Source organism: Oncorhynchus keta, chromosome 4 (genome assembly GCF_023373465.1).
Source record: "Oncorhynchus keta strain PuntledgeMale-10-30-2019 chromosome 4, Oket_V2, whole genome shotgun sequence".
Classification (NCBI taxonomy): Eukaryota; Metazoa; Chordata; class Actinopteri; order Salmoniformes; family Salmonidae; genus Oncorhynchus; species Oncorhynchus keta.
This window is the reverse complement of record NC_068424.1, coordinates 49,115,002-49,185,801: the sequence shown is the minus strand read 5'-3', so window position 1 is coordinate 49,185,801 and position 70,800 is coordinate 49,115,002. Positions and strand designations below refer to the sequence as shown.

The window sequence follows — 70,800 nt, the reverse complement described above, 5'->3', positions numbered from 1 at the left end:
ATCTATAGCTGAATGCCTCTGGCTACCTCTGATTCGCTGCTCATGTGTTTGGGATTCAACAGTGTTCCTTTGAAAGGTTTCATGCTTTGAGATGGTGAGCTGGGATAAAGTAGAGCTCAGGCTCACACGGACCACTGGAGGAAGAGGACGTTATTTACACTCATCGTGCATTGTGCTGTCGGAATAGCGCGTCTCGATTAAAGGAAGCTGTATGTGGATTGGTTTGTTTGTCAGTCTGGCTGTAGGTCTGGCTGCCGGTCTGTCTGCCTTTCTCAGCCGTATGTTGTCTCTCTTTCTCTGTCTTTCAGTTTCTGACTCTCTGCCTGCCTACCTGTCTCTCTTTGTTACCCATCTGTCTGTCTCAATATCTAACCTGTCTATCTCCCTGTCTCTGTGTAGAGGAGGATCAAGAGACCTCGGGGGATTTTGGCAGCGGGGGTGGCGTCCTTCTCCTTGACGACCAGGAGGAGGAGCCACCTCGGAGTGGGAGGAGCCGGCAGAAGCAGAGGCGGGGCCGGATCCATCCCAGAGGGGCCATCGAGGATGACGAGGACGAGGAAGATGACAAAGATGATGAGATTGGCTACGTCTGGTAGCTCTGCCCCCACCTGCTCTCCCATCAACCAACCAGGGACTCCCGTTAACTCTGCACTGACCTGAAGCCATTCCAGCGTCTCCTTCGTCCCGCCCCTGCCCCTCAGCATCAGTCCATGTCCAACTGACTTTTCCTTCCTCTTGTTCACCACTTCATTGAAGCTTTCTCTTCGTTAATCCCGTCCTACTCAACCTTCATATAATGTGTCCACCTTCTACTCTCCTTCAGATAATGGAGACCTATTCAATTCAAACAAAGACTCTTTTCTTGTGTTACCCTCTGCTTCAACTGTCCCCAAACCCTTCCATTTTTGACTGACACCGATTGCTATAGCCTCGTTCTCTCTCTCTCTCTCTCTCTTGCTCTCTCATCTCCCCTTTCTCTCTCTTTTATCTGCCTGTGTTTCTGGGAGTTTCGTGTCTGTCTGAGGCCATAGACACATTGATGTAAATACCTTCACAACAGGAAGGCGAGATTCTACAGTATGTTCCGTTCCCTGGCCCTTCTGTCAGAGGCTGTTCTCCTGTTTGTGTTCCACTCGCGTCCTCCCTCCTCATGTTCTAGACAACCATATTCTCGGGTTCCAGAATATTCTATAGGCTCTTTGCTTGAGAATACTGTTCTGGCTGTTATTGAATGTTCCAGGGTGTCCTAGAATCAGCAAGAGTGATTGTGTTTTTTTGCATGTTCCCCTTCTACGCCCCTGCTGAAGACATGTTTGGGTAGCCAGATATGTAACCCAGAGTATACACATTTAGTTTGGTTTATTTGGTGACAATGCCCACATTCGCTGCTGCAGCGCTCTCTTCTGTTGCAGTCTTATTGCCGTGCAAACCTCCTCTAATGTAGCTTTTAAAAGTTTAAAATGACATTGTGAGCCACTAACTGAATAGCAACCTCTATCTTCAGCTTGAAAGTTCAAAACATACATATTGTTTTTCCATTCATTTGATTATTATTATATTATTATTATTATATTATATTATTTATTTTTAAACAGTTTTGTACTTTGGTTCAGGTGGAGACGAGCACTTTGTCTGTGGAATTTCAGATCAGAGAAATCCTGCAAGGTACCCAGACCTTTTTCAAACCCCCACAAACCAGCCTGCAGCTTTTGAGACGGACGCAAATATATTTTTCTTTCATTTTAACGGTTTGCTTTTATTTATTTTTATTTTTACTAAAAGCAGCAGGAGTTTAAAAATAATGTCTTACCATAATAGTTTTGTTTGTCGTAGAGTTTGATTTCTGTAGCCATTGGTTTGTATTGTTGACATAAGAAGTGAAATATTCTAGCTATAGTATAGCTTCCATTTTAAATGAGCTCCTGCTTTATTTCAGAATATTTCGGGTTGCAGTCAAGTGAGGTCAGTTATCGTAATGTATCTACCCCACGAACCCAGATGAGATAGGCGTAACCCATAAGACGGGCTTATGAACAGTTATAAGCGTTACACTGGTACAGTATAAGCACACACACACAATGCTTAGTGACATTTCACTTTGATAATGACAGGCCTTCGAATGGTTGGATGCATATATTCACAGGTCTGAGCCGGGCACTATATGCTTCATTGGGCTTGTGATGCAGCGTAATGATACATTGCTTTTGCGTGCTTCGGCCAGTGGGAAGCGATCTTGAACAGATTTTTTATTCACGTGTGAGAGTCTGTTGTGATTGACACTTTGGTCCATATAGCACAAACAACAGCTCTACAGAATAGACGTCTGAGCTCTTCTACTCTTCAGCCACACTGATGTTTTCCAAGTGTAGTTCCAGGCAGGCACAGAGCTAATTAGAAAACAGTCTGTCACGACCAAAACCTGCTTGCTCACTTTACAAATCTCACGCTCTCTCACAGCCTATTACTCCCCCCTCCCTCTCTCTCTCGCTCTCACACATCTTTACCTTCTTTCTGTCACTCGCTTATTTTCCCTCTTTCTCTCACTCCCTCTCCCCTCTCTCTCACTATCTCTCTCTGTGCTCTGTTTTTCACGCTGGTGGAATGCCTGAGTGAGTTTTACAGCCGTGGCGCTCCTCTCGCTCCTCTCATTCATCTAATTTCCCTTATTTTGTTTTTTATAGTTCCGAGTCGACACCCGTAGAGTAGGCCTTTCATCTCAGTCTTCTCCCAGAGGAGCCTGGGAAATCTGAGGACAGGAAGAGGAACACAGGGGATGAAAGTGATGCTTTTGGGTTCGGGGCTTTTTTTGTCTCCTTCCCTCAAATCTCTCTCCCTTTCTCTAATCCCCATCGTCCATTTTTGGTCTCTGTCCTTATTGCACTCCCTTTTCTCCCTTCTTCAGTCCACTCCTTATCCCTTTCTCTCATGCCCACACTCATATACAGTATATCTGTGTATTTACTAAAAACGGATGGGTGATTTTTCTCCCTCTGTCCATTAATCAATCGGTTGGTCCTTTCAGATCACGACATTAACTCATCTAGTCACAACTGATCACTGCATGACAGTGACCTCTGACCCTGATATTGGTTGGTTGTTTGTTTATCACGTGAACAGCATGCATGATGACCCTTTTGTGTTTTGTCCCTGTGCATCTTCAACTCTGACGTCTCTGTGTGTATATCAGCCAGAGAGACAATAACCTCCCGCTAACACAATACACACACACACACACACACACACACACACACGCACACACAGCCTGTAACATACTTGTAACACGTGTGTATTAAGTCATCTCTTGCTGTAGCAGTGTAAGGCCTCTTCTTTTGATTCTGTAATCAACCTGCCCTTGACCTTTGCCCTCTCATGATGTCATAACTGACCCTTGCCCTGTCCTGATGCCACTGCTGTCCCTCGCTTGCCTGGCCTGCTTGTGTACATAGCTGAGTAACCCTCCCTCTCTTTGGCCCAAGTCACTCAAACGTCTACAGAAGCGGAATTACATGCAATCCCAAGGTCCTTTGCTGTTGCTGAAATGTCCTCAGATACACACGCGCACATACACTCCCCTACGTCTTTATTTGGACAGTGAAGCTAAAATGTTTAATTTGGCTCAATACTCGCTATTTGTATTTGACATCAAATGTTTTATATGTGGCGACAGTACAAAATGTCAGCTTTTATTTTAGGCTATTTTCATCCACATCTATTTTACTGTTTAGAAATGGAAGTATGCTATGTATATAGTCCCCCCCCCCTCCCCCCGCCCCATTTTAAAATGTCAGAAGTATTTGGACATTAGTGTATGTGATTTAGTCAAAAATGTTGTATTTGGTCCCATGTTACTAGCACTCAAGCTTGTGACACCCCAGGTTTGTAGTATGCATTTGGTTGTGTTTCGTGTTATGTTGTGCCCAATAGAAATGAATGGTAAATAATGTATTGTGTCATTTTGGAGTCACTTTTATTGTAAATAAGAAGAGAATATGTTTCTAAACACTTCTACATTAACGTGGATGCTACCGTGATTACGTATAATCATGAATGAATCACGAATAATGATGAGTGAGAAAGTTACATAGGCGTAAATGTCATACCCCCCCCCCCCTCCAAAAAATGCTAACGTCCCCTGTTATTAGTAATGGAGGATAGCATGTGTTTGGGGGTATAATCTTTGTGCATCTCAAGCTTTCTCTCTCATCATTATTCCCGTTGAATTTGTCCAAATACTTATGACACTTTTAAATGGGGGACTATATACATAAAGTATGTTCGTTTTTAAACAGTGAAACTGAAATGTATGAAAATACAGTCAAATAAAACATGTCATTCTGTAATGTCGCCGCAAATAACACATTTTATTTGAAATCCAAAATGATGGAATTGTCCAAATAAATATGTAGGGGAGTGTACGCGCGCGCGCGCACACACACACACACACACACACACACACACACACACACACACACACACACACACACACACGATACAGTTTTACGATGCTCGTTCAAACACACACACACACACACACACACACACGCGATACAGTTTTACGATGCTAGTTCAAACACACACATAAATGGCCATGTTTGCAAAAGTCTTCTTTGTTAACTCTATATATTTTTTACTTTGTAAAGAGAAAAAATGACTCATGTTAAAGGGTAATATATTGCCGTGTGAAGGCTCTGTGGCTTTGTCCAGTTGCAGACTGAGGTGTGTAAATCGATTGTCCTTAATGTAGCTAGACTCCAGAAGCTCTTTCCATAGAAGCATAGTGCAGTGAGTTTTAGAGTGTCTTATTTTCCCCCTTCTGAAGTTATAATGGAATGTTGATGTTATGGGCTGAAAATACCTTTATTTTATTGTAACAGTTCCACAATGTTTGTCTGAATAAATTTAAGTCTGTCCTGTCCTGTACCTTCTCTTTGTGTGCGTCTTATTTAAATGGTGTCATTTGTGCTGGACGCACAAACATACAGTGCCTTCAGAAATTCACACCCCTTGACTTTTACCACATTTTGTTGTGTTACCGTCTGAATTTAAAATAGATTCAATTGAGATTTTGTGTCACTGGTCTACACACAATACCCCATAATATCAAAGTGGAATTATGTTTTTAGATATTTTTACTTACGAATTAAAAATTAAAAGCTGTAGGAATTTGCTTAACAAGTCACATAATAATTGCATGGACTCATTCTGTGTGCAATAAAACATGATTTTTGAATGACTACATTATCTCTGTACCCCCCCACACATACAATTGTCTGTAATATCCCTCAGTCGAGCAGTGAATTTCAAACACAGATTCAACCACAAAGACCAGAGAGGTTTTCCCAATGCCTTGCAAAGAAGGACACCTATTGGTAGATGGGTAAAAAGAAAACATGCAGAGACTGAATATCCCTTTGAACATGGTGATTAATTACACTTCGGATGGTGTATTAATACACTGAGTCACACAAAGATACAGGAGTCCTTCCTAACTCAGTTGCCAGAGAGGAAGGAAACCGCTCAGGGATTTCAACATGAAGCCAATGGTGACTTTAAAACAGTTACAAAGTTTAATGGATGTTATAAGAGAAAACTGACAGATGGATCAAAAACATTGTAGTTAATCTTCAATACTAATCTCAATGACAGAGTGAAAAGAAGTAAGCCGCTACAGAATATGCTTCCTGTTTGCAGTAAGGCACTAAAGTAAAACTGTAAAAAATGTGGCAAAGAAATTAGAGGTATGTCCTGAATACAAAGCACTATTTTGGTGCAAACAATAAAAGAAACAGAATAGAGCTAAGCACAGGCAAAATCCTAGAGGAAAACCTGGTTCAGTCTGCTTTCCAATAGACACTGGGAGAGAAATTCACCTTTCAGCAGGACAATAACCTAAAACACAAGGCCAAATATACACAGTAGTTGCTTACGACATTGAATGTTTCCGAGTGACCTAGTTACATTTTTTACTTGTATTGGCTTAAAAATCTATGGTATGGACTTGAAAATTGCTATCTCGCAATGATCCAACATCCAGCTTGACAGAGCTTGAATAATTCAAAAATAAATAAATGTGCAAACATTGTACAATCCAGGTGTGCAAAATTCCTAGAGACTTACCCAGAAAGACTCACAGCTGTAATCTCTGTTTCTGTATTTCATTTTCAACAAATGTGGCAAACATTTCTAAAAACATGATTCACTTTGTCATTATGGCGTATTGTGTGTAGATGGTTGGGTCAGGAATCCATTGTGAATTCAGGCTGTAACACAACAACATTTGGAATAAGTCAAGGGGTATGAATATTTTCTGAAGGCGCTGTAAACACACACACACACACAGACATTCCTGCAGACATACCCAATCACAGCTGCATCGTCAAAATGAGTGTGCGTGTAGGCATGCATATGACACGTACTCACTCACTCAGTCCCTCACTCACCCGCTCACGCATACATGAGCCTCACATTTATGCCTATAACAAGTCCTATAGAGGTTTTCGGAGTTGTGTTATTGCATTCTACATAGCTTATTCTTCCTCCAAAGGCAAATGGACTATATTGATGTGTCCCAGTGCCATCAGTCAAAGTTAACTCCCCTCATCAGACATGCCTTTGTCTTCATCTAACACGCTATATTAAATCTATTGATTTGATAATTTTCTTTTTGTACTCAATGTGATTCATGCAGCTGGAGGGAAATCAATTTCTCAGTCTCTTTCCCTCTCCATCCTGCTCCATCTCTTCTGTCCTCTACTTCCGATCATTCTATCTCTCTGAGTCTGTTATGATTGTGGCTTTGTCATAGTGATTTCTGACTTGGTTCGGGCTGTGATCTGTGGCTGATGGTGTGGATTGATATAGCTGTGGATAGACACTACACATTAGGCACAGATCTAGGGTCAGTCTTCCCTTCTGAAATCCATTTGGGAAAACGCACAATACTGACCTTAGATCAATGTCTGAACCTAAAGTCATCTGGGCCGGGTCTCTTGTTCAGTGAACGTCATAGAAGCGGAAAACATTCCAAATATGAGCCGCACCAAGACTAAACCGTCTCATCCAGAACTGTAATACTGATGCACACACAACCAATTCTCCCAGGAAGTTGGTTCTCAGAGAACTAATTATGCCATGGGCTGGGTGGATGCAGATGGTTTGAAATGGCTGAACGCTATTTGTTTCCTACTATTTCCCCTTGCAGACTCAAGCCAAACAAAGACACTCCAGAATCTCCTGGGATGCTTTCAGGATGATAGGAACATATGGTAATGTGTCTGCTTCTCCTGAGGGACTAGGCAGCAGGCGTTATCAACGAGAGGTGTTGAGATAGCATCAACCACTAGGCTAGGATTGACAGGGCATGTTGACAGTTGTCAAACCAGCCTCTCATGCAATTGTCATATTCATTAGCTGAGGGGGCTTGATTGTTCCTCCTAAATAAGACTTATTATTCATTGCTCTCTCTCTCTCTTTACTCTAATGTTAATACTCAGAAATAACTCATCTGCTGTTGCAGTACAGGATGTTGTATTACGGACGTGCTTGGTTGGTGAAAGGTAAAGGTTAACATAGCATAAAGGGCCCATTCTATATATTTAACTTCAACCTGCAACGTTAAGCAGTTTGGGCCTCTAAATCCCCACTAAGCACACCAAACGGTTTCTGTACAAGAGGGTGGACAGTAACTCTCTAGAGATCCCTCATAGGTGAAAGGCGATTGGCTTTCGCCCCATGTCACTCAGCGGTGGAGGCGGGCATTGTTTCCCTGGCTCCCAATTCCCTTTAGGAGTGACCCCCATGAAATCCATCATTAAGATAGACTGCATGTCCCATCTTCTTTAAATAGAGGTTATTGGGTTAATCCAGCGCGTTAATAAACTCTTAATAGCTCTACAGAGTGCGGACACGGAGAGGAGCAGGTACCTCCTCTCATCTCACCCCCTCTCATTGATATTTATGACGCTCCCTCTCTCCATTCCTGATTAATCCACTTGATATTTGGGTGCAGATCCGTAAATCTCCTGTCTGCCTCTGAGGAGGACGGAGAGAGGAGAAAGAGGGAGTGGCAGAGAGTGTGACAAGAATGTAGACTCAGAGATTAGATGGAAAACACACAGCAAAGCCCCGGCTATGGGCGCCCCAAATCTTAGCATTTCCTAGCAGAAGCAGCAGCACACAAAAGATGCTAGCCAGACACTGCCAGATTTGCTCACAAACACACACATGCGGCAGCTTAATAAGAAGATGTGTATTTAGCGGGGATGCTAGTTATTGAAGTGCTGACGATTATGATCCCCTCTCTGAATGTGGTGGAGAGAGACAGTGAGTCACAGATTAGCATGGGGAAAATAAAACTTCTGCTTAATTCCCTCGGAGGGGTTCAAAGGTTTTCCCTGGCTCTCTGAGAGCTGCGTCTTTACCCTCCAAATGGGACATGAAGTTGTCAGAGGGAGAAAAAAAATTGCCAAGCATTAATGGGGCCCTTTTCTATAACGCCAGAGATTACGAGTCAAATAAATATCAAAGTCGTTCAAGATGTATTTGCACAGCTCCATTTACGCAGTCTTTGATCTTAAGAAAACTAGCTCTCACAGTCCCACATCAGAATTAGACGTTCGTCTATGTTTCTGAAACGTCAAATTTCGAAGGGTTTAAGGTTACGTTTAGGCATTAACTCAAAAATCTTAAGGTTCGGCATTAACTCCGAATGTTTAAGGTAAGGGTTAAAGTTTGAAAAACCTACCTGAAGGTAACAGCGCTCACTGTTGCCCCTAGTGGCCGGATCCCACGTCATCTCGGGATGTCCTCAGATATGGATGGACGTCGAATACTGACTGACGGGTGACCTGGTTGCTCAAGAAAGAGGCGGGTCCAGGCTTAATAAACCATGGTGATGGCAATTAGACTGAAGAACTAACTATGGTTTCATAATTTGCTACATTGAAGCATCAGGGTTGTGTGATCTCCACCATTCAATGGGAAATTCTGAGTCAGAGTTATCAATATGGTTCCCCCTGAGCAATGATCCAAGGTCCGTTTTTGTGTTTGTCCTGCTGATGGATAAGGCCAGGGCCTTTTCACTGGTAGAGCCAGAGTCTGCTCCAATGACTGTACCGTGTATGTCTGCTCTCACAGTCTTCTGGGAATTGGGACTAAACTGAATCTGACATTAGTGACAGAGCAGGTGTGGCGTGTGGCACCCCCAAAGCAGCAGCCCTTCCCTTCTGTTCGGGTTGTGTCAAGCACAGTGACGCCCTTGAACACCACAACATCACTCTTTCCTTCCATCCTCCATCCCTCCATCACTCAGCCCCCCTCTAGCAGATTGCCACAGATGGAAAGTGGAGCAGAGCGGACCTGATGGCATCTGTGTGGGGTTGCTCTCGCCATAACCCTTCCACACGCACACACACACACACACACACACACACACACACACACACATACACACACATACACACACACACTCTCTCTCTCTCTCTCTTTTTTTTCTCTGCCTCCTCAATGACCAGGCACAACTACACACACAGACATCATGCAAGCATGGTCAGCCAACCTCTACCTGAAGCTATGGAGTCGCCAGAAATGATTCGAGGTGATATTGTAGATTACAGTTTCTTCTGGACTTTTAATATCTATGGCAGAAATAAATCAGGTCTGATGAGTTTCCTTCTCTTACCTGTCGGATGTTGCAGAATGATATTACTCTGCGATCACTCTGACCCTGGATGATAGAGAATCTGTTGCGTTTGGAAAAATGTAACTTTTCTGACAAGAACACTGAACACAAGGCCGGGTGCCTTTCCAGATTACAGCTCTGATTGCAGACAGATAGTGATGAATTGGTGTTTATATTGTACTGAAGCCATTCTGGAGGCAGACTGCCTAGCAAACTGCTGTGTCATTTCATGTCTGTAATATGGGTATCAGGGCAGAGGGGAAATTGGAATGGAATCTGAGAGTATGTGGAGCATAGAGATCCTATTAAATTACTAGAGGGGCTATGTCATCAACCCTCAAAGTTCCAGAATGGGGTAAAAATGGCAGCCATTGTGCTCAGGTAGAAATCCAAAACCAGTCTAATTGGAATGAATGGCAGAAGAGGCATAGGTGATGGATTTCCTGATCTTACTTAAGGAAGAAAATAAAAGTAAGTCATGCGATATATCACAAATTGTGTAATAGAAATATTGTCAACCTAAAATATTGTGACATTGTGACACGTTATAGATACAGTTTATTAGGGTTTCATACCAATTGTCTCCATAAAATATATGTAAACAGACCATAAATGTCTCAATTCTTCTTTTCTTGGAAATCTGTGTGTTATTACATGATACAATATCGGTACTTGTCTAAGTCCTATCATCAACTGATTGCAACCATAGATGTGGTAAAGAGGTCAATGGAACTCGACCAAAACAATGAAAATATGCCATGGAAACGCGTGGGGGAAAGATCCTGAATGTGCTGACATTTGCTGACATTTAGGCTATTGTTTTTTTGTGCATTTCACACTAAGTTGAAGTAAAAATAGGTGTACAATGCCTGTACGGATGTCAACCCCAATACATGTTCATGTCATCACCTGCATTACAGTTAAAAAACGACTTTGACTACCAACCATGGCCAGCCTACCGCATTTGGGGCCCCAGGGCACCTACCTCCAGAAAACAGCTAACTTCCTGCATTTTAACACATTTTACGATGGGGCAGAGAGTAAAATGTGCAGTTTTATAATGCTGTTCAACACATTTTGACATGAGGCTGATAATTGTGCAGCTTTAAAGCAAAATTCCTGCAATTCAAAACATTTGGTCATTTTGAACATCAACATAGTACTGGCACCCTGTGTATACAGCCAGGTTATTGTGTATTTGTTCCTTGTGTTGTTATTTTTCTAGTATTTCTCTCTTCATTGTTGGGAAAGGCCTGTAAGTAAGCGTTGCACTGGAATTTGTTAATATGTTGCTGTTTTTCTGGTTGGGGGCCCCCGGGCCACATGCCCAGCATGCCCGTTTGGTAATTTGTCCCTGCTACCATCACCAATTTCTCTTTGTTAGCTATGTTACCAACTTATATGGGACTTAACATTTAGCAGTCACTTCTAAACCTGAAAAGGGACTACTTCTAAATGTTATGCAGTGAAAACAGCCAAATACATCCACACCTGACTTTAGTAAACACATTGTGGGACTGTTACAAAACATAAATCATGACGGATTTGAGGAATATCCACTTTGTTCGATCAACTTTGTTGAATGTGCGCAAACCTTGGTGTCCTTCTTCTATCCCCCACTGGTCTTTGTTGTTTTGACTTCTTTACCTCATTTATTGTATGACTGTGGATCGACTGCATTGTTTGAATTGAATGTTGACACATTTGCAGTTAATTTGAAAAATGTATGGCATCATTCAACTAAAGCTGTCTTGCTAGCTAGTTAACAGACATACATTGTTTTACACCATATCTTATCACAGCACTGGCAAACCATCGTTGACCAACTCCCTGACCTTTGACCCCGTCATAAGAAGGTTTATGTCCATTCTAGTATTTTAATTCCTAATTCTATGGTGCGGAAGGGGCAGAGGGTTTGTGTGTGTGTGTGTGTGTGTGTGTGTGTGTGTGTGTGTGTGTGTGTGTGTGTGTGTGTGTGTGTGTGTGTGTGTGTGTGTGTGTGTGTGTGTGTGTGTGCGTGCGTGCTTGCATGAGTGTGTTGTGTGTGTGCACGTCATTTTAATTCAACTGAATAGCAGAGCTTAAATTCTGTGATTGGGTGTACAAAACATTAGGAACACCTGTTCTTTCCATGACACAGACTGACCAGGTGAATCCAGGCGAAAGCTATGATCCTTTATTGATGTCACTTGTTAAATCCACTTAAATAAGTGTAGATGAAGGGGAGGAGACAGGTTAAAGAAAGATTGTTCAAGCCTTAAGACATTTGTGTATGTGTGTCATTCAGAGGGTGAATTGACAAGACAAAAGTTAAGTGCCTTTGAACAGAATATGGTAGTAGGTGCCAGTTGCACCGGTTGTGTCAAGAACTGCAACACTGCTGGGTTTTTCAAGCTCAACAGTTTCCCATGTGTATCAAGAATGGTCCACCACCCAAAGGACATCAAACCAACTTGACACAACTGTTGGAAACATTGGAGTCAACGTCAACATGGGCCAGCATCCCTTTGAAATGCTTTCGTCATATTATAGAGTCCATAACCCGATGAATTGGGGCTGTTCTGAGGGCAAAAGGGAGGTAGAAATATAATTTATGCCAATACCACTGTTATGTGTCCATATAACTGGTAAAGTAACATTGGTCCTTCTCTAGTGATTCAATGCTGTCATCTAGTGGTAAAAAACTGGGCTTGACATTGGAATAAATACTGTAGATTTTGTAGAACTTTCAACTCCACATTACTTATAGATTACTTTATTTTTTAATGCAATTGATCCTTCGGGCATACTCAATATCCTGAAAAGGAAATTAGTGGCTCCATAATTGACCAAATCTATCATTCCACCAAACAAACTTTGCTAATGTGATATTGTGACTGGTATTTTAATTTCATGACATTGCTAAGCTATCACGGGGGCCCCACAGGGGTGTGTGCTTAGTCCCTTCCTCTGCTCCCTGTTCTCCCAAGACTGCGTGGCCACGCACCAACAGCATCATCAAGTTTGTTGATGACACATGGGTGGTATGCTTTTTCACAGGTGACGACAATACAGTCTACAGGGAGGAGGTCAATGACAACAACCTCTCCCTCAATGTCAGTAAGACCAAGGAGCTGATTGTGGACTACAGGATATCAAGTTTCTTGGTGTCCAAATCACTAAGGACATAAAATGGTCCACACACAAGTACAGTTGTGAAGGCTTGCATCAAGTCTGACACCAACACGGCTACTGAACAGCTTCTATCCACAACCATAAGACTGCTAAATAGCTAACAAAATGGCTACAAAGACTATCTGAGTTGACCCTTGTCATTTATTTTTTTTCTATGCACCCTCACAGGACTCCACACACTCATGCACACCGACACTCCAACACACACACACACACACACACACACACACACACACACACACACACACACACACACACACACACACACACACACACACACACACACACACACACACACCACACACACACACACACACACACACACACACACACACACACACACACACACACACACACACACACACACACACACACACACACACACATATACGCTGCTGCTACTCGCTGTGTCATATATCCTGATGCCTAGTCACCCTGTACATACACTACATGGCCAAAAGTATGTGGACATCTGCTCATCGGACATCTCATTCCAAAAATCATGAGTATCAATATGGAGTTGATCCCCCCTTTGCTGCTATAACATCCTCCACTCTTCTTTGAAGGCTTTCCTCAAGATGTTGGAACATTGCTGCGGGGACTTGCTTCCATTCAGCCACAAGAGCATTAGTGAGATTGGTCACTGATGTTGGGTGATTAGGCCTGGCTCGCAGTCGGCGTTCCAATTCATCCCAAAGGAGTTTAATGGGGATGAGGTCAGGGCACTGTGCAGGCCAGTCAAGTTCTTCCCCACCAATCTCGACAAACCATTTCTGTATGGACCTCGCTTTGTACACATGGACATTGTCATGCAGAAACAGAAATGGGTCTTCCCCAAACTGTTGCCACAAAGTTGGACAGAATAGTCTAGTATGTCATTGTATGCTGTATCGTTAAGATTTCCCTTCACTGGAACTAAGGGGACTAGCCCGAACCATGAGAAACAGCCCTAGACCATTTTCCTCATCCACCAAACTTAACATTTGCTCGATTTTATACAATTGTCAGCAACGGTATGGCTGAAATAGCCTAATCCACTAATTTGAAGGGGTGTCCACATATTTTTGTATATATAGTGTATCTACCGCTATCACTCCAGCATCCCTGCACATACATTGGAACTGACTCTGTATATAGCTTACTTACTTATCATGTTGTTATTATTTCTTATTATTGTGTGATTTTGTTCTAACTTGTGTTATTTTTAGTACTATAATCATATTGACTACAGCATGGTTGGGTTTAGAGCGAGCAAGAGAGTCACGTTTTTTTCCCCCATCATAGTCACTAAAGAAGTTCAGGAGAACTTTAAATTGAGATGAATAACAAATTATAATTTTGACTACAAATCCCATATGAACCATTTTGAGATATCCCCGCCCATCTTCGTATTATATTGAATCACTCCAATCACCGTATAGATATCCATGATCAACATGGAGTTGTGACCAACCAGAAATTTACCTCAGTTTTTCTACGTTTCCAGGAAGTCCCACATGTGAGAGTCGATCTCACCACGCGAAGCCTATGGAGTGTGGTAGAGAGGAACCGGCAGGAGAGGCAAGTGGGCAACGTCATTTCACCGACGACCGAACGAGAGCGGCAGCTGTAGCGCAGAGACCGGAGTGGCTTTGCCGGAGGCAGGTACGGTATCTTCGTCGTTTTTGTAAATGAAAGGGTTTGGAACCAGTTGACATTTGGATGATTTAACGTTTTCTCGAGGAAGAGAGTTGAAACTAGGTCGGGTTGCGACTTTAGACAATGAATGGGGTGGACACTAGGGCCTGGGAAGAGTGCGTAGGCCTAGTTTTTCCGCGCACTTTACTGACACAGCAGCGGTGTAGAGTCTTTCCTCCCAGTCGGTCCACCACACTGGTCAGGTCCCTCTCGGACACCCGCTTCTAGCTCAGAGAGGTAGACACACAACTGTCACCCTGGCGACCTAAAATCCGGTCACTGAACCTTGTGAAGTTAGCTAAATCTATCCTTTGTGTTCGCGGCTGATGCAACGTTAGCCAACTAGTTGACGTTCTTCTCTTTCAGGTGCTGAAGCGATTACAGCAGGAAAGATGGCGGACGACCCTAACGCAGCGGACAGGAACGTGGAGATATGGAAAATCAAGAAGTTGATTAAAAGTTTGGAAGCTGCCCGAGGGTAAGTGGTTGAAATGGGCACACGATACAGGACGTATCACTGGGTGTCGGAGAGAGACGGAGATATGCAGACCTGAATGGACAGCTGGATAGGCGAGGACGAATTTTGGGAGTGGTACTAGCTAGCCAGTTAACGTACTATTAACATAGTCAACCTTGGAAATTACGTTAGTTCCTACCAATATTCGAGTTGTGTCGTATAATTAGTATGATGCCATTCGTGTTATTTGTAACTAGCTCGGTTACTTGTGTGTATTTCTGTCCGGGTTAGTTAGCCAGTTAGCTACATGTTAGCCGAAAATGCCGGCATCTGTGGATGGGGTCTTTAGAACAGCGGGGTCGTTTGTATATCACACCGACGACTAGGTGCTTTTAGCAACGCGGCTGTACAGTACACTAGCCCTGTTTTCAATTGTACTGGGTTGCACAAATACAGTCATTGGGAAGCCAGAAGCTAAATTCAATTTCAACTTAACTGCCAGTACTGTGGCAGTGGGCAGGACGGTTGGTCATTGTGACAGGGGGGATTTGAGACTAAATCTCTCGAGGATCGTTTAAAATTTAACTGACTTTCCAAACATGGGTCTGTTGTAGACCAACTTCCTCTGCTAACATGATGTCGTCAATAAAAGTCCTGAGCAAGTTGTCTTTTTTGGCCACTTGTGGTGCCACTGGCACAGTAAGTTGAAACAGAATTGTATTTAACTTAACGTTATCTTCCCATGGACTGGTCTTTGTGCAAACCAGTACAATTGCACCTAACTGACACCAGTATGTTCCCATATGCTGCGATAGATAAAGCAGTTTTTGGCTATGTTGGCTTGCTTTCAAGATACAGCATTGAGCATGTCTTGTATTTGGGAGTGGAAGGCTTAAAGCAACAATATGTTTGAGTTGCAAGCAGCAGGCACACAACTGCCATTTCCTTTTCCTTTGTTGACAATGTGTGTCGTTAGCTAGCGGTCATCCATATTCATTTAGATAAGTAGTTTGACAAAGCTAGCTATGTGGCTTACTCGGCAGTGTGACTAGGCAAATGGGAGCGCTTTGCCCCCGAAGTGTTCTTATTGTCCACTGGCACAGAATCCTCTGCTACATACACATACGGTTGACAATTTGGCCTATATTCACGAACCAACTACCTGTATGTATGCAGCGTCTACATGTATGGCTCGCTGGTTTGCCTTTAACTGGTAGTGAATGTGGCACGGTGGGGTTTTAGCGCAGTCGTTGGTGTCAAGGACAGAACTTATTGTTCTGTATGGGACTGTGTGCCCCTCCCCTTTCGGACAGTAATGTTTGGTGTCAGACTGTTTTAAAGTTGAGGTGTGTGTTACAGGGATAGATATGGGTCAGGTAATATTAGAGGATGATTGGGTTGATGAGTGGCAGATTTGTTTTGATTGAGAGCATATTCCTTCCTTTCAGAGATTGATATGACTAAGACAGTTACATAAACACACTTTACACAGGGTTGTGTGAATACACTATCTGTACCTCTCTCCTCAGTAATGGAACCAGTATGATCTCGCTGATCATTCCCCCTAAGGACCAGATCTCCAGAGTGGCCAAGATGTTGGCTGATGAGTTTGGGACAGCCTCTAATATCAAGAGCAGAGTCAACAGGCTCTCTGTGCTCGGGGCTATTACCTCGGTACAGCAGAGACTAAAGCTATACAATAAGGGTGAGTGATTTGTGTTCAAATGTAACTGTGTCGTCATGTATCTGCGCTAGGAGCCTTGACCTCCTCATAGTGGACTCCAATTCTACAGCAAGGATGTCTCTTTCTTGTTAGTTGTGTATATTTCTTAACTTCTTATGGGCAGGTGGGATGGTAGCGTCCCGCCTGGCCAACATCTGGTGAAATGGCAGAGCGCCAAACTCAAATTAAATTATTAGACATATTTAACTTTCATACAAGTGCAATACACTAAATTAAAGCTTTACTTCTTGTTAATCCAGTCACCGTGTCAGATTTCAAAAAGGCTTTACGGCGAAAGCAAACCATGCAATTATCTGAGGACAGCGCTCCATCAAACAAACAGACAATCATATTTCATCCCGCCAGGCGTGACAACTCAGAAATAACAATATAATTAATGCCTTACATTTGAAGAGCTTCTTCTGTTGGCACTCCAATATGTCCCATGAACAAAAGGACCATTTGGGATGTTTGATTAATTCCGTCGTTATATCTCCAAAATGTACATTTATTTGGCGCGTTTGATCCAGAAAAACACAGGTTCCAACTCGTGCAACATGGCTACAAAATATCTAATAAGTTACATGTAATCTTTGTCCAAACATTTCAAACAACTTTCCTAATACAACTTTGGGTATTTTTTTTAACTTAAATAATCTATAACATTTAAGATGGGATAAACTGTGTTCAATAGCGGATAAAAACAATGTGGAGCAAGCTTTCAGGTCGCGCGCCCAAACCACAACAGTACACTAGACTCGACCCTACTTCTTCATTACACAAAGGAAAAACATCAACCAATTTCTAAAGACTGTTGACATCCAGTGGAATCGATAGGAACTGTAAGCAAGTGCCGTAGAAATCTAGATCCATATAGAAAAACCTTTGAAAAGAGTGACCTCAACAACAACATATCCTGGATGGTTTCTCCTCTGGGTTTTGCCTGCCAAATAAGTTCTGTTATACTCACATCATTCAAACAGTTTCAGAAACTTCTGTGTTTTATATCCAAATCTACTAATAATATGATATCCTAGCTTCTGGGCCTGAGTAGCAGGCAGTTTACTTTGGGCACGCTTTTCATCTGGATGTGAAAATACCGCCCCCTAGCCTAGAGAGGTTAAGGGTCACTGGGTCTTGCCTGTGTTGACTGTTAAGTCCCATCTCTCTCTTGCAGTGCCCCCTAACGGCCTGGTGGTGTACTGTGGGACCATTGTGACAGACGAGGGTAAAGAGAAGAAAGTCAACATAGACTTTGAGCCTTTTAAACCCATCAACACCTCTCTGTACCTCTGTGACAACAAGTTCCACACTGAGGTAGGAGCTCTACATATGCACAGTGTCTTTGGAAATTATTCAGACCCCTTGACTTTTTCCACATTTTGTTACACTGATTAATTTGTCCCCCCTCTACACACAATACCCCATAATGACAAAGCAAAAACAATTATTTAGAATTTTCTGCTTATTTATAACATTTTGAAAAACATTACATTTACAAAAATATTCAGACCCTTTACTCACTACTTTGTTGAAGCACCTTTGGCAGCGATTACAGCCTCGAGTCTTCTTGGGTATGACGCTACAAGCTTGACACACCTGTATTTCGGAAGTTTCCCCCATTCTTCTCTGCAGATCCTCTCAAGCTTTGTCAGGTTGGACATGGAGCGTTGCTGCACAGATATTTTCAGGTTTCTCCAGAGATGTTTGGTTGGGTTCAAGTCCGGGCTCTGGCTGGGCCACTCAAGGACATTCAGGGACTTGTCGAAGCCACTCCTGAGTTGTCTTGGCTGTGTGCTTAGGGTCATTGTCGTGTTGGAAGGTGAACCTTCGCCCCAGTCTGAAGACCTGAGTGGTCTGGAGCAGGTTTTCATCAAGGATCTCTCTGTACTTTGCTCCGTTCATCTTTCCCTCGATCCTGCTTGTTTCCCAGTCACTGTCGCTGAAAATCATCCCCACCGCATGATGCTTCCACCACCATGCTTCACCATAGGGATGGGTGCTAGGTTTCCTCCAGACGTGATGCTTGGCATTCAGGCCAAAGAGTTCAATCTTGGTTTCATCAGACAAGAGAATATTTTCTCTCATGGTCAGAGTTTTTAGGTGCATTTTGGCAAACTCCAAGTGGGCTGTCATGTGCCTTTTACTGAAGTGTGGCTTCTGTCTGGACACTACCATAAAGGCCTGATTGGTGGAGTGCTGCAGAGATGGTTGTCCTTCTGGAAGGTTCTCCCATCTCCACAGAGGAACTCTAGAGCTCTGTCAGAGTGACCATCGGGTTCTTGGTCACCTCCCTGACCAAGGCCCTTCTCCCCCAATAGCTCAGTTTGGCCTGGTGGCCAGCTCTAGGAAGAGTCTTGGCGGTTCCAAACTTCTTCCGTTTAGGAATGATGGAGGCCACTGTGTTCTTGTGGACCTTCAATGCTGCAGAAATGTTTGTACCCTTCCCCAGATCTGTGACGCAACAAAATGTAGAAAAAGTGAAGGGGTCTGAATACTTTCAGAAGGCACTGTATGTCTCCTCTTTGTGGATGTTTAATGACAATTAAATTGTAATGAAAATGCCCTCTTGTCTTTCTTGTTTCCCTCTCTACTCTCTCCCTTTCTCCAGGCACTGACGGCCCTGCTGTCCGATGACAGTAAGTTTGGTTTCATAGTGATCGATGGTAGCGGGGCTCTCTTCGGGACACTCCAGGGGAACACCAGAGAGGTGCTGCACAAGTTCACAGTGGACCTGCCCAAAAAACACGGTACGCTCCGCTCATTACACACACACACGGACACAGACGGACATAAGAACAAGAACATTAGAGATTTTAAATAAGAACAATTGATCAAAAAATGTTTTTTATCCCCCATCACTACTTTTCTATCCATCTAACGTTCTCTCACTCTGTCAGGCAGAGGAGGTCAGTCTGCTCTGCGGTTTGCCCGTCTGAGGATGGAGAAGAGGCATAACTATGTGAGGAAGGTGGCTGAGACAGCTGTCCAGCTCTATGTGTCCAACGACAAGGTCAACGTTGCTGGAATGGTCCTAGCAGGGTCTGCCGACTTCAAGACTGAGCTCAGCCAGTCCGACATGTTTGACCCTGTAAGTGTGTGTTTGAGATGACCCATGGCTTATGCTGCGCCGATCCTTACTGTGATCAGTCGGTCCTTTGTCAGACTGATGCTTTTTGGTGCAATTCCTCTTGTGGATTTGCTCATTCTTAGTGACAATGCATAGCACTGCACACTAACCCGTGGTTTGTGTGTGTGTGTGTGCGCGCGCGCAGAGGTTACAGGCGAAGATTCTGAAGCTGGTGGACATCTCGTACGGAGGAGAGAATGGTTTCAACCAGGCCATCGAACTGTCGGCAGAGGTCCTCTCCAACGTCAAGTTCATCCAGGAAAAGAAGCTCATAGGTGTGTGTTTGTGGCACATGTTGAGGTTAGATTTTGGGTTATCCCAGCGAATGTTTGCCTGTGCCTGCGTTTGTCCGGTGTTTGCTTGTTCGGGTTAGTGAAGATTTTGAATGATGATGAGTGATAATGATGATTGCTACCCCATTTCCATCTCCCAGTCACTCATTCTTTTTTATTTGACCCTTTACCCCCCCATTTTCTCTCTGGCTGCAGGGCGGTACTTTGATGAGATCAGTCAGGACACGGGGAAGTACTGTTTTGGGGTGGAGGACACACTCAAAGCCCTGGAGATGGGAGCTGTGGAGATCCTCATCGTCTATGAGAACCTGGACACCATGCGTTACATCCTTCGCCTGCATGGGGCCGAGAGCATCGGAACAGAGAACGGTACACACACACACACACTCCCCCTGTGCAGTATGTTGTCCTGCTCCGTGAAGTAGAACAACTGAGCAGAGAATGCTACAGATGCATTCCCTTTTCACACACACACCATTGTTAGGTTAGATTACTCGTTGGTTATTACTGCATTGTCAGAACTAGAAGCACAAGCATTTCGCTACACTCACATTAACATCTCCTAAGCATGTGTATGTGACAAATAAAATTTGATTTGATATGTGTTCTCATTCCCTGTCTCCATTGGACGTTTGTGTTTCAGATGAGAAGACTCTGTATTTAACACCAGAGCAGGAGAAAGACAAGTCCCACTTCACAGACAAGGAGGTAAAGCCCTGTTCTCTATCCCTTGGTGTCATACACGGTTGCCCATTCGGGCGGTTCAATTGGTTGCTTACTTGTAAACATTTCTTTGCGCTCTCTGTGTCCATTTGGTGTGTGCGCATGTTCACAGACTGGGCAGGACCACGAGCTGATTGAGAGCATGCCTCTGCTGGAGTGGTTTGCCAACAACTACAAGAAGTTTGGAGCCACGCTGGAGATCGTCACAGACAAGAGTCAAGAAGGCTCCCAGTTTGTCAAGGGCTTTGGAGGCATCGGGGGTGAGTCCGCACCAGCCACTTGTTATTATAGGGTTATAACACACCACCGTTCAACAGTTTGGGGCTCACTTAGAAATATCTTTGTTTTTGAAAGAAAAGCATTTTTTTGTCCATTTTAAAATAACATCAAATTGATCAGAAATACGGTGTAGGCATTGCATATATATATAAATTATGGAATATCTACGTAGGTGTGCAGAGGCCCATTATCAGCAACCATCACTCCTGTCTTCCAATGGCACGTTGTGTTAGCTAATCCAAGTTTATAATTTTAAAAGGCTAATTGATCATTAGAAAACCCTTTAGCAATTGTTAGCATAGCTGAAAACTGTTGATTTGAGAAACCGATGCCTCACAAGTCGTCACTAATTAGTACCCGCAAAACACCAGTCTTAACATCAACATGGAAGAGGCGACTCTGGGATGCTAGCCTTCTCGGCAGAGTTGGAAAGAAAAGCTATATCTGACTGCCCAATAAAAATAAAAGATTAAGATGCGCAAAAGAACAGACACTGGACTGAGGAACTCTGCCTAGAAGGCCAGCATCTCTGAGTCACCTCTTCACTGTTGATGTTGAGACTGGTGTTTTGCGGGTACTATTTAATGAAGCTGCCAGTTGAGGACTTGAGGTGTCTGTTTCTCAAACTAGACACTAATGTACTTGTCCTCTTGCTCAGTTGTGCACCGGGGCCTCCCACTCGTTCTATTCTGGTTAGAGCCAGTTTGCACTGTTCTGTGAAGGGAGTAGTAAACGGCGTTGTACGAGATCTTCAGTTTCTTGGCAATTTCTCGCATGGAATAGCCTTCATTTAGAAGAAATTAGTTTTAGAAGAAATTACTTTGTTTCTGGCCATTTTGAGCCTGTAATCGAACCTACAAATGCTGATGCTCCAGATACTCAACTAGTCTAAATAAGGCCAGTTGCATTGCTTCTTTAATTAGCACAACAGTTTTCAGCTGTGCTAACATAATTGCAAAAACGTTTTTTAATGATCAATTAGCCTTTTAAAATTATAAACTTGGATTAGCTAACACAACGTGCCATTGGAACACAGTGATGGTTGCTGATAATGGGCCTCTGTACGCCTACGTAGATATTCCATTAAAACTCAGCCGTTTCCAGCTACAATAGTAATTTACAACATTAACAATGTCTACACTGTATTTCTGATCAATTTGATGTTATTTTAATGGAGAAAAACATGGACATTTCTAAGTGATCCCAAACTTTTGAACGGTAGTGTAGGAGTCTCTGTTATGGTCATGTTGTGGAGGTAGTTCTCAGCATGAGATCAAATTCAAAAGCCTAACATTAGTAATGACCCTTCAATCCAGCAGAAGTCTTCACCTGGATAATTGACTCTTTTCTCTCTTTCTCAGGATGCTTGCGGTACAGGGTGGATTTCCAGGCCATAGATTACCAGGCAGAGGACGATGAGTTTTTCGATTTAGATGACTACTAGGTAGTAGGGAACTGAATTGGGGAAAAAACCTGCAAGAATGAATGAAGAAATAAGGAAAGAAAAATGACTTATCTTTTGCAGCAAGTGAGAGGGGACAGACATATAGACAGACATATACATTACATTCAATTTTAAATGCATATACACACACTTCCACTAACGCTTACACAGGCTGAAGAGTGAAATTTGATTTCAATCCATAGAGGGACACAACCCTTCCTGAATGAATCCCTGCCTTAGAGTGCTGGTTCCTTCCCCTGGTTGGATTGGACTTGACTCAAATATTTTTTGTTCGTAGATTTTTTTCCCCCTCCATTTTGAATGAACACAACAGCAAGTTCCCAGCAATCCACACTCGCTGCCACCCACCGTCCCCCTGGTCTGATTAAGACGGTCTGATGAAGACTCTGGACTCACTCCTCGCATATAGAAAACATTGATTATTTCTTCCCCTCATCCTGTCCTTGCCCCCCTTCAATGCGTTAAAAAAATGCATTTCATTTTTTTATTGGTTCCTGCTGTTGTAATTTTATGAGAGTGGGGAGTTTTTTTTTTTTTTTTTACCTGGGTTTCTGTAGCAAAGGGGAGGGGTATTAAATTTGAACTGCTCAAAACCATTGCTACCTCCTCATCCGCTGTTGTCTACAATCCTATGGAGTGGCTGGCCTTCTGAGAGCGGCTGGTTCTTCCTGCTTCCCCACCAATGAAAGGTTTCTTTGGCCAATAAGCACCAATGAGTGTGACTAGAATGTCTGAATTGTTTTGCTGTAATGATCATCATGGTGCATGTATTTTATTTGGTGTGGAAAATAAGGATACTGAATTCTAATCAATGAGGGCCTTAGTTAGATTCACTGGTCAGGTTTTTAAAATATCAAATCAATTGCTGTCAAAAAGGTAAGGAGAATGTATAATTCAGGAGAAACTCTTTCTACATTATTTGTTACAAATACATTTGCCCACATTGCTCATTTATTTTTTTACATTTGAACCATTATTTAACTAGGCAAATCGGTTAAGAACAAATTCTTATTTATGATGGCCAAACCCGGACAACGCTGGGCCAATTGTGCACGGCCCTAAGGGACTCCCAATCATGGCCGGTTGTGATACAGCCTGGAATCGAACCAGGGTGTCTAGTGATACCCCAAGCCCTGAAGAGATACATGCCTAGATGTCATTTTAGCCATTCTACAAATGATCTGGTGCTTGTATGCTAGTGTCTACATTAATTTTCAGTGTTATATTAGAAGTAATGCAAAATAGGTTTTGCTTGCTTGCTCGTCCATATTCCTTTATGTACTACGTTAACAAATGACGCGAGTCATCTCTGAGACTCAGAAAGCATATTTTGGTATCGTTCTAAAAGTGATGAGTGGTATTAGTTTTGATGTGTTTCTCAGAATGGCAGCATCTTCAAACATTTGGCCTTCTTGTTAAGGGAATGCCTTGATAGCACGACAAGCCAATCAATGTGGGGCAAGCCAGTTAAGGCACGCCTCTAGCAGAGCGTGGCCAGTCAAGAGTGTCGGATTCACGAGTGGGGGCAGGGCACTAAACAGCCCTGCCAAGCTGTAGCTGAGCGAAGTGAATGACGTCTCTGCCTTTGCAGCCGCCGACGCAGTGTTTGGTTTCCATTTTCACAGCCGAGTTTCGGGGTGGCCAACAACATGGAACCGGAGATTGAGGACAAAACGTTGGAATTAATGGTAAGCTTTTGTGACATTGACCCCTTAGACCGCTACTGGGAACAAAAAGGAGTCGTAGAGGCTTGAATCGAAGGCCGAACGTGGTACCAACCCGAACCGACGGTCGGGAGAGTTGGAGGAAAAAGGAAGGGGAACTAGAAAAAGAGGGAGGGCCTGAAACATCGATATTTTTTTCTTTGAGGGTCCTGGTGCAGCGACTGACTAGGTCGTCGAAAGCCTATTAGGCAAAGTGACAGGATAGTCCCTGATTTTTGAAATTGCCAAATTGAATCCGTAACCTCATGTGAAATAGGCGAATGGTTTCTGCAAGGCGTCCGCTTTCGGTGTAGCTTTTCACTGCGGTGACGCTGCGCCACTCGGCCCTGTGTCACAGCTAGTTAGCTAACTAGCCTGCTAACTATGGACACAACGTACCTGGCTAGTTAGCTGGATAGCTACAGGAATGCACATTTAATGTCTGATAACATATAATTAGATGTCGCCCACACCCTCCCATGTGCATTTCTGAATGTTCTTCTGGTGTGCGTGTTCATGTTTATAAAGCTGCGTAGAAGGAAGTGCACAACATTAACTCGCGAGGGGTAGTTTCATTGCTAACTCCATTGCTAACGAGTTGTTGGTTAAGCAACAAATAGTTGGCCACTGACATTGTGATGCATAAATAATTGTGACTTACTTGATTTCGACAGCTATAGATGGACAGCTGACATTTGTAACCAACTATCTTTTCATTCTTCAATTTACCAAGGTAACGTTAGCGAGCTCGCAGATTTATAGGTAACGTTAGCTAGATTGAACTAGCCACCTGACCAGTCCAAAACCAATATCATATTTTGGGGTGATGGCTAGCTGTTTGCCCAGAGTTCTACCTTGCACGTTTAACGTTACTAGTTGTTGGTCTGATGTCGTCTATCAAAAATTACATCTGCCTGTCAAGACTGTCAATTGGCTAACATTAGAATAATATTCCAGTGTTGGTAACTAGTAGCTGAAAACCGATATCTACAATAAGCCTGATAATTACAGTGAAATGGTTTGTTAAATAAGGAACCGATTTGGTTTCATCCAGCACAACAATCCTCATCCAAAGTTAAATTCCACCTAACCAGACTCGCTCCTCACCGCACCAATGATGGCTTTATTTTCACACTGAATCAGAAATCTCTAGGTGATTAACCTGTAACTACCTAATGAGTCTGTCAAGACTTCCAATAGAGTTTTCCCTTGTCCAATTAGGTCAGTCGTATCCCTCTCTTTAAACCATTAATAAGCTCAATGGTAAGCATTATTTGACATTGACTAAACCTAAATCAACACAACCACCCTGCAAGTAAACTACATTGATCTTGAGCTAGGATACATGTCCTGTTTCTGTTCCAGTTACCCCTTCCCTGTTTACCCTTTTCCCAACCTAGGCTATATTAGACAGTCCTATTAGATAGCATACTCACACTGAATTGACAATGTACATATGTTATTTATGTTCTAGATTATTCTGTGTGTATATTTTGACCCTATGTAAATCACTAACCACTTTCATAGTGTGAGGATGGAAGAACAGAGGGTGGGGCGTTAGCAAAAACCAAAGGCCTTAAAATTGAGTAACATGTCCATTGCGTAATCGTCCCTCCAACTTCTCTTCCTATCCCCACCCACTTCATATATCTAACAATGCTTTTGTGTGTCTGTCTATGCCTTGTGTGTGTGTAAGTATGTGTTTCTGCGCTCACTGTGCAAATGTGCGTGTAGCTCTAATACTGGTTTTTCCCCTCACTACCCCAACCCACCTCCTCTTCTCATCTTCACAAACACTGGTGTGATTACACACACCAATCTGTTCTTCACTTCACTCTTTCCTATTCTGTTTCGTCATATTTGTCTTCCCTCCACATTCCTCCCATTTCTTTCACTCCTTTTTGTCTACGTATATTCTACCCCCCATTTTCATCTTCCTCCTGCTACTCTCATCTATCCTCTACCTCTTCAACTCCTTTCCTCCACCCCTCATCTCGCTTGTTTCCTCATCTCTTTTCCTCCTTCTCTCTCTTCCCGTCCTTTCTCCCATCCCTGTCTCACGCCTCTTTTCTCTCCTTTCATTCCTCTTCCGATCTCTCCTTCTCTCACACAGTGCTCTGTACCTCGCTCTCTCTGGCTGGGCTGCTCCTCGGTGGCAGAGAGTTTGTGTGCACTCAGGTGCCTGCAGAGCATCCCCTCCACCCGGGCACACAACCAGGTTCTGCTACTCTCTCCTCTTAATTCTGACCTGCCTACTGCCCCCCCTCAGCCCCTTACCACACCATGAGCTGTGTCCTGCACCCTCCCCAGGCCCCCTTGCCTTCCCGCCTCTTCCTCCCAAAAACATGCTTCTCTCTCCAGCCCAGCTTACAGGATATCTGATATCTTGGCCCAAGTTCATATTTAGCCTTCTAGAAAATGGTTGATCAATACAGACAAGCTCGCCTGAAAGATGCCTCCCTCTTTCCTTGGTAAAAAAGTTGTTTTGGTCAAAGCTGAAGTGACATAGACCAAATTTCGATCAAAGATAGCATAATAGACTAACAAGTGAATCACAGGAACAGGATTGTATCAAGCCTAGCCAAACCCAGCTAGGTCTTGTGAAAGTAAAGCTTCAAATAGCTAGACAAAGTCTCTCCCTCCCTACTCTAAAGTTTGGGATTTTTATTTTTAAGTTCTGACAAAAGTTGCCCAGTTCACTTGACATGAGTTGTCTAGTTAATCGGAATTAGATGAGCAGAGTTGGGGCTGCTGGCTGGGGTGAAAGGAAGGAGAGGCTACCAGAGCATGTCACTTGTGGTGCAGTGCTAGGTTGCCTGGAGGTGTGTTGGGCAGGGGATGGTCTAGGAACCCCCCGCCCTGCCTGTGTTAGGGGGGGAGTGAGGGGCGCCATGGTATGCTCGCTGTCTCTGGCAGCCTGTCCCTAGGCTTGCTCTCTGTCTGTTAGTTTGTCTGCTCTGTATGGCACTGCTGCATGAACACTAGTGTCTGTCTCAGCCTTGACCCCTGACCTTGTCTGTGTACCCATCTGTCTGTGTACCCGTCTGACCTGTTACTATTGGTCTGTCAGTCTCTCCACTGAAGAGTGACAAATGATCCAGTGCAATATCAGTTTCATTTTTGCAGATCAGATAGTGGAGATGTGCTACTGTAGGCCATCTGAGGAAGTCCCTTGTGTTTCTCTTCTACATGCATCCATACACATCTGGACAGATTTCTCAATCTGTGAAAGTGTCAGGTGAAGTGTGTGTGGATGACACAGACATATAACAAGCACGGGCTGTATGTGTGTATCTGTTAACATTTTAAATGGGAGAGGGAACCCGTCTGGTTCAACCTTTAACAGTACTCCTCCCAGCATTCTCCCACTGTTTGTGGTTGCATCCTAAATGACACCCTATTCCCTATACAGTGTTGTGCTTTTGACACAAAGTAGTACGTAGTTGAGAATAGGGTGCCATTTGAAATGAAAACTGTCTGTGTTGTAGGGCTTGGTACTTGGTACTATCAGATTATGGTTTCATTACTGCAAGGTTTGTCTAGCAGCCATACCCACATACTCCAGTTTAATTTCCTGTCCAGACTTCACATCACAGGGAGAGGAGCTTTCTTATGTTATTAGCTAGCCGTGTGTGTGTGCCATTGTACTCTGCATTCTGCCACCATTTTGCACATTTGTGTTCATTTACCTTTTCTTAACAGACACCAAATGAGCTCTAACCATTCATTCCCCGTGTTCTTGTCTCTTCATACAGAACACATCAGTCATGGAGTCTCAGAACCACGTAGACGACCTCTCGCCAAAGAAGACCACAGTTCTCACCAAGGTGTGTGTGTAGGTGGATTATGAGGGTGTTGAATCTGTGTAATATATCTGAGGGATATTACATCGTAAAATGTGTCAATTGTCCTTGAAAAGGAACTTAAAATTTATGGCAATGGGCAATTCAATTTCAGTGGGAATGGAACCCGTAGTGCCGTGTGTGCGTGTATAACTCTGTCCTCTCCCTCTCAGCTTAGTAACGGTCCTGTGATGACGGGCTCTCGTAAGCGCCCGTCGGAGGGGAACAACGACAAGGAGAAGGAGCACTGCATCTCCCTGTTTGACCAGTGGTCCGAGACTGACCAAGTTGAGTTTGTAGAACACCTCATCTCCCGAATGTGCCACTACCAACACGGCCACATCAACTCCTACCTCAAACCCATGCTCCAACGAGACTTCGTCACAGCACTGCCAGGTAACACACACCTAGGGTTGTTGAGGTGAACGTAACACCGCCACACCGGCGGTCACAAGTCACGAAGGCAGTCAAATTCCACGTTTTTTGGGGGGGCTTCTCTAAGTTCTGATGCTGCTCATGGTCATTGGGTAGCGTACCAAACTTGCTAACTGCCTGGTACTCAGCACTCCCTCTAAGCACTCTGACATCAATGCAAATGTTATTGAAAATCTAATCACGCACTTCATGAGAGCTCATGTTGTGCAACATTTCAATAGGAAATGCAATTGCGTGTGAAAACAGAGTGATGGCCTCTACTAAAAAGCGGTTGTTCAGCTTTCTGTAGGCAGACCTAAAATATTTATTTCTCAACTTTACTAATATTAAGCACTTTGCTTATATTTACAACCGGAGTATAGCCTACCTGGCTGGCATGAAAATGAACCACGGGGAAAAGCGTCCTCCCTTCGCTATTTAAGTGCGTAGATTACATGTATGTTTTCCCACTGCCCCTGTTTCAATACAGGTGGGTGATAATGGTCCAACAAATTTCACTCATACAGTACCAGTCATCATTTTGGACACCTACTCATGCAAGGGTTTTTTATTTTTATTTACTATTTTCTACATTGTAGAATAGTTAACAAATTTAAATATATTTTCTTCAAAGTAGCCACCCTTTGCCTTGGATGACAGCTTTGCACACTCTTGGCATTCTCTCAACCAGCTTCACCTGGAATGCTTTTCCAATAAGTCTTGAAGGACTTCCCACATACAGTTGAAGTCGGAACTTTACATACACTTAGGTTAGTCATTAAAACTAGTTCTTCAACGACTCCACACATTTATTGTTAACAAACTATAGTTTGGCAAGTCGGTTAGAACATCTTTGTGCATGACACAAGTAACTTTTCCAACAATTGTTTATAGACAGATTATTTCATGTATAATTCACTGTATCACAATTCCAGTGGGTCAGAGGTTTACATACACTAAGTTGACTGTGCCTTTAAACACCTGTGGAAATTCCAGAAAATTATGTCATGGCTTTAGAAGCTTCTGATAGGCTACTTGACATAATTTGAGTCAATTGGAGGTGTATCTGTGGATGTATTTCAAGGCCTATATTCAAACTCAGTGCCTCTGTGCTTGACATCATGGGAAAATCCAAATAAATCAACCGAGACCTCCACAAGTAGACCTCCACAAGTCTGGTTCATCCTTGGGAGCAATGTCCAAATGCCTGAAGGTACCACGTTCATCTGTACAAACAATAGTACGCAAGTATAAACACCATGGGACCACGCAGCTGTCATACTGCTCAGGAAGGAGATGCGTTCTGTCTCCTGAAGATGAATGCACTTTGGTGCGAAAAGTGCAAATCAATCCCAGAACAACAGCAAAGGACCTTGTGAAGATGCTGGAGGAAACCGTTACAAATGTATCTATATCCACAACAAAAATGAGTCCAAATCAAGATAACCTAAAAGACCGCTCAGCAAGGAAGGAGCCACTGCTCCAAACCCGCCATAACAAAATCCAGACTACGGTTTGCAACTGCACATGGGGACAAAGATTGTACTTTTTGGAGAAATGTCCTCTGGTCTGATGAAACAAAAATATAACTGTTTGTCCATAATGACCATTGTTATGTTTGGAGGGAAAAGGGGGAGGCTTGCAAGCTGAAAACCATCCCAACTGTGAAGCATGGGGGTGGCAGCATCCTGTTGTGGAGGTACTTTTCTGCAGGAGGGACTGGTGCACTTCACAAAATAGATGGCATATTGAGGAAGGAAAATTGTGGATATATTGAAGCAACATCTCAAGACATGAGGCAGTAAGTTAAAGCTTGGTTGCAAATGGGTCCTCCAAATGGAGAATGACCCCAAGCGTACTTCCAGAGTTGTGGCAAAATGGCTTAAGAACAACAAAGTCAAGGTATTGGAGTGCCCGTCACAAAGCCCTGACCTCAATCTTAAGGAAAATTTGTGGGCAGAACTGGAAAGTGTGTGTGTGTGTGTGTGTGTGTGTGTGCAAGGAGGCCTACAAACCTGACTCAGTTACACCAGCTCTGTCAGGAGAAATGGGCCAAAATTCACCAAAGTTATTGTGAGAAGCTTGTGGGAGGCTACCCAAAACGTTTGACCCAAGTTAAACAATTTAAAGGCAATGCTACCAAATACTAATTGAGTGTATGTAAACTTCTGACCCACTGGGAATGTGACGGAAAAAAATCTGAATTACATCATTCTCTACTATTGTTCTGACATTTCAGTCTTTAAATAAAGTGGTGATCCTAACTGACCTAGACAGGGAATTTGTACTAGGATTAAATGTCAGGAATTGTGAAACTGAGTTTAAATGTATTTGGCTAAGGTTTGTGTAAACTTCTGACTTCAACTGTATGCTGAGCATTTGTTGGCTGCCTTGCCTTCACTCTGCAGTCCAAATCATCCCAAACCATCTCAATTGGGTTGAGGTCGGGTGATTGTGGAGGCCAGGTCATCTGATGCAGCACTCCATCACTCTCCTTGGTCAAATAGCCCTTACACAGCCTGGATGTGTGTTGGGTCATTGTCCTGTTGAGAAACAAATGATTGTCCCACCAAGCACAAACCAAATGGGATGGCGTATTGCTGCAGAATGCTGCTGTTGCCATGCTGGTTAAGTGTGCCTTGAATTCTAAAGAAATCACAGATGGTGTCACCAGTAAAGCACCATAACACCTCCTACTTCACTGTGGGTACCACACATGTGGAGATCATCCATTCACCTACTCTGCATCTCACAGACATGCGGTTGGAACCAAAAATCGCAAATTTGGACAATTTTCCACGGTTTCTTTGCAGCAATTCGACCATGAAGGCCTGCTTCACGCAGTCTCCTCTGAACAGTTTATGTTGAGGTTTGTCTGTTACTTGAACTCTGAAGCATTTATTTGGGCTGCAATATCTGAGGCTGGTAACGCTAATGAACTTGTCCTCTGCAGCAAGAGAACTCTGGTTCTTCCTTTCATGTGGCGGTCCTCATGAGAGCCAGTTTCATCATAGCACCACCTGATGGTTTTTGCGACTGCACTTGAAGAAGCTTTCAAAGTTCTTCACATTTTCCACATTGAGTGATGTTAATGTCTGAAAGTAATGGTGGACTGTTGTTTCTCTTTGCTTATTTGAGCTGTTCTTGCCATAATATGGACTTAGCCCTATTTGGTGAAAGACTATCTTCTGTATACAACCCCTACCTTGTCACAATACAACTGATTGGCTCAAACGCATTAAGAAGGAAAGAAATTACAGAAATTATTTTAACATGGCACACCTGTTCATTTAAATGCATTCCAGGTGACTACCTCATGAAGCTGGTTGAGAGAAGGCCAAGTCTCCAAAGCTGTCAAGGCAAAGGGTGGCAAAGGGTACTTTTTAAGAATCTCAAATATAAAATGATTTAAATTTTTTCAACACATTTCTTTTTTGGTTACCACATGATTCCATATGTGTTATTTCATAGTTTTGATGTCTTCACTATCACTCTTCAACGTAGAAAATAGTTTAAAAAATGAAGAAACCCTGGTATGGGTATTTGTCCAAACTTTTGACTGGTAATGTATATGCAAAGACAAGTTTATATCAATAATAGGCTAACATTGATACCCATCAGACTATCACTTGTGAATGATGTTTACATTTTATTTTTTTTGCGACTTTTTCGAATCAGTCTCACACCTCATGTTGCCCCCTAGCCCATAGGCCTATATGTTTCTTTAAAGTTTGTATCAAAACTAAAATGGCCAAATAACTTCTTAAAATGGAGCACATTAATCCGCTTTACAAGGGGTTAAGAGCCTAACCGGCATACATAAGCAGTGCGTGAGTTTCAAGTTTGGGGAAGATAATTTTCACTATATAAAATGCACCTTTATAAAAAGGATTACATGCATAATTGCATTTGCGGTCACTTTTGATAACGGTGTTTTCCCGTTAATGGAACATTCGTGCTTATATCCTACTGCCATGTACACATTGCTGTGCTTATAATGTGAAGAAATAAACTATTAGGCTATCAACATTTTAAGCTAAAAATTCTGATCTGTTACATCAGCCACATTGAGTAAATATAACCACTAGCATAAAAAATAAAAATCTAATAATTTGGGATCTATCGCATCCCATAACTGTCCCAGACTGTTTGGAATATTTATTTCTCACCCAATAGGTCGACTTTTGTACTATGGGGGATAGTAGATTGACATAGGCTAGTGCACTTGCTGTTCATCTTGTTGGCTGACGAGAAGTAAATGTGGACAGTTGTTCCAATATTTTCAATATGCACCTTTTGGAATTGGATAAGGACGCGCGCAGGCTGTTTTAGGGTGCATTATGGCCACACAAAGGGGATGCCACCATGAAATTGTAGATATTATCAAGTGCTTGTCAAATTGTGAATGAGAGATGATTGATGTGTGTACTGCCTGAATGGAAAAAAACAAAGCAGAGCTCATGCCTTTTCAAGCAGGATTTTTCAAATTAGTCTCATCGTGTAGCCTTGTAAGCAAATCTTGTCTGCCAAATGAACTAGTGTAGCCCACAGCCATTTGGCATTGCCACATCAGGACCTAACATAAAGACAACTCAGAGTATGCTATTTTCTTCTGAAACAGACTACATTTTCTTCATATCATGCTTCTTTAGACCTGTCTAAAATAAATAATGGATTCATTGTGAAGGTGTAGGCTATAATACATGGATTTCTCAGACTTTTTCAAACGTATATGTTTGAAAAGTCTGCATCAGTGGCTTGTAGGCTGTATGGAAGCCAGTAGATGCTAAATGTGTATGTTTAATTAACGGTCAATTACCGTGAGACCGACCAGTTATTTGCTTGGCAGTCACCGGCTGACAATTTCGTGACTGCCACAGCCATACACACCCTTTAACTTATTTTCCAGACACCCTTTCTCACCCGCGCGTACACACGTTCACACCTTCTTTTGGATGCGTCCGCTAGAGTCCAGCACAGGAATGTATTTTAAGCCTGAGCCCGTGACGTTCAGACCCTGCCCAATTCCGATTTACTTCTGCCTAATTTAAGGCCCAGCCCAACATTTGAAATAACTTCCCTCTGTTAGCTTCTGGTCTCAGTCTGCACTGTTGCATGCACTCTGCTGTTAATCGGCCTGTCTGAGTGTCCATAGCAACGGCTCCGCCTTTGGCTGCTCAATGACGGGACGTGGGGGAGTAGTTAGCCGCTCGCTGGCTAACGTTATTTCCTGTGACAATCTCCCCTGTCGACGCGGACAATATTCTGGTCTATTTGACGAGGTTAAAGCACTTCTGGCACCATGTTAGGCAGGTATGACTGTCGGCTACTGCACAGCAGATGACGAGCGAATGGCTCAACTTCAAAACGTTACTGATGGCAGAGCCCAGCCCGAAACCTATAAATTGACGAAAGAAACGGAGCTGCCCGACCCCCTAACCTGGTGTCTAGTGTTAGGTAGCAGAGCTCTATCTTCCACACACTTTTGCACTCCTTCACACACCATGCTCACACACCCAACAAACACTTACACCTCATCTCTCTCGCTTCCTCTCTCTAGCCCAGGGTCTGGACCACATAGCAGAGAACATCCTGTCGTTCCTGGACGCGCAGTCTCTGTGCTCCGCGGAGCTGGTGTGTAAGGAGTGGCAGAGGGTGATCTCAGAGGGCATGCTCTGGAAGAAACTCATAGAACGCATGGTCCGCACAGACCCCCTCTGGAAAGGCCTGTCCGAGAGGCACCAGTGGTGAGCATAAACACCAACGCTCGTCGAGTTACCTGAGACGGAGACACAAGGTGATTTCTCATTGGCTTATTGTTCTGTCCGTCATCTCAGGGAGAAGTATCTGTTCAAGAACCGAACGACAGAGGTCCCGCCCAACTCCTACTACCACTCCCTTTACCCCAAGATCATCCAGGACATAGAGGTTAGACTGTAGCTCTGTCCACAAAAAACCCTCGCCCTTCAGGCAGTGGCTACGTCTCAAATGGCCCCCTATTTCCTATTTAGTGCACTACTTTTCACCAGGGCTCTGGTGACCTTATGTAGGGAATAGGGTGCCATTTGGGGGGTGACGCGTTCTGTGTCTATAGACCGTGGGTGTGATTAAAAACAATCAATAAAGTTGATTAATACTTTTGATGAAGGGATCTATTTTGGTCTCACCCGTAGTTGCTCTTTTTCCCCATCCAATGTTTTTCCTCCCTCATATATCCACTCTTTTCTTTTTTCTTCTATATCCCCCTATTGTATGTGTTTCCTCTTGACATCTCTCTCTCCTTTCCACTACCTGTCAACCCCCTCTCTGCTCTGCTCACCTCTACCCCCTCTCCTCGCCTCTATCTCTCCTGTGTGTGTGTGTAGACTATTGAGGCTAACTGGCGGTGTGGCAGGCACAACCTGCAGAGGATCCAGTGTCGGTCAGAGAACAGTAAAGGAGTCTACTGTCTCCAGTACGACGACGATAAAATCATCAGCGGCCTGAGAGACAACTCCATAAAGGTGCGTGCGTGTACTTGTCTTTTTGGATGGGTCAAAGTGGATTAATCATCATGTTATTGCAGACTATGCCTTTGATGTGAAACAACAGCTGTCTGTATCTCAAAGGAAAGACATGAATTAAAGGATGAAAGGAGTCATTTGCCCACCCTCTGTGTGTTCCACTCATCTGTCTGGCCTGGAAAATGAGGGGGAGGAGGGAGGAAAGGGCTAGCCTGTCCATCTCCAGCGCTCTAGTACACTGGGATCCCTCCACACTGCATGGAAATGGGGCATGAACAATACTGAGACCAGCTTACCCTGACCCACATCTGCTCCTGCTCGCTTTCTCTCCCTTCCTCATGCTAACTCTTTCTTTTTCTACTCTCTCTCTCTCTCCTGACATCTCCTCCTCCCTCTATCGGTGTAGATCTGGGACAAGCAGTCTCTGGAGTGTCTGAAGATCCTGACAGGTCATACGGGGTCAGTGTTGTGTCTGCAGTATGATGAGAGAGTCATAGTCACTGGTTCCTCGGACTCCACTGTCAGGTATGACACAGTCATCTCATATATATATATAACACACACACACACAGGCTTAGTCCAAATGCAACCCTATTTCCCATGCAGTGCACTAGTTTTCACCAGGACCCATGGAGCTCTGGTCCAAAAGTAGTACACTACCATATATGGAATAGGGTGCCGTTTGAGGGGACAACCTTACACTGCCATCTGTCGCTATATTACCTACTGCTTTAGCCACCCGGTATGTCTTATCCACTCGGTATGTCAACTTTTTCCACATTTTGTTATGTTACAGCCTTATTCTAAAATTGCTGAAACTGTTTTTTTTCCCCTCGTCAATCTACACACAGTACCCCATAATGACAAAGCAAAAACAGTTTTTTAGAATACAGTTAGACATCCTGGGATTTAAAACATACGTTTCTTTTCCTCCAATTTCACATACTATAAAACGTTATATTTTCACATATGCTAAATGCCTACAATTTCGAACACATTATGGGTATTTGCACACGGCCAGTCTGTGATATCTTGTTTCACGGGGTTTATGGGACTTTGTAGGATGTGTGTCAGGTAGCTAGTGCCTTTGGAAGGTATTCACATCCCTTGACTTTTTCCACATTTTGTTACATTACAGCCTTATTCTAAAATTGCTGAAACTTTTTTCCCCCCTCATCAATCTACACACAGTACCCCATAAAGCAAAAACAGATTTTTAGAATACATAAGTATTCAGACCTTTGACTCATTACTTTGTTGAAGCAACTTTGGCATCGATTACAGCAACCAGTCTTCTTGGGTATGACGCTACCAACTTAGCACACCTGTATTTGGGGTCTTTCTCCCATTCTTCTCTGCAGATCCTCTCAAGCTCTGTCAGGTTGGATGGGGAGCGTCGCTGCACAGCTATTTTCAGGTTTCCAGAGATGTTCGATCGGGTTCAAGTCCGGTCTCTGGCTGGGCCACTCATGGACATTCCGAGACTTGTAGAAGCCACTCCTGAGTTGTCTTGGCTGTGTGCTTAGGGGCGTTGTCCTGTTGGAAGGTGAACCTTCACCCCAATCTGAGGTCCTGAGCGCTCTGGAGAAGGTTTTCATCAAGGATTTCGCGGAGGAACTCTGGAGCTCTGTCAGTGACAATCGGGTTCTTGGTCACCTCCCTGACCAAGGCCTTTCTTCCCCGATTGCTCAGTTTGGCCGGACGGCCAGACCTTGGAGGAGTCTTGGTGATTCCAAACTTCTTCCATTGACGAATGATTGAGGCCACTGTGTTTTTGGGGACCTTCAATGCTGCAGAAATCTTTTGGTACCCTTCCCCAGATCTGTGCCTTGATACAATCCTGTCTCACAGCTCTATGGACAATTCCTTTGACCTCTCGGCTTGGTTTTTGCTCTGACCTGTCTACTTATATAGGTTGGTTTGTGCCTTTCCAAATCATGTCCAATCAATTGAATTTACCACAGGTGGACTCCAATCAAGTTGTAGAAACATCTCAAGGATTATCAATGGAAACAGGATGCACCTGAGCTCAATTTCGATTTTCATAGCAAAGGATCTGAATACTTAAGTAAATAAGCTTTATTTTGTTGTTGTTTATACATTTGCAACAATGTCTAAACTTGTTTTCACTGTCATTATGGGGTATTGTGTGTAAATTGCTGAGGATTTTTATTTATTTAATTCATTTTAGAATAAGGCTGTAACGGAACAAAATGTGGAAAAAGTACATGATATAAATACATCTAGAATGGACATTGTTGTCCTAGAAACATAACTAAAAAGTTGTCTTGGTCAGGATCGCCAACAGTCTCCACATCTGTCTTGGATTCGCCCCAATACACACCACAGCCTTTGGATCACTGTCACTTCTGACTGTCACACCAGCCAACCCTCTGAGCAGCCAAACATAGGTCTCAAAGCAGAGAGAGAACACTCTGTCTGTGGTCTATCTATATATGAAACTATTCTGCCCTGTCTGCTCATTTATTTAAAGCTAGTTGAGGAGTGCTAAACTGCTGCCCAGCCATCTCTCTGTCTCTTTGATGCAATAGCTATATCATTTGTGAATGCCAGTCTCTCTCTACCACTCTTTGTGGTAATAATCAGTACTTCACCCTATCTTCTGTAGCTACACACACTCGTACACAGGGAGGAGATTGATATTTAAATTTAAATCGTCACCATTTCTCACCTTCCAATATAAGGCTAGCTGTTAGATTTCCTATCTGTAAGAGAGTTGTGATAGTCAATATGGTTAGTTAACATTTTCAATGTCACACAATGTCCAAACGGGAGATAGAGAGAGAGTGTGTGCGCACGCACCAGCACCAGCCCATGCCAGTCTCGGCTGCACACAGAAGCTCAACCTTCACACACTCATTACTTCACACTCTCCCTGGGAGGTATCCAAGGAAAATGTGACTTCACTTCCTTAGCGACGGCTTGACGGGCGCTTGTTTATGGCTTTGAGTCTCAGCTTTTCCAGTGTGTGTTCTGAGTTTGTGTGTTTGATCCCCCCCCTGTCGTACAGTGGAACTCAATAAAAACGCTCTTAACGGCTGGTCCCTAGTGTGGGGTGTGTTGACTGGGACGGCGCAGTGTCCAGCCTAGGCCGCTTCGGTCTGTTTAGCAGAGCTTTCGTTAATCAGTCTCGTTCTTTATTTTTTATAATACCCCCCCGTTTCTCCTTCTCCCTCCCTTCCCTCCCTTTTTTTAAATCTCCCTCCACCCTCCCCTTCTCCTCTGTCTGTCTCCCTCGCTCACCCAGGGTGTGGGACGTGACGTCGGGTGAGGTATTGAACACCCTGATCCATCACAACGAGGCGGTGCTCCACCTGCGCTTCTGCAACGGTCTGATGGTGACGTGTTCCAAGGACCGCTCCATCGCCGTGTGGGACATGGCCTCGCCCACCGACATCAGCCTCCGGCGGGTCCTCGTGGGTCACCGTGCCGCCGTCAACGTGGTCGATTTTGACGACAAATACATTGTGTCGGCTTCGGGGGATCGCACCATCAAGGTGAGAGGTGTGTGTGTGTGTGTGTGTGTGTGTGTGTGTGTGTGTGGATCATGAGATATGAAATGTGGGGCTAGCGAGTATGTGGGTGCACACGGACATCTAGAAGAAAAAGAAACGCACCGCTATTAAGACGAGGTGCTGGCTAGCGGAGTAGAAAACTTGAAAATAAAAGAGAGCCGCACTCTAGGAGCTCAGATGCAAAAATGTAATTACCAACGTTTCGACAGCCAAGCTGTCTTCATCAGGGTATAATCACAAACACTGAGGGATGACTCGTTTATATATTGTCAAAAGACACAGGTGTCTGTAATTGTGGCCAAGAGTGGCCTAATATCATTGGTTAATAATCAAATATTAAAATGTCATACAAACAACAAATGGATACATTCATTTGACTACACAAGTTTACAATTACAATGGCAAAGTCACAATCACGGCTTCAGATCAAAGTCTACGTTGAGACCGAAGGGCGCAAGGGTCTTTAAATTAAAGATCCAGGCAGCCTCTCGTTTTAACAATAAATTATCAAGGTCACCCCCTCTCCTAGGGAGGGTGACATGTTCGATGCCAATATAACGCAGAGACGAAATCGAATTGTTTGTAAACTTGTGTAGTCAAATTAATCTATGTTCGTATGCTATCCATTTGTTCTTTGTATGACATTTTAATATTTGATTATTAACCAATGGTATTAGGCCACTCTTGGCCATGATTACAGACACCTGTGTCATTTGACACTATATAAACAAGTCATCCCTCAGTGTATGTGATTATACCCTGATGAAGACAGCTTGGCTGTCGAAACGTTGGTAATTACATTTTTGCATCTGAGCTCCTAGAGTGTGCGGCTCTTTTATTTTCAAGGTGCACACGGACATACCTTGTCTCTACAATATTTTATATTGTAGTTGTTTCTGTTGAATATTTGATGTCCGTCTCCCTCTCTCTCTGCTGCCCCCTGTAGGTGTGGAGCACTAGTACCTGTGAGTTTGTGCGCACGCTAAACGGACACAAGCGAGGCATCGCCTGCCTGCAGTACAGAGACAGACTGGTGGTCAGTGGCTCCTCGGACAACACCATACGGTAGGAGACTGGCCCTGTCCTAAATCTGTCCTGCCTACTACTGTACTAATCATCCTACATCCTATTTTTGACATAATGTTCAGAAATAACGTATGCAGTAAGCAATAAATATCTATGTACCAGACTCGCCCATACTGAGAATGCGTCAGCTAATGCACAATGGCGACTTTTCCCATCGTTTGTTCATTTTGGTACAGCGCGTCCCCTTACCTGATTGTCAGCTGTTGTCAATCACACATGGGTCTGAAAAGGTGATTTTCTTACTCAATAGCATGCAGTGAATCCGTACTAGATGAAAAGAGGAAACGAGTATGACATCTGGCCTTTTAAAACATACTACGCCCCCTCCCCTCCAATTTCACATACTATAAAACGTTATATTTTCACATAGGCTAAATGCCTACTATTTAGAACACATTATGGGTATTTGCACACGGCCAGTCTGTGATATCTTGTTTCACGGGGTTTATGGGACTTTGTAGGATGTGTGTCAGGTAGGTAGTGCCTTTGGAAGGTATTCAGATCTCTTGACTTTTTCCACATTTTGTTATTCTAAAATAGATTAAATTGTTTTTCCCTTCATCAATCTACACACACTACTCCATAATAATAAAGCAAAAACATGTTTTCAGAAATTTGTGCAGATGTTACAATTAAAAAAATGGAAGTATTACATTTACATAAGTATTCAGACCCTTTACTCAGTACTTTGAAGCCCCTTTTGCAGCGATTACAAACTTGAGTATGACGCTACAAGCGTCATACCCACAGCATAATGCTGCCACCACCATGCTTCACCGTAGGGATTGTGCCCGATTTTTTCCAGAGGTGACGTTTGTCATTCAGGCCAAAGAGTTCAATGTTGGTTTCATCAGACCAGACAATCTTGTTTCTCATGGTCTGAGAGTCATTAGGTGCCTTTTGGTAAACTCGAAGTGGACTGTCTTGTGCCTTTTACTGAGGAATGGCTTCCAGACGGCCACTACCATAAAGGCCTGATTGGTGGAGTGCTGCAGAGATGGTTGTCCTTCTGAAAGATATCCCCTGTCTCCACAGAGGAACTCTAGGGCTCTGTCAGAGTAACCATCGGGTTCTTGGTCACCTCCCTGACCAAGGCCCTTCTCCCCCGATTGCTCCCCTGAGTTTTGCACACACTTGGCATGCTCTCAACCAGCTTAATGAGGTAGTCATCTGGAATGCATTTAAATGAACAGGTGTGATTTTTGAACAACTACCTCATCTCTGTACCCCACGCATACACTTATCTGAATTTCACCCACAATGACCAGGGAGGTTTTCCAATGCCTCGCAAAGAAGGCAACCCATTTATATAATCATCAACGCTGATCAGGCCAGGTACTGGCCGACATTCCGCCCTAGGCGAGACAAAGTAATTGCCACCCTCCTAATTTTTATGAATGCCCCATGTGGTCACCTACAGTTTGTAAAACAGGCAATTTACAGTTAATCCCTGTCATTTCTGCCTGAATTAAATACAGTAATTTGTCATTTTTGGAGTGGAAACGTTGTTTGTTACACTTGTGAGTAACAAGACGTACCATTTAGGAGCTCCATGTGAGCATGTCTGGTTTCCCTGTTGATCATGTTTTTTCTTGAACCTTTATTTAACAGTTAAGAACAAATTCTTATTTACAATGACGGCGTACCAGGGAACAGTGGGTTAACTGCTTTGTTCAGGGGCAGAACAACATATTTATACCTTGTCAGCTCGGGAATTCGATCCAGCAACCTTTTTGGTTACTGGTCCAAGGCTGTAACCACTAGGCTACCTGCCACCCCTGATGTTAATGGAGAACATGCGCCTGAGCACGCATAGACGCACCTGGCCTGCTTCTCGCAAATGTCAAATGTAGTATAGTGCCCATCTGGGCTTCTCAGAATTTTTTTGTATGCATGTTACTAACAGTATTTGAAGAATCTTTCATGTTACTAACAGTATTTGAAGAATCTTTCTAACACTCCTACCCCTTGATAGATAGATTAAATAGGCTCTGGACATGTTTCGATTTTGATGATTGTCAATTTCATTATTCAAAATGTTTCTTAAAGTAGCCTGTCTGGACTCCGTCTCTTTAAGAATCAAAACGTCCCTGTCATGATTTAATCTTTTAAAAGGCCTATTTTCAGTAGCTTAGTCTACATTTTTTCTCTCATTACGGCGTCTTCTCTTTGAAGAACATATGCCACTGCCATCAAATGACCGCAGCAGCAGGGTTTGTGACATTATGGTACGATTTCGGGAAAAGTGGGGAAAACCCATCAGACTTCGTTTGAATGGTTTTGTGCATCAAAGTAGGATCTTTATTTATATATTTCGTGCAGGAGAGGACAAGGTAGGCATATCTTTATTTTGACTCTTCATGTTGTCAATACTAAAATGCAACAGATCCCGCTCCAACCTGGCCTTAATTTGTTGATTTTGATGTTTATAACACAGGTGGCTGGTGGCTCCTTAACTGAGGAGGACTGGCTCGTGGTAATGGCTGTGACGGAATACATTAAACAGAAACCATGCGTTTAATGAGTACGATACCATGTTTGATACCATTCCAGACATTATTATGAACTGTCCTCCCCTCAGCAGCCTTCAGTGATGTATTTTTATCATTAATAACCTGGATAGTCATTAAATGCCATGATGATAGTGAAGTGTTTCAAATAGGTTTTATTTGGACGCATATCCATGTAAACAAGTATATAAACAGAGTTGTGACCTCCCCCTGAACTGTTATGTCGGTGACTGTGTACATTGGCCTGGCCAGTTACCGTAACCTCAAATTCCAAGACTAGTAGGGGAAAACTGATGGATAAATGACAGTGAAAAGGAAGCCTGTAGAGGGAAAAAAAGATTCCAAAACATGCATCCTGTTTGTGATAAGGCACTAAAGTACAACTGCAGAAAATTTGCCAAATAAATTAGCTTCATGCCATGAATACAGAGTTCTGTTTGGGACAAATCGTACAGTGTCCTGTGTTGCTCAGTTGGTACAGCATGGTGCTTGCAACACCAGCGTTGTGGGTTTGATTCCCACTGGGGACCAGAATGGGGAAAAAATAATTGCACTCACTACTGTAAGTCGCTCTGGATAAGAGCATCTGCTAAATGACTAAAATGTACACACTTATTTTTTCATGCATGGTTGTGGCTGCATCATGTTATGGGCAGTGGTGTAAAGGAAAGAAAAATACTTAAGTCATTTTTGGAGGGTATCTACTTTACTTTATATTTTCTACCATTTTTTTATGTTACTACATTCCTAATGAAAATAATGTACTTTTTACTCCATACATTTTCCTTGACATCCCAAAATACTCGTTGCATTTCGAATGCTTAGCAGGACATGAAAATAGTCCAATTCACACACTTCGAGAGAACATCCCTGGTCATCCTTACTGCCTCTGATCTGTTGGACTCACTAAACACAAATGCTTTGTTTGTAAATTATGTCTGAGTATTGGAGTGTGCCTCTAGCTATACTTTTTTTATTATTTTTTTAATATGGTGCCGTTTGGTTTTCTTAATATAAAGAATTTGAAATGATTTATACTTTTGATAGTGAAGTATATTTAAAACCAAATACTTTTTAGACTTTTACTCAAGTAGTATTTTACTGGGTGACACTTACTTGAGTCATTTTCTATTAAGGTATGTTTTACTCAAGTATGGGCATGCTTGTCATTGGCAAGGACTAAGGCGTTTTATAATGAAAAGACACAGAATAGAGCTAAGCACAGGTAGAAATCCTAGAGGAAAACCTGGTTCAGTCTGCTTTTCACCAGACACCGGGAGATGAGTTCACCTTTCAGCTGGACAAAAACACAAAGCCTAATCTATACTGGAGTTGCTTACCAAGAAGACAGTGAATGATCCTGAGTTAGTTTTGACTTAAATCTATTTGTACCTGAAAATGGTTGTCTAGCAATGATCAACAACTACTTTGATAGAACTTGGAAGAATTTTGATAAGAATAATGGGCAAATGTTGCGCAATCCAGGTGTGGAAAGCTCTTCGACTTACCCAGAAAGACTCCGCTGTAACTGCTGGCAAAGTGCTTCTACAAAGTATTGATGTGTGTGAATACTTATGTCAATGAGATTTCTGGTTGAATCTGTGCTTTCACTGCTCGACCGAGGGGACCGTACGGGTAATTGTATGTGTGGGGTACAGAGGAAGCCATTCAAAAAATAATATTAAACACTATTATTGCACACCAGTGAGTCCATGCAACTTATGTGACTTGTTAAGAACATTTTTACTCCTGAACTTATTTAGGCTTGCCCTAAATAAAGGTTGTGAATACCTTTTCTGAAAGCTGTGTGTGTGTGTGAACGTATGGTTTTGTGTGTGAACGTATGGTTTTTTGTGTGAACGTATGGTTTATTGTGTGAACGTATGGTTTATTGTGTGAACGTATGGTTTATTGTGTGAACGTATGGTTTATTGTGTGAACGTGTGGTTTATTGTGTGAACGTGTGGTTTATTGTGTGAACGTGTGGTTTATTGTGTGAACGTATGGTTTATTGTGTGAACGTATGGTTTATTGTGTGAACGTGTGGTTTATTGTGTGAACGTGTGGTTTATTGTGTGAACGTATGGTTTATTGTGTGAACGTGTGGTTTATTGTGTGAACGTGTGGTTTATTGTGTGAACGTGTGGTTTATTGTGTGAACGTGTGGTTTATTGTGTGAACGTGTGGTTTATTGTGTGAACGTGTGGTTTCTTTCCAGGTTATGGGATATTGAGTGTGGAGCGTGTTTGCGAGTGTTGGAAGGTCATGAGGAACTAGTCCGCTGCATTCGCTTTGACAACAAGAGGATTGTCAGTGGTGCCTATGACGGGTGAGAGACACACACACAGACAATGAGTTTATAGGTTGTCTTTTTACAATTCACACGCACACTGCTGTTCTACTGACCTCGTCTCTCTCTGCAGTAAGATCAAGGTGTGGGACCTGCAAGCTGCCCTGGACCCACGAGCCCCAGCCAGCACCTTGTGTCTGCGCACACTGGTGGTGAGTATCTTTTGTTTGCTTTAATCTTTTAATGTCTCGTCTGTTGTAGACCGTAGCGTTACGTGGTTTGTGTGTGTGTTTTTCAGGAGCACTCGGGGCGCGTGTTCCGGCTGCAGTTTGACGAGTTCCAGATCATCAGCAGTTCCCATGATGACACCATCCTCATCTGGGACTTCCTGAACGTGTCGACCAATGGACAGTCAGAGGGCCGGTCCCCCTCACGCACCTACACTTATATCTCCAGATAGCAGGTAACACACACACACACGCACGCTCAACCATTTATGTGCACGCACGCTCAACCATGTATGTGCACGCACGCGCAACCATGTATGTGCACGCACGCGCAACCATGTATGTGCACGCACGCTCAACCATGTATGTGCACGCACGCTCAACCATGTATGTGACAAATCAAATTTGATTTGAACTCTGGCTTGGAGTTTCTGACCCGTCTCTGTCCTTCAGGTGGCGCCATCCACTGCAGCGAGTCTTGGAGGAGCTGAGATCTGATTGGCTGATGGAGGGTGTGTTGCAGAGAGGAGCTCAACTCGTCTTCTTCCTCATCCTTCTGTCCATATACCCATTCTGACAAGGACTTAGGTCTCCCACCACACCCCTGAAACACACACACACGCACTGCAACTTTTCCTGCAGTTGAACCCACACCCACACATTCTTATTATATCACTAACTTATGTTCTCCAGTCAACACTAACCCACCACAGTAAAAAAAATGTTTTTACATATCTTACACCAGACATGACCTAATCACTTACCTTAAGAAGTCCTACCATAAGCTCTAGTTCTTCAGTTCTCACCCCCAACCCCACCTAGACACACGTGCTCGTATGGACGGAGAATGACCTTGCTGCTGCGGTGTGGGAGAGAGAGACTTTTATCTCGGCTCTGAGTGAGGAAGGATGAGCGATGGAGTTAGTTAATGAGTGAAGAATGAAGACTCCACTCAATCTATCCTGGTTCCCACTCTTCTCCCTGGGATGAACACTTGGTTCGGAACGCGGAACACACACGTGTGTGTGTGTGAACCTGTAAAATGCGGCATAGACTAATAGAAAGACTGGCAGTATTGCTCCGTCACCATGGAAATGGATGTGCATGTTGAGGTTGCCGGGATACGTCGTCCCGGGCGACACCTAAGCTCTTTCCTTTTACGGCTGTTTTACTTTCTGAATGTTTTTTTTTTTTATTATTTTGTTTTTATATTTTATTTGACAAATCATTTTGTTCTTAGTGAAATTATACTAAGCATTGTAGTTATTTTTCTGTCTCTTATTCTCATTGTCTTTCTCATTCACTCTTCTCAGTCGTTTCCGCTCACCATCTCTCTATCCATCCATGCTCGCTTTAGTTATGAGAGAAGCTGGAACTCTGAATGCAATTTAGCTGTAAAACTGAGTCCTCTTGTCAAAATTGTTCTATATTAAAATGATTTTTTTAAAGAAAATGATATTGTGAATAAAGTACTTGATAGTGATTGGGTATTGAGCCAACTAACATAAATGACTGTATGTGTCTGTCTGTTTATCCCTTGTGACATTATTGTGTGTGTGTGTGTGTGTGTGTGTGTGGCTGCATCAGTAAGTGTGCCCAGATGAGTGTTAGCGTCTGCGTCCTTGAAGCTGAAATCTGCATTTGCTGAAACTGCCACGTCCGTTTAGGATATTACGACGAAAAGGAGGTTACTTAAAACAACGAACACTGTTCTTTCCCCTCTTACGTCATCGCACACCCGTTAGAAAATCGGAGAATACGTACTGCGTTTTTTAACTTTTCAATTTGACCTCTGCATGTTTTGGGAAGGACCCATAAGTAAGCATTTCACTGTTTAGTCTACACCTGTTTACGAAGCATGTGACAAAATGTGTTTGTTTTTTTACCGCATTACAAGCCACTCGACTCTGTTTAATCAACAAAACAGTAACAAACGTGCTGGGGCGAACAGTGGGGTTTGTGTCACGAATTCTGGATTCTAGCTTTAGTGAACTTTCAACATCATTGCAGATGGGTAGGTATACATGGACATCATTAACGTGTCTGTTCTCGTCTAAGGTTTGCCACCGGGTGGCGCTCTAACCCTACTGTATCACTGAGCCTGATATGGTGTAACACTAGTCCTACCCAAGTAGTTACACTGCTTATATCCCATTACAACTTGTTCTGATACACTACCCACTCGTGTGAATAGGATAACCTACCCTGTAGGAACAGTATGTCGTTTTCCTTCGCGACAAATATTTAGTTTCCCTTTTAAAAGTAGTAGTGATGGGAGTAAAGCTTTCATATGGAACCTAAAGCGGCTGTTGGGTTATTTAAAAATAATAATTTAGTACCAATTTGTACTGCAGTTTCAAATGCCAGAGTTCAAACTCCAACCTACAGAGCTTCCATGCATTGCAAATGTCACCGTTCCCTATTGTCCCTGGTCAAAAGCAGTGCACTAATATAAAGAATAGGGTTCCATTCATGACTGGGATAGCTGAGCCTCTTGGGTAGAGTTAGGGAGTAAATGTACTGTAGAAACGGGCTCCATACCAGCAGCCTTTATCCTTCACCAACGGATGGGTGGGTTAAACTTTTTATTCTAAGTTTGTGTTGGAGGGGGAAGAGTAGAGTGCCTGTGTTGTGGCAGAGTACCCTGAGTGTAAATAACTGTTGTCAAATGGATGTGTGGGGTGGTGTAGAAATGTCTGTGTGTGACTGCACTTGTTTTCCTACATATCAGGACCCCAATATCCTAACGTTTCACCCGAAAACAAAGCTCTGTGTGTGAGACTGTTTAGAGAGAGAGAGAGAGTGTGTGTGTGTGTGTGTGTGTGTGTGTGTGTACGCGCTTACTCTGGCTCTTTCGGATTTGGGCCCATAATTCCTGGAGCTCTCAGGTCATAGTGCCGTTCTCACACATATTTGGCATTCTTTCCCCGAAATGATTACCATACACCTTCTACTCTGGGTTTGGCTCCGCAGAATATTTCCATCATTCCGAGAGGAACTGCAGCGATGTTCCAGAACCCCCTCCCCTACAGTTCAGATTCCTCACTCTCATGCTCCTGCCTTCCTTGGAATCCTCGGGTACAGCCCTTTTTCCCCCCTGAGTCAGCTGTTTGTGTCTGCCGACGTGATTGGGTCATTCGGCAGCGGCACCTCTATAAAGACCTCCCGGGAGGGATGGGGGAGTAGGTAGCGTGTAAGAGACGTGCTGCATCTCAATAGTCCAACGTTGGTTGCTCCCTTTCCCTTGTTCCTTTCCTTCATCGGCTCAGATGTGAAAGAACTGGACAGGTGTAAGTAACTGGCCAGTAGGCTTTGCTTAGTTCCACCTATCCTGTTTTTACAGGAAGATTCTTTACAAATGCAGGGATGGCCAAAAACCAGCTGGAAACTTAGTAAAGCGGGGATCTCATGGTGAGAGACAATTTAAGAGCTAATAGAAGACGGTGAGGCAGAGAACCATGGTGGATGCCATGGGGGCCAAGAGGATTTAATACAGTAAATCAAGATTACATTTATTGTGATGCAACCATGTTGAAGTCTCATGGTAGTTCCCTGATAGAATTGTGTGTTGGGATGGTGTTGGAGGGTTGTTGGTGTGGTGGGTTAGGTGGGATGAAGGGGGTTTGGTGTCAGCCTATATTTGTGGGTTGAGAGAAATAATAAGAAAATGATACTACTGCTTTGCAGAAGCCTACTGTTATTTTCCACAATGCTTTCAGATCAGTGGTCAGGAATATAAGTAGAGTAATATTGTGTCTATATATTTCCAAAAACGGAAACACTCTTGTGGAAGACTTATTTTCCACATAGTTAAGTAAATATTGTCAATTTATGATGATGAAGGGGTTGTGTACCTGTGTATCGGTGGAGGCTGCTGAGGGGAGGATGGCTCGGAATAATGGCTGGAACAGAGCGAATGGAATGGCATCAAACACATGGAAACCATGTCACCTAAAACCCTCACAAACTTCTACAGATGCACAATTGAGGGCATCCTGTCGGGCTGTATCACCGCCTGGTATGGCAACTGCGCCGCCCACAACCGCAGGGCTCACCAGAGGGTGGTGTGGTCTGCACAACGCATCACCGGGGGCAAACTACCTGCCCTCTAGGACACCTATAGCACCCGATGTCACAGGAAGACAAAAAAGATAATCAAGGACAACAACCACCCGAGCCACTGCCTGTTCACCCCACTACCATCCAGAAGGTGAGGTCAGTACAGGTGCATCAAAGCTGGGACCAAGAGATAGAAGCTATTTTTCAATCTCAAGGCCATCAGACTGTTAAACAGCAATCACTAACTCAGAGAGGCTGCTGCCTACATACAGACTTGATATCATTGGCCACTCTAACAAATGGATCACTAGTCACTTTATTAATTCCACTTTAATAATGTTTGCACATCTTGCACTACTCATCCCAGATGTATGTACTGTTTTATACCAACCACTGCATCTTGTCTATGCGGGTAGGTCATGGCCCATCCATATATGTATTTGTACATATTCTTATTCCATCCCTTTAATTAGATTTGTGTGTATCAAGTAGTAGTTGTAGAATTGTTAGATTACTTGTTAGATATTGCTGCAATGCCGGGAACTAGAAGCACAAGCATTTCACCATACTTGCAATAACATCTGCTATCCATGTGCATGTGACCAATCAAATTTGATTAGATTGTTTGATATATTCAATACCATTCTGCTCCAGCCATTACCACGAGCCCGTCCTCCCCAATTAAGGTGCCACCAACCTCCTGTGCTGTGTATAAGATGCTTTATGACACAGTAGACAGGTTTCTGTATGCAGGTTTACTGACTTGAGAAAGACTGCTGCACACAGAGCTGAAATAAATAAAAGAAATAATTTTATTATAATAATATCAACAATTATAGTAACAATCATAAAAAGATCGCTTATTTCGTTTTTTTTGGTCATCTTTATATAACTTTTAATAAATTGGTTCCCTTTATATTTTGTGTATAAGACTTTGGTGTTCCACTGAATGTCCTGGTAGCAGCATTCTGTATCCATGGTATCGCACAGGAGCGTCATCCCCCGGGTCGTTTCTATAGCAACGCATATATGAAGAGAAGGCACCCTTCCCCCACGCGCCCGTCATCACCCTCTGATCCTATAAGAAGAGGGCATTCTGTCCTGGCAGTGGGAATTGGGGAGGTGTCATGGCGCTGGTCTCCAGTTGTCTTTGGTGGTCATTAGATTTGGTTTGTTTTTTGGTACAGCTCGGTTTGTACATTCCAGTTCTTAAAGCTTCCGTCACTTCAGTGAGTTGCCGGGGGAGGTTGCCTTGGGGATAATTTAGGCCTCTAGTCCCTTTCTAGATCCCCCCAAATGGTCTTTGGTGCCCTTACACTCACATACTGTACATACATTCACATTCATTCACCCCAAGTCTCACAGATTCTTCTCACCCAAGGGGGGTGAGACAGAGAGAAGTGCGTCAAAGCAGTCCATCCATTTTTCCACAGTGCCATTCTGTCTCGTCCTGTACTGTGGCTTGATCACCACTCCACTGGCTTCCTGTGTTCCTCGCGCTGTTTGTCCACCGGTTGCTCCACAGTTTCTCTCATGAAGCCACTGTCTCATAGACTTTCAGTCTGTCCACCTGTCTGTCTCTCCTGTCTCTGTCTTTTGGTCCATTAAGTGGGTATCATCCAGTGAGTCCTGGACAGCGTCAGATAGCTGAACTGGTCCAAGCCTGTGAGTAAGGTTGGGTCTATCACGGTGTAGCTAGCTTAGCTACGTTTTAGCCCTCAGAAAGAGTTTAAACCCGCAGTTTCGAGAACACACTGCACTCATTCTTGTTTAGCAGAGCAATAGTGTTTACCTTAAAGCATGGCTGCTTGATAAACCAGCAAAGTGACCCTTTTTTTGTTTGTCCGTTCTAAACTAGTGATTAACTGGCCAGTGAAAGTGCAATAGCACCATTATGTTCAAGCTTGGAGGTTGGAGGGAAACGAGGCCTACACAGGTTGGAAAGCCTGGTTATCAGTTTAGCTAGCTTTCAGGGGCCTTGTCATAGTGTCTGGGCCTGGCAGGGGAGTGGGCCAGGTTGATGGGCTAGTTGTGATAGCAGGGCTTCAAGCTAGTGGCCTTCAGTCAATGGACAGAGATTGTGGAGCCTAGGGCAGTGACGGCTTCGCAGGGCCAAGTGTCAAGTTAGTGGATGTACTGTGGCACTAGCACAGTTAGTAAACCTACCAATCAGGGTCCAGAGGAGGGTACATGTTATCCCAGTAGCGGGAAGCGTTAGGTGGGGTCAGGAATCTGGGTGTATCACTGGCTCACTATCTGGGTGTATCACTGGCCCACTAGCTTCAGTTATCCCATTATCGATTAGCTTCAGGTTAGCCAATTAGCATGTATTAAAGTCCAGAGGAAGGGTCAATGTTATCCCATTATCGATTAGCTTCAGGTTAGCCAATTAGCATGTATTAAAGTCCAGAGGAAGGGTCAATGTTATCCCGTTAGCAATTACTGAATAAGCAGGTACAGGTGGCAATGGGCAGTGGATGGAGGGTAGCCATTAGCGTTAGCTGCTAGCGGGGCCCGGTGGCACGGACCCTCTTGCTCCTCTTGTTGACCGTTGTGAAGCGGAAGGGAGTGGTTTCAGGGTACTCCCCGGGCGGGAAGCGCTTCATGAAGTGGACGTCCTGCTGGTTGGGCAGCGTGTGGGGGCCGCGGCGAGGTCGCCCCCGCTTGGTGAAGCCAACGTACCAGCCTGCGTAGCGTGATGACATCAATGCGGTGTAGTGGTTCTCTAGAACCTTCTCCACGAACACGCAGTCTTCACTTTTATTACTGGCCTTCTGAGAGAACAGAGACACGAACACACACACACACACAGACACACACACACACACACACACACACACACGGATAGAGAGAGAGAGAGAGACATGAGGGAAGAGGCAGATCAGCAATCCATGTGAACACATTCAATCTGAACAAAAATCAAGGAATGCTCAGGAATGCTTCCAAACAGCACTTTTTTTTGGCATATTGTTGTGATTCATGCCATAAGCCTAAAGATGCTGTAATTGTTTGAAAACATGAGAGAACAGAAGAGGTCTCACCTTTCCCACCAGCTTGCCACGGCGGTTCATGCACAGGTAGAAGTTGGTTTCTTTGCCACGGATTCTCACCTGGCTACCAAAGGTGTCGGCCTCCACTACAAGCTGGGCTTGTGAAGGGACAGACAGAGGGACAGACAGACGTTAGAGCCACAGACAGGTAGAGCACCAAAAACAAAAGGGACAGGAAAATAAGGGAGGAGGAGGGGACGCAACTTGACAGAGTGACAGATTATAGCCTGGGTTTGAACTGACAGATCAATCCCAGGCAGATGGCGAAGCGAGGACAGGCAGACATTTGGGTGAGTAGATGGTTAGTTGTCAAAGAAGCCTGTTCAGAGACGGTCTTACGGGAGGCTGGTCATTACAAGTGGGGCTCAAAAAAAAAAGACACAGAAAGACATGAGGACAGCCGACACAGAGCGAGGCTACAAAAGAAGAATAAGTCTAGCAAACACTGCAGGGGGGATTGTTGTTTTTAGAGTGTGTGTGTGTGTGTGTGTGTGTGTGTTCATCATGCCATTGTGAAGCTGATTCAGTGTATATTAAAGTACTGCTCCCCTTCTCTTGTAATAACACTGCGCTGACTCAATGTCTTTAGAGAGAGCGCTTGTGCCTGTTTTTAAAAGAAATCCCTGAAATGGTTCCTACATGACCTTAGTCAACAAAGGGGTCACAAGAAATCAATACCCTTCTCTCTCCCTCTTCTTCCCTTAACACTCCCCTCCTCTCTCTCTCTCTCTCTCTCTCTCTCTCTCCCACTCTACATGTTTGCACCTTCAACCCTCCTCTCTATTCTCCCCCTCGTTCTCTGTTCTTTTTTCCTCTCACAATGCTTTACTGCCATTGCCTGATGGCGTTAACCACTGTCTTTCTTCTTTTGAGAACCACTTGTCAAGAACAGATCTGCTCGCGGAGCAGTAATAAGGCTGGCCTGGAAGTGGTATGTTTGTGAAGAGCACGGTTGTGAATGGGAGAGCTGGTAACATGAACCCCATTCAACTGCACAGAGGAAGATGAACACCAGCATTAACGTTGGCCTTTTTTCCCCCTGCAATGGATCCTCTGCGGTTTGAGAATGGGTTGGGCATAATTACAGACAAAGAGAGAAAGGGGAAGGGGGAGGAGTGGCAGAGGGATGGACGAGGGAGGCAGCCTGCTGTTTTAAACCCAGAGAAGACAACGGGGAGGATGAAAAATCAATGGATAGATTGATGGAGGAGATGAGTTTCTAACACTGCCTAACACTCTACCTGGCAGCCCCCCCCTCCTGCTTTCTTTCTCTTTCACTCTTTCTCTGTGTGTCTCTCTGGTGAATCATTGAGTCAGCAGTTGGTCGATGAGGTCTTTGTGCTCCGGAGACGAGCTCCACTGCCCACTGCCAAGGCTGGGAGGATTGAGGCGTGTGTGTGTGTGTGTGTACTTATGTGCCTGTCTGTGTGTGTGTGTGTCTTACCATATTTGTCTCCGTCCTCTCCGCGGGCACTGATGCGTCTCCCCAGCACCTGGACGTGTTTGCCGCTGGTGCGGCTGTAGAGCTGGTAGACCCGGTGGTGCCGCCGGCTCATAGCATCTCTCACCCGGGTCTGGTTCTCCACGTGCACGCTGAAGTTAACCCCATCCACGCCAAACACCTGCTGCACACACGGGACACACGGGTCACAATCAGCATACTGCTACTGCATGCTCTCTCCTATCCCCCACTCCCTCCATCCTTTGGGGAAGGATACGAGGACACGATGAACAGCAACACGATGCAAAAATCTGAAGGTCCTAAATGCCTTTGTCAAGACGCGTTCACTGACATACACACATATCCATACAAACATGTACTCACACACACACGCGCATATCTAGCTTCTCACCTGCAATGGATTGCACATCACCAGCAACATCTGGATGCATCTGGAAAGAGAAAATAGGTTCAGTATATCTCCGATCCAAGAATTCCTCTCCTTCCATCCTTCTGATCCCTTCCCCAACACTGAGACCAATCCTTGGGAAACCAGAGAGAGCTTCTGGCTGGACTGCGGGACTCCCCGCTCCCTCAGATATTACATTTGTTTTTACATGTTATCATTTAGCAGAGCCTCTTATCCAGAGCAACTTACAGTACTGAGTGCATACATTTTAATACTTTTTTTTGTGCTACAAGAGACAGACAGTCGCTGGTTCCCAAACCTTGTCACCCTTATTCTGATGTCAGCAGAACCACCAGCCTTGACACTTGACCTATGAAGAGGTGTCTATCAACAGACATTCTGTAGGTGTCTGTCAACAGGCATTCTGTAGGTGTCTGTCAACAGACATTCTGTAGGTGTCTGTCAACAGACATTCTGTAGGTGTCTATCAATAGACATTCTGTAGTTGTCTGTCAACAGACATTCTGTAGGTGTCTATCAATAGACATTCTGTAGTTGTCTGTCAACAGACATTCTGTAGGTGTCTATCAATAGACATTCTGTAGGTGTCTATCAATAGACATTCTGTAGGTGTCTATCAATAGACATTCTGTAGGTGTCTATCAACAGACATTCTGTAGGTGTCTATCAATAGACATTCTGTAGGTGTGTGTCAACAGACATTCTCTAGGTGTCTATCAACAGACATTATGTTGGTGTCTATCAACAGACACTCTGTAGGTGTCTATCAACAGACATTCCGTAGGTGTCTGTCAACAGACATTCTGTAGGTGTCTGTCAACAGGCATTCTGTAGGTGTCTGTCAACAGACATTCTGTAGGTGTCTGTCAACAGACATTCTGTAGGTGTCTATCAATAGACATTCTGTAGGTGTCTGTCAACAGACATTCTGTAGGTGTCTATCAATAGACATTATGTAGGTGTGTGTCAACAGACATTCTGTAGGTGTCTGTCAACAGACATTCTGTAGGTGTCTGTCAACAGAGATTCTGTAGGTGTCTGTCAACAGAGATTCTGTAGGTGTCTATCAATAGACATTCTGTAGGTGGGATTAGTTACAGGATGGGGTGGTGTAGTTGGCATGGCGACATGCGAGACAGACAAACAGACAGACATCCAGGGTCAGTCTGGGACAACACCCAGAGCCTCCATGTTTTCCTCCAGCAGATGCTCCATCAGAGCAGCTGGGAAACACAGACAGGGAAACCCTCTGACTGACACCTCTCCCACTCAACCACCTCTTGACCCCTACATGACTGTACTGTGCCATTGTGTAAGTAGCCATAATATCACTTGTGTGTGTGTGTGTGTGTGTGTGTGTGTGTGTGTGTGTGTGTGTGTGTGTGTGTGTGTGTGTGTGTGTGTGTGTGTGTGTGTGTGTGTGTGTGTGTGTGTGTGTGTGTGTGTGTGTGTGTGTGTGTGTGTGTGCGCTGTGGAGAAGAGCATGCACTGTCTCTTATATCTCTCTCTTTCTCTCTCTCACTCTCTGTGTGTTCTACACTACAGCATGGAGAGGCAAGCTTGTTGAGTGAAGTGTTGCCAAATGCAGTACATACCTGTTTCTCTCTTCTCTCCTACCTGTTTCGCTGTCCTCTCCTACCTGTCTCTCTCCTCTCCTACCTGTCTCTCTCCTCTCCGACCTGTTTCTCTCTACTCTCCTACCGTTTTCTCTCTCCTCTCCTACCTGTTTCTCTCTCCTCTCCTACCTGTTTCTCTCTCCTCTCCTACCTGTTTCTCTCCTACCTGTTTCTCTCTTCTCTCCTGTTTTCTCTCTTCATCCTCACATATCCCTAGGTCTACCAGTCCCCCTCTCTCCCTTCCACTGTCCTCTCTCTCTCCCTCTCCCCCCTCCCTCTCTCTCCTGTCCCATGCTCAGTGTTTTGGGATGGAGGAGACTCCCCCACACACTGTCATGGCCTCACACACACGCAGATGTGGAGATGAGTAAGCTGACAGCTGGACTGAAGAAAAGACTGATGCACTGCAGGGTGAGAGTGAGAGAGAGGTGTCTGTGTACGGGGAGAGATAGGGAGAGACAGGGCGGGGAGAGAAACAGGGGTGTCCCCATTGTTTGTGGTGTGAGAGACAGGAAGACGAGAGTGTGAAAAAGAGAAAGGTCTTGCATCCATCCACTGATGCGTACTCATAGACATACATGTACCTCACTCTTGACTCACTCAACCCACACCAACCCAAAGACACAAAGAAGCCAAACTCCTTCCTATGCAACGGCACACGGGTGATCTTTCCCTTGGCTGGTGTATCAGCTCATAGGGGCTGCTAACAGATGCAGACACCAGGGGAACCAAAGCTGCATTCTGCCTGCGCAGCTGTAAAAGTGGCGGTGTCTTGTGCATTGTGAGGACTCTCAGCTGTTAAAACATCACTGCTGCGCCGCTGCCCGAGGACACGGAGAGAAAAGTGCTTCGGTTCTGGATTCTACCACTCTCTTCCCGACCACAGACACTCACAGTATGCCAGTGAGGAAATGGCGAGCAGAGAAAGTGAAGACAGAAGAAATGGAGAAGAGAGGGAGAGTAGCAAAGACAGAGATGAAAAGGGACTGCAAGAGGGAGGTAATAGTTCTATAAGAAGGACCAATGGGGAAACCTGGTTGTCCGTTGGACCTGTGCCAAAACAAGCATCAAGCCGACATCATAAACCTGTGTCTCTGAAGTTCTCCCATGTTGAGTAGACGTTAAGGTAGAGTGGGCCTAAATACGGAGCGCCAGGGTGGAGCAATGGCTGAGGTAGTGGGCCTCACTGTTGAGAAATGGTTTGAGTGGTAGGCCTCAGTGCAGAGCAGAAGGCCTCGGAGAGGAGTTGTGGTTTGAAAAGCAGAGCGGTAAGTCTCAGTGGTGGTTAAAGCAGTAACAGGCCCCAGTGTGGAGCAGTGGTTAGAGTAGCAGCGGGTCCCAGCGTGCAGCAGTGTTTTCAAAAAGAATAGCACTGTTGGTCTCATTGTGGTGTTGTGGTCAGAGGTGAAATAGGCCCCAGTGGGGAGCAGTAGCTCCGAGTCTAGACCATTGAACCAATGCTTGAGTTTGTGTAGAGCAGCCATTAGACAGGCGAACTAATATGTTGATGATCAAAGATGTAATGTTAAGTGTGGAGCGGTAGTTAGTAGCCGTGGTCTCGGTGAGTGAGGGGGAAATAAAAAAGAGCCTGCATGGCAGAGGAGAAGATAACGTAGAAGAGGTGGTGGAGAGTTGAATCTTTCTCTTCATCTGACAAGAGAGAATGAGCAAGAGAGGGAATGAGCAAGAGAGAATGGGCAAGAGAGGGAATGCGAGAGAGAGAATGAGAGAGAGAGAATGAGAGAGAGAATGAGAGAGAGAGAATGAGAGAGAGAGAATGAGAGAGAGAGAATGAGAGAGAGAATGAGAGAGAGAGAAGAGAGAGAGAGAGAGAGAGAGAGAGAGAGAGAGAGAGAGAGAGAGAGAGAGAGAGAGAGAGAGAGAGAGAGAGAATGAGAGAGAGAGAGAGAGAGAGAGAGAGAGAGAGAGAGAGAGAGAGAGAGAGAGAAGAGAGAGAGGAATGCAAGAGAGGGAATGAGAGAGAGAGAGAGAGAGAGAGAGAAAGAGAGAGAGAGAGAGAGAGAGAATGAGAGAGAGGGAATGAGAGAGAGGAATGAGAGAGAGAATGAGAGAGAGAAGAGAGAGAGAGAGAGAGAGAGAGAGAGAGAGAGAGAGAGAGAGAGAGAGAATGAGAGAGAGAGAGAGAGAGAGAGAGAGAGAGAGAGAGAGAGAGAGAGAGAGAGAGAGACAGAGAGAGAGAGAGAGAGAGAAGAGAGAGAGAGAGACAGAGAGACAGAGAGAGAGAAGAGGGAGAGAGAGAGAGAGAGAGAGAGAGAACGAGAGAGAGAGAACGAGAGAGAGAGACCGAGAGAGAGACTGAGAGAGAATGAGAAAGAGAGAGAGAGAGAATGAGACAGAGAGAGAATGAGAGAGAGACAGAGAGAGAATGAGACAGAGAGAGAATGAGACAGAGAGAGAATGAGACAGAGAGCGAGAGAGAGAGAGATGATAACTATCTGGAGATGACTGCCATCTGGGAGAAGTACATTGGTCACAATGAAAGACAAATGAAATCCCTGGCTTCATTCTGTATCCTTTTACATAGCTGCAGTTCAGTATTTCACATTTTCAATGAAACATGGTTGCAGACTATGATCAAAGGATAGTTTGTGATAGTGGTGGATTCAATGCAATATATTACTGTACCGTACATAATATAAACCTAGATCCAATTGAAATGGTCAACATCTACACCAGTAATAATCAGTTATAAACCGTGTTTATGACAAGTCATATGGGTGGCACAGCCCCAACCCTGACCCAGTGACCCCGACTAATTAGCCAATCACCTTCTTTGACACGTTTCTATGGTGACCGATGGGAAGAGATGAGACGTCGAATACCCAGGCCAGAGCATCCATGAACCATGCCCATCAAAAACTGCCGTGTCCATATGGTCAAAGACTAAACAACACACTGCAACAATCAAACAGAATGTGCTTCATATGGCAATAACATTCTTGATAAATGGTTAGAGGGACTTACAAGACAGCCAGCGTGGAGAGAAGGGACCGCATCGCTTCCCCCCTCCACTAGGGAACTTCGCCCAGAGTCAATCGCCTCGCTCGTTCAGAGCCGGTCCGACAGTCCGGAGAGTTCACTTGTGTTTTTATAATCCGCTGGACGGAGTGGAGGGTCAAAGAGTCAGCGGACACTCCCGTTGGCATCGGCGGCGTGGGTGTGAGGGCGCGGGCAGGGCAGGTTGTGTGGCGGGGGGTGGCCGTGCCACTGTGACTGGAGGGCTTACCTCTCTTGGCTGTCACGGTGGCCGGTGCAACGGGGAGGGGCGGGGCGCGGGGGGAGGTTAGGTCATCAAACAGTTGCGCACCTCCGGGCTCGAGAGGAACAGGTGAAAGCGCGTTCACGACTCATAGAGGCTAAACTCCAATCGACTCACCTGCTACGTATCAATAATGAAACTAATGTCAGTCAAAATCACTCCAATGTGATTTATTGACGATGTTTTCTCCCGGTAATCTTATGCGTAATCCACGTTCGTATTGGTGTTTTAGTGCGACAATAAAGTTTATACTAGGTCAATAACTTTATTCTGAGAGAGGTCCACATTAGAGACGAATTTGAAGAGATGAGACGCAGAATGAGGGATGGTAAAGGAGGAGTGGTTGTCTGGACGCAGGCTGGAGCACGCCCAAGGTCTCTAGTCCCTGCGAGGCAATGCCAGGCGCTGCGGGAGGCGGGGTACCTGGACGGGTTGGAGGCGAGTGCGGCGTGAAGAAGGGGCCTCTGCGGGCGCCGGGTGCTGCAGGGCGGGCTCGGTCATGGCTGCGACCCCACGATGGGTCACGAAGTCTCTGGCCCCGGGGACACCGAACAACAGTGTCAAATAATGTGGATAAGAGCCCGTAGCGGTCCAGCTCAGATGGAGATGGAGAGAGTTGAATGAAAGGGAGGAGGGGAGGGAGATAGAGGTAGGGATGGAGGGAGGGGGAGTTGGAGTTGGAGAGGATGGGAACAGCTGTGACTGGGTGGCGGACCCAGCCACCCGCGACAGCACGGAAATGGCAGGCGCTCTCTGCACCTGATTTCTCGGACTTCCCCGACCGTTTCAACCGCTGGTTGCCTGGCTGCGGTCCTCCCTGAGCTCCGGCACAATACCAGCCAAAACAGAGCGCGATGACATCACCTCAAAAATGTTTGAAGGAAAAAATGCAATCCGATCTTTTTAGTAATTTTTTAAACGTAGAAAGTTAGCACTTTTCCTGTAAAGGCACCAAAGTCCGGATGGCTCAGTTGGAACCGACCGTTGCAGTGCAGAAGACAGGTCCACTTCTCCTGTCTGTAAAGAAATACAAGTGAATGCATGCGCTTCAACGACGTTTACCTAATCACATTGACAGACCACTCCAGAACCTGCACCGTCTCTCCCCTCTCTCTCGCTCTCTCTCACAGCCTCCCTCTTTCATTCAGTGACGAGAGGAAAGCACAGGAGAAGATACAGAAAGAACACAGCTGCGTCTATTCTCCAGCTACCACATGTATATATAAAAGCGTTCTCCTTCCGCAAAAAGCTCGTCTTTACGGTGGATGGGAGTGCTGTAAGGGAGAGGCGAGTCATTCGGCAGGCACGAACCTCCAAGAAAAAAACAGAACAAGATTTTAACAGCCGTGGATCAATCCACCCCTCCCTCCCACCAGCCCCCCCTCTCTCGCGTCTGCTCTCTATCTCTCCCCCGCTTCCCCTCTTTCTCTCTCTCCCTCCCTCCCTCTCTCTCTCTCTCTCTCTCTCTCTCTCTCTCTCTCTCTCTCTCTCTCTCTCACACACACACACCACACACACACACACACACACACACACACACACACACACACACACACACACACACACACACACACACACACACACACACACACACACACACACACTTATTGGATGAAAATGAGATTAGTCAGTCGCTATGTGATGCCGACCAACTACACCAAAGGCGAAACCGTGTTGGAAATGTCACTGGCTGCAACAAAGGAGGAAGGGGGAACAGGGCTTAGTTTTTACAAATCTCCACAAAACACGGGTTTATGTGGGTTTCTCTGCGCTTTTGGAACCTTTCACTAGTCATTGGGGAATAACAGGGGCGAGTCACTTTTGCCCTCCGATTACTTCTCACCTCAGTTAAAAAGAAACCCGACCACTGCCACCCCTCTGCCCCTGACCCATGGTGGGGAGTGTGGGCTTAGGCGAGACCGCCAGAGCGGGGTGGGGGGGCACGAATAGCAGAGCAGACCCTCCAAGTAAATAATTACCGCTTTGAAAAGTGATGTTTTGTGACTCTTCGTTTCATAACTTATAACTTAAACCTTGAGGGGAAAATGAAACAGAGAATGAGAGACAGTCCGCTTGAAAAGCGGGAGGGCGGTATGTAAGCATGGACTCGGATCCAAAACGAACATTTCTCAGGGATTTCGGCAGCAACGCCCGCTCTGCGCTCCCAACCCTCCCTCTCACCGCCACAGAACCGCAGACGGTCAGCCAAGCCAACACAACACTCATTCCATACCTTTCATTCACACACACACACACACACACACACACACACACACACACACACACACACACACACACACACACACACACACACACACACACACACACACACACACACACACACACACACACACACACACACACACACACACACACACACACACACACACACACACACACACACACACACACACACACACACACACACAGGAGAGATTGGGTTCTCACTCGCTTGTGTGTGCTGGAAATGGGGGGGCAGATATCTTGGCTTTTCAATGTTGCTCGTGTGCGTTCACACACACACACACACACACACACACACACACACACACACACACACACACACACACACACACACACACACACACACACACACACACACAGGCTACGTGGCTTCATAGGGCTGGGTAGGGGTACTGTGGTTGACTGGCTTTAAGTCATGCTCAAAAGAAGAGCTCCTGGCCCTCCTCTCCTACTGGCCCTCTTCCCCTCCCTGCACCTGTGTCTGGGTGGATAGTTTGCTCCTCTGGCCTGCCTGGTGTCCAGCTAGCCAGGCCAGGGCAGGAGGGCACTCATTTTAAACCACCTGGTTGACCACAGCCCGCTGGACCACAGGTTCAAACAGACGCACACCGCTGCTGCAACCACACACCACGAAGGGAGCAAGAGTCATTACTCGTGGCATCCGTTTTCTCCAGCTTGCTCTTGGTCATTTGTGCTATATTAACATGCTCTTTATTAGACTGACCAGAGAGCTGCAGAAAGGCCTCATCATGAGGAGTGACTTCAGGGAGTCTATTTCACTTTGAGCGCCTTTTGTGGGTGTCCAGCTTTGCAGTGGTGTAAGAAAGGCGTCACCTTGATGAATGAGGTTTTGATGTGCTGGCTGACAGCCATCGTGTAGTCAGCTTACCAACAGATTCATTTTTATTCCGAATGGGTGAAAGATAGGTCTAGAGCGAAATAGTCAACTGAAATATGAGTCCACATCGAAAAGTTCCCCAGGGCTTTCAGTTGTCTACCTTACACACATTTACATTTTTCTTCCTTTTTTTCCCCTCTCTCTCCCTCTCTCCTTCTCTACCTCCCCCTCCCCCTCCCCTCTCCCTCTCTCTCTCTCTCTCTCTCTCTCTCTCTCTCTCTCTCTCTCTCTCTCTCTCTCTCTCTCTCTCTCTCTCTCTCTCTCTCTCTCCTTCCCTACCTCTCCCCCTCCTCCCTCTCTCTCTCTCTCTCTCTCTCCTTCTCTACCTCGCCCTCCCCCTCTCCTCCCTCTCTCTCTCTCTCTCTCTCTCTCTCCTTCTCCACCTCGCCCCCCCCCCCTCTCCCCTCTCTCTCTCTCTCTCTCTCTCTCTCTCCTTCTCTACCTCGCCCTCCCCCTCTCCTCCCTCTCTCTCTCTCCTGCTCTACCTCGCCCTCCCCCTCTCCTCCCTCTCTCTCTCTCTCTCTCTCCTTCTCTTCCTCACCCTCTGTCACGCAAGTCTTTCCCTCATTCATTTTCTGTCTTCCCTATCGGTCTCTTTAATCCCCCCCTCCCACTGTCGCTCTGTTTGCAGGGAGGGAGTGTATTGATCGCCCATGTCTTTGCCTCCGCAGCTCCTGGCTATTGATCCTCAGCTAAGATGTTTTACATGCGTGTGCGCACACACAGGATCATGTGTCAAAATGCTCAGTTGCCGATTATGTTGGCTACCACGGCTCAAAGAAGAGATCTCAGTGACTTTGAAAGTGGGGACTCAAAGGAGCATAGGGGGTTTAAAGGTGTGTGTGAGAGATGACACTGCAGTGGATAGCAGCTGTTTTGTGTGCTACTGACCTATTCTGCTATTTGGGGGGTTACGCTGATCTTAGCATTTTTGCACATAAGGTCTCCGCCATCATTTCCAATGACCGAAAACGTCTTCTGGACATCAGAACAGCGATCACTAGCCTAGATTTGAATAACAATTTCTACTTAGAGTCAGGCAGCTCTGGACGTTTTGCTTACTCTGGACCGGGCCTGCGATTCAAAAGCGGAAGCGACAACGCAGGAGAGGCAAACGAGCTGGCATCCTGATGAGACTATGTTGTCGAGCAAATAAACCGCCTCTACCCTCGTTCTATTGGCGAACGTACAATCACCAGAAAACATGCTGGACGAGCTCTCCTCAAGACTAGCCTATCAACGGGACCTGAAGAACTGTAATATACGGTGTTTTCGCAGAGTCGGAGCTGAACAAGGACATGGATAATATGCAACTCTCAGGTTTTTCCATGCGTTCTCTCCACTGGACAGCAGCCTGGGGTAAGGTTAAAGGGGGAGGGGTGTGTCTCTTTGTTAACAACAGCTGGTGAGCGATCTCTAATGTTTTAAGGAAGTCTTGACTTTTTGCTCGCCCGAGTTCGAATACCTCATGATAAGCTACAGACCATACTATTTACCAAGAGTTTTAATCTATGTTTTTCGTAGCTGTCTATTTACCACCTCAAACCGATGCTGGCCCTTAGACCACCGCACTCAATGAGCTGTATAGGGCCATAAGCAAACAAGAAAATGCACATCCAGATGTGACGCGTCTGTTGGCCAGTGATTTTAATGCAGGGAAACAGAAATCGATTTTTACCTCATATTTACCAGCATGTCCCTTGTGCAACTAGAGGTGACACAACTCTTCACCTTTACTCCCGAGTGGTGCAGCGATCTAAGGCACAGGTCTAAGGCATTGCATCTCAGTGCGAGAGGCATCACTACAGACCCTGGTTTGATTCTAGGCTGTATCACAACTGGCCGTGATTGGGAGTTTCATAGGGTGGCACACACTAATTCATTATTGTAAAGAAGAATTTGTTCTTAACTGTCTTGCCTAGTTAAATAAAGGTGAAATAAAAAAATAAAATGAGTAAAAAAATACTCCACTCCAAGAAAAGCAAACAAGGCTCTCCCTCGCCCTCTCTGACAATAACTCTATCCTTTTGATTCCTCCTTACAAGCAAGAACTCAAACAGGAAGTACCAGTGACGAGCTCAATAAGGAAGTGGCCCGATGAAGTGGATGCTAAGCTAAAGTACTCTTTCGCTAGCACAGAATGGAATATGTTCCGAGATTCATCCAATAACATTGATGAGTTTACTACATCCGTCACCGGTTTCATTAATAAGTGCATCGATGACGTCACTACAGTGACCATATATACTGTAAATATCCCAACCCGAGGCCATGGATAACAGGCAACATCTGAGGGAGACACTAATCCGGATGCTTCTAAGAAATCCCACTATGACCTCCCACGAGCCACCAAACAGGTAAAGTGGTAATACAGGACTAAGATCGAATCCTACTAAGCCGGCTCTGACGCTTGTCGGATGTGGCAGGGCTTGCGAACCATCATGGATTTAGAAAGGTAAACCCAGCTGCAAGCTGCCCAGTGATGCAAGCCTACCAGATGAGCTAAATGCCTTCTCGCTTCAAGGCAAGCAACACTGAACCATGTATGAGAGAACCAGCTGTTCTGGGCGACTATGTGATCTCACTCTCCATAGCCAATGTGAATAAGCCCTTTAAACAGTCACAAGGCTGCGGGGCCAGACGGATTACTAGGACGAATATTCAGAGCATGCGCTGACCAGCTGGCAAGTGTCTTCACTGATATTTTCAACCTCTCCCTAGCCCAGTCTGTAATACCTGTATGTTTCAAGCAGACCACCATAGTCCTTGTGCCCAAGAACACCAAGGTAACCTGTCTAAATGACTGTCCCCTTGTAGCACTCACATCTGTAGCCAAGAAATGCTTTGAAAAGGCTGGTCTTGGCTCACATCAACACCATCATCCCAGACACCTTGGACCATCTCCAATTCACATACCGCCCCAACAGATGCACACAGGACGCAATCTCTATTGCACTCCACACTGCCCTCTCTCACCTGGATAAGATAAATGACTATTTGAGAATGTTGTTCATTGACTACAGCTCAGCGTTCAACACCATTGTGCCCTCTCATCACTAAGCTCAGGACCCTGGGACTGTACACCTCCCTCTGCAACCGGATCCCGGACTTCCTGACAGGCCGCCAGGGTAGGCAACAACACACCTGCCACGTTGACCCTCAACATGGGGGCCCCTTAGGGTAGCATGCTTAGTCCCCCACTGTCCTCCTTGTTCACCCGAGACTTCATGACTCTAACACCATCATTACATTTGCTGACAATACAACAGTGGTAGGCCTGATCACAGACGACGATGAGACCACCTATAGGGAGGAGGTCAGTGACCTGGCAGTGTGGTACCAGGACAACAACCTTTCCCTTAACGCTGGCAAGACCTAAGAGCCGATCGTGGACTATAGGCAACGAAGGGCCGAGCTCGCCTCATCCACATCGACGGGGCTGTACTGGAGTGGGTCGAGAACTTCAAGTTCCTCTGTGTCCACGTCACTAAGGAATTAACATGGTCCATGCACACCAACACAGTTGTGAAGAATGCACGACAATGCCTCTTCCCCCCTCAGCAGGCTGAAAAGATTTGGCATGGGCCCTAAAAAGTTCTACAGCTACACCATTGAGAGCATCTTGACTGGCTGCATCACCCCATGGTATGGCAACCGCTTGGTATCCGACTGCAAAGCACTACATCACTAAGGGCCAAGCTCCCTGCCATCCATGAACTCAATACCAGGCGGTGTCAGAGGAAGGCCCTAAACAAATTACATTTGATTTGATTAGATGTGTTTGTGTGTGTGTGTGTGTGCGTGTGTGTGTGTGTGTGTGTGTGTGTGTGTGTGTGTGTGTGTGTGTGTGTGTGTGTGTGTGTGTGTGTGTGTGTGTGTGTGTGTGTGTGTGTGTGTGTGTATTTGTAAGTCGCTCTGGATAAGAGCGTCTGCTAAATGACTTAAATGTAAATGTAAATGTGTGTGTGTGTGTGTGTGTGTGTGTGTGTGTGTGTGTGTGTGTGTGTGTGTGTGTGTGTGTGTGTCTCGGTCACCGGATCTCAACCCAATTGAAGAGTTATGGGAGATTCTGGAGTGGCTCATGAGACTGAGTTTTCCACTACCATAAAACAAAACAAAAATTATGGAATCTCTTTGGAAGAATGGTGTCTCATCCCTCCAATAGATTTCAGACACTTGTAGAATCAAGGCGAATTCAAAGCTGTTGGTGGCCCAACGCCCTATTAAGACACTGTGTTGATGTTTCGTACATTTTGGCAGTTACCTGTAAGTCTCACTTACAGATATAGACCAACCGACACTCACACCCTTCTCAAACAAAGACACACTCCAGCGTATATTTTGCATATACCCTCTCCCTGATTTAAATAGACTTGGCATTGATGGACACTATGCCTTTGTGTTCCTCTCTCTACTCATTATTTAAGTGAATGAGAGCATGTGTGTGTGCGTCCGTGCATGCATTTGTGTGTAGCCCAGTGGCTGCTGCTGTGTGGGTCTGACCCCTGCTCTGCCTTTCTTTCTTTCTTTCTCTTTCTTTCTTTCTTTCTCTTTCTTTCTTTCTTTCTTTCTTTCTCTTTCTTTCTTTCTTTCTCTCTTTATTTCTTTCTTTCTTTTCAGGGATGAGGATGGCCAACCAGGAAGATCTGCAGGCTGCTGCCTCCTTAGGGCCATTCCATCTAGCAATTAACATCGATCAGTGCTCGTCAATACTGCCAGCGCCCAGACAAAGACCCAGGGTGCATTGTGTGAGCCTGCCCTTTCTCTATCACGCTAGAACAAATCCCCAAACAGCGCTCTGATTATATGAGGGCATTCTGGCTTGACCCCAAGGTCAATATGGAGGCTAGAGCACTAGGCTCTTGACACGACCAGAGACACAAGTTTTTCCTGACCATGTGACCTGACCTGGAAAAACTCTGGGTCATAACTATAGTCTTTAGGATGAGTTATACCCTATGATATTGGTAGTGCCCGGACTATTTCATTGACAGATCACAAGGTGAGGTAGAACTTCTGGCCCCAGCTGTGAGGTCACAGGTTAGAGCCCTTCATTGATCACGACAGGAGGGTCCTCTGGTGAAGAGGGGTTAGCAGAGACAGGTTTGGAAGGTGAAGGGTATGGGTTTATTTTGGGATGGTTTCTGGTTAGGCCGGGTATAGTTGGTTAGGCCGGATCCTCCTCTATTGCTACAAGGACACTGCTATCACCAGGATTTGGTGGTTTTAGGTTGGTCTAGTGCAAAGGCTTATACTCTTAAAGGGATACTTCGGGATTTTGGCAATGAGGCCCTTTATCTACTTCCCCAGAGTCAGATGAACTCGTGGAGACCATTTTTATCTCTGTGTGCAGTTTGAAGGAAGATGCTAACTAGCACTAGCACAATTATTATCCTCCGGGTCATTGCGCTAATGCTAGTTAGCATCGACTCACAAAACGACCTCGAACTTCCTTCATACTGGACATAGAGACATAACAATGGTATCCACGAGTCTGACTCAGGGGAAGTAGATAAATGGCATTGTCAAAAATCCTTAAGTATCCCTTTAACTTTGAAAGACTGATGGATTGGGTTATTTTTTTGGGGGGGGGGGGAGCAGTGCCGTGCCGTGTGTGTGATCTTTGGACAGCGTGCTGTGTGGTTTTCATTAATACTCCTCTGGTCAGATGGTGAGATATCAGCCTAACATCGGTTCCTGGGATAGATATCCCCGCTCTGTTAATCACGAGCCAAGTCTCAGCCGTTCCCCAACATGTCAATGTATGAGACACTTAATAAAGCGGCTTTGATGACAGGGGCTCTTCTTACGAAATGTTTTTGCACATTCGAGTTGTGGAATGTGCACAGTGCGCTGGCTTTGAAATGGGAACCTGTTCACCACTTGTCCACGTCTGGAAGATGAGATCCCCCAGCAGCTGCGACGACGCGACACCAGGAATTAATTAACGAGGGCTGTTTGTGCGATACCGCGCCGCAAGAGATGAAGAGAAACGAGAAATATTGTTTTCATTAGCGGCGATGTTGGTGGCACACAGAGCCTGGTCTGGTTCTCTTGCTTTCAGTGAGATTAATATTGAACGTTTTCGTTCCATGTCCGGGAATCCGTCGCAGCTGTTGTTGGAAAGTGTCTATACATAGACCAGCTGAGCGCTGGAATAACTTTTCTTTGACACTTTCAAGCTGAAGTGTTTCATGCTTGTTTGGAACCATGTCAGCAGGGTCCTTCATGATTAGTTATTCATCTCCCTCTACGTTCTCGCAGCCAGACATCTCTCATTATAGACAGGCAGTGATGGACTGGGACCAGAAGTCAGCCAGGAAACACACTGGCCCATTTCTTCCCTTGAGGCCCCTCCATTATTAGTAAAAGAAATATATCAATTTGCACACAAAAAAAGCCCAATTAAGACTGGCCCACTGGGCTAACGATGGACCAGCCCATCTGGCATTTGCCAGAATTGCCCAATGGCCAATCCGCCTCTGCTTACAGGCTGTGTAGTAGGTAGGCCTTTTAGCCTCCCCATATAAGGCCTGACCATGCAGCCTTTAGGGAAATCTGTGTGTTATTGAATAGTGATGGTATAGCAAATTCTAGTACCACTGTGCTCTCAACTGCAATCTAGTGAGTTGCAGTAGAATGCCAGTCATGGCTACTGGTTGGAAGTAGTTTAGGGTGTGAGGCTGCGCTGTAGTTTTTTGGACGAAGTCAGCTGTAGTGTATGAGGCTCGTGGCTGCTGTGTGCATGGAGTTTGTGTGTGCGTAAGGCGTGTGCTGCGGTGTGTTAGTGTTTGTACGACTCGCGGCTGCACTGTGATTGTGTAAGTGTGTAACGCTTGTGTCTGCGGTGTGTGAGGTTGTATGCTAAGGTTATGCGAGTGTGTAAGGCTCGTGGCAGCAGTGTGTGTGTGTGTGTGTGTGTGTGTGTGTGTGTGTGTGTGTGTGTGTGTGTGTGTGTGTGTGTGTGTGTGTGTGTGTGTGTGTGTGTGTGTGTGTGTGTGTGTGTGTGTGTGTGTGTGTGTGTGTGTGTGTGTGTGTTCTGCTACACTGTTAATGGTGATGTGAATAGCAGCTGTGGTTTATGTTGGAGGCTGATCCTGGTTGTTGCTGTTTCATGTTCTGACGACGATGGAATCTGCGGACCTCTAAAACCAAGCTTCTCTCCTCCTCCTATACCCCCTCTTCCTCTCTACTCCTCCTTTTGATTCTCTCCTCTTCCTGTATTCTTCTTCCCTCACCATTGCCCTTTCCCCTTCCTCTCTTCCCCACCTTCTTTCTGCCCTGTCTCATTCTGTCCATTTCTCTCATTCTGTTATTTATTTAGTATTTTTTTACTCTCCCTGCCCCCTTAGCCTTGCCACCGGGCAGAGGAGGAACTGTAATGTTTATGAAACCCTTTAATGTGCTATGTAATTACCCTGGCAACACTTCTCATCATTACTCAGGCCAATAAAGCACCTTCGAATTGACATGTCGGAGAGAGAGAAGGGGGGGGAGAGGGGAAGGACATAACACACACACTTTCCATGCCCCCCTCAACCCCCCTTCTCTCTTGTCTTTCCTCTGTCTCTCAGTTGGTTCATGTCTCATCTTTCCTTTCATTTTTTCCCATCCGCCGCACCCCCTTTCTTCCATCTGCATACCCTCCTCCCTCCCTCCCCCTTGTTCTCTCTCTCTCTCTCTCTCTCTCTCTCTCTCTCTCTCTCTCTCTCTCTCTCTCTCTCTCTCTCTCTCTCTCTCTCTCTCTCTCTCTCTCTCTCTCTCTCTCTCTCTCTCTCTCTCTCTCTCTCTCTCTCTCTGTGCCCCTCCCTTCTCACCCTGACTCAAGCCAAATGCCCAGGTGGTAGTCAATTACAGCACATTTCTTTTTTGGGAAAACAAAGGCATTCTTTAGCCTGGTCTAGAGAGACTATTTTTGGAAAGGCCTGTCTGTTTGTGAATGAAGGTACCAGCCATGAGAAAGTGAGGGTGAAAGACTGAGAAAGAGAGAGAGAGGAATGGAGGAAGAGAGACACACTCTGAGATTTAAGTGTTTGCTTGTGAGTAAGACCTCCTCCACACCAGCAATAAACACACCCTTTCACCTTTCACACTCTAACACACCCACCCACACACCTCTATGTACCTCCGGGCACAACCACCCACTTAAACGGCTCTACCCTTATGCTGAAACCCTAAGCTCTTCTCTTGTTAGCACTTATGCTAAAGCCTCAAGCCTCTCTCTACCTCCACCTCTATCGCTAACGCTAAACCCTCAAGATCCCCTCCCTATGGTTGTCATACGAAGGCCCTTCCTTAGTTCTGTCTTAACTCATTTGAAGCCTAAAACCCCACACCCTCCTCTCTTTCTCGCTCTGCAAAAGCCCTCGTTTGTAAGACAAATATTATAACAAATTAAGCAGCAAAACAATGGGCTGGTGTCGGCCTGACGTCAGCCTGCATTTCATTAGCAGCGCTAGACTAACGCGTTCCATATGGAGTAGCAGCCCGCGGCGGGGTAGCCCCCCGCTGCCCAGCCCAGTCCAGCCCAGCACGGCTCAGCTCATCTCAGCCGGGCTCCTCTGCCACGGGCCCCTGCCTCCACCGACCCCCAGCCAGCCCCCGGCCCTGACGGCCCCCACCATTATGTCATCTTTAATTTGGGCTTGTCACACATCACCTGACACCTACCCCCGTCATGCCGTAACCTTTTGTCCCGTTGGAGAAGAAAAACGTCTCTGGTTTTCTCTCTTCTCTCTTTCTCTCGGCCTGTCTCTGTCTTTTCCCCCCTCTTTTTTTTTTGCTCACCCCTTTTCTCTTTTTCTCTGTCTGTCAGCGTCTGTTTCGGTGACTGCCTTTCCCCCCTCTCCTCCTCCTTCTTCCTCCTCCCATCTCCGTACCCCACCTGCCACCCCCTCTGCCCTTTGTTATTTTAAAAGAGGCAGAGTTCAGGGAAACAACAGGAAAAGAGAGAAATGTTTCTGATGGCACCTCCTCCATCCTCTCTGTCACTCGTTCCCTTTTTCCACAGCCTGGCTGAGGGGCAGCGCTCTGACAGACTTATGGGATGACAGTGAAATACAGAAAGTGAC

At 44.9% G+C, this 70,800-nt stretch overlaps 4 protein-coding genes across 11 annotated transcripts in view; 3 read left to right on the top strand and 1 right to left on the bottom strand.

Annotated features, from left to right (window-relative positions):
- LOC118362033 (testican-1-like) overlaps positions 1-4,920 on the top strand; it is a 304,120-nt gene extending 299,200 nt beyond the window's left edge. For both annotated transcript variants that reach the window (XM_052508657.1, XM_052508652.1), the window contains exon 12: positions 400-4,920. In XM_052508657.1, the coding sequence (XP_052364617.1) occupies positions 400-596 (197 nt within the window). In that variant the 3' untranslated portion in view covers positions 597-4,920. The remainder of the gene's footprint in view (positions 1-399) is intronic.
- A 9,416-nt stretch (positions 4,921-14,336) lies between these two features.
- LOC118381921 (eukaryotic peptide chain release factor subunit 1-like) lies at positions 14,337-23,196 on the top strand. 2 transcript variants are annotated; one of them, XM_035768810.2, is made up of 11 exons: positions 14,337-14,497; positions 14,897-15,008; positions 16,517-16,692; positions 17,888-18,027; positions 19,322-19,460; positions 19,611-19,801; positions 19,986-20,115; positions 20,329-20,502; positions 20,777-20,841; positions 20,969-21,116; positions 22,497-23,196. In XM_035768810.2, the coding sequence occupies exons 2-11, from the start codon at positions 14,923-14,925 to the stop codon at positions 22,577-22,579; spliced, it is 1,332 nt and encodes a 443-aa protein (XP_035624703.1). In that variant the 5' UTR covers positions 14,337-14,497; positions 14,897-14,922; the 3' UTR covers positions 22,580-23,196. The 2 variants fall into 2 exon arrangements, with proteins under 2 accessions (XP_035624703.1, XP_035624694.1); XM_035768801.2 differs by lacking the exon at positions 14,337-14,497 and adding an exon at positions 14,605-14,767.
- Positions 23,197-24,099: 903 nt separating this feature from the next.
- On the top strand, positions 24,100-46,220 carry LOC118381903 (F-box and WD repeat domain-containing 11-B). 2 transcript variants are annotated; one of them, XM_035768784.2, is made up of 13 exons: positions 24,100-24,288; positions 28,059-28,130; positions 28,319-28,541; positions 34,120-34,306; positions 34,397-34,487; positions 34,925-35,062; positions 35,469-35,587; positions 38,331-38,580; positions 39,545-39,663; positions 44,413-44,523; positions 44,618-44,696; positions 44,783-44,947; positions 45,165-46,220. In XM_035768784.2, exons 1-12 carry the CDS (start codon positions 24,250-24,252, stop codon positions 44,942-44,944), a joined length of 1,590 nt encoding a protein of 529 aa, XP_035624677.1. In that variant the 5' UTR covers positions 24,100-24,249; the 3' UTR covers positions 44,945-44,947; positions 45,165-46,220. The 2 variants fall into 2 exon arrangements, with proteins under 2 accessions (XP_035624677.1, XP_035624685.1); XM_035768792.2 differs by lacking the exon at positions 24,100-24,288 and adding an exon at positions 26,450-26,521.
- Positions 46,221-51,061: 4,841 nt separating this feature from the next.
- Positions 51,062-59,921, bottom strand: fgf18a (fibroblast growth factor 18a). 5 transcript variants are annotated; one of them, XM_052508628.1, is made up of 6 exons: positions 58,293-59,921; positions 58,097-58,211; positions 53,674-53,713; positions 53,265-53,445; positions 51,812-51,918; positions 51,062-51,544 (listed from the first exon to the last, which is right to left on the bottom strand). In XM_052508628.1, the coding sequence occupies exons 2-6, from the start codon at positions 58,198-58,200 to the stop codon at positions 51,275-51,277; spliced, it is 702 nt and encodes a 233-aa protein (XP_052364588.1). In that variant the 5' UTR covers positions 58,201-58,211; positions 58,293-59,921; the 3' UTR covers positions 51,062-51,274. The 5 variants fall into 5 exon arrangements, with proteins under 5 accessions (XP_052364588.1, XP_052364596.1, XP_052364593.1 ...); XM_052508636.1 differs by having other exon boundaries at positions 51,062-51,541; XM_052508633.1 differs by having other exon boundaries at positions 53,265-53,442.
- Between the last annotated feature and the right edge of the window lie 10,879 nt (positions 59,922-70,800).

Bases quoted from the DNA above. Each gene is read 5' to 3' on its own strand.
- fgf18a (XM_052508628.1), bottom strand. From the start codon at position 58,200: ATGGACACGGCAGTTTTTGATGGGCATGGTTCATGGATGCTCTGGCCT. The intron at 53,714-58,096 runs GTGATTGGCTAA...TTCTCTTTCCAG, and splicing joins ATAGAAACGTGTCAAAGAAG to ATGCATCCAGATGTTGCTGG. The intron at 53,446-53,673 runs GTGAGAAGCTAG...CCGTGTGTGCAG, and splicing joins TGATGTGCAATCCATTGCAG to CAGGTGTTTGGCGTGGATGG.
- LOC118381903 (XM_035768784.2), top strand. From the start codon at position 24,250: ATGGAACCGGAGATTGAGGACAAAACGTTGGAATTAATG. The intron at 35,063-35,468 runs GTGCGTGCGTGT...CTATCGGTGTAG, and splicing joins TGAGAGACAACTCCATAAAG to ATCTGGGACAAGCAGTCTCT. The intron at 35,588-38,330 runs GTATGACACAGT...TCGCTCACCCAG, and splicing joins TCCTCGGACTCCACTGTCAG to GGTGTGGGACGTGACGTCGG.
- LOC118381921 (XM_035768810.2), top strand. From the start codon at position 14,923: ATGGCGGACGACCCTAACGCAGCGGACAGGAACGTGGAGATATGGAAA. The intron at 19,802-19,985 runs GTAAGTGTGTGT...GCGCGCGCGCAG, and splicing joins AGTCCGACATGTTTGACCCT to AGGTTACAGGCGAAGATTCT. The intron at 20,503-20,776 runs GTACACACACAC...TTTGTGTTTCAG, and splicing joins GAGCATCGGAACAGAGAACG to ATGAGAAGACTCTGTATTTA.